Source organism: Leiobunum rupestre, chromosome 5 (genome assembly GCF_980474605.1).
Source record: "Leiobunum rupestre chromosome 5, qqLeiRupe1.1.hap1, whole genome shotgun sequence".
In the NCBI taxonomy this organism is placed as follows: Eukaryota; Metazoa; Arthropoda; class Arachnida; order Opiliones; family Sclerosomatidae; genus Leiobunum; species Leiobunum rupestre.
In genome coordinates, this window is record NC_143388.1 from 2,324,680 (window position 1) to 2,396,768 (window position 72,089).

The following is a 72,089-nucleotide window of genomic DNA, read 5'->3' on the forward strand; positions in this document are numbered from 1 at the left end:
TATTTGGCGTTAGTTTTAATTATCTACATATGAGGGCGTAGGCCTGACATTCCCCTTCTTTATAGTACGTTACAGTTTTTATCATAGCTCCTCGTGGCTACACAAACTTCGTAGGGAATCTGTTTGTATTAGTTTCAACGAAGATTTTGTAATTTTGTACACATCTCCAACAATCAGATCTAGAAGAATCAATGACTGGTCAGCTGATAGGAAACACCTAGCCGCTCGCTCCATGCACTCGTGGCAGATTTATAAATTGAGCTATTGGAGGTCCAAAAATTAGTAATTTGCCCATTTAAGTATTTTTCGAGTCTCATTAAATCAAAATTGCGTTTTTGGTCGTGAGTCTTTTAAACTACATTATTTCATTAAAATGGTTAGGATTTCTACGTCAAAAATAGATTTGTGTGTTTAGAGTTAAACACCAATAACATTCTTTAGACACACTTCGATTAACCATGATCGATAAGTGGCGCTCCAAACGAGGCCTACTGGAACTGAAAAAGACACTACCGGTAAAAGACACTTTTAATGAGTCCTCACAAGGTATATAAATATTATTGACGTCAAATCCGGTAAAAGACACTTTTAATGAGGCCTCATAAGGTATATAAATATTATGACGTCACATCCGCTAAAAGACACTTTCAATGAGTCCTCACAAGGTATATAAATATTATTGACGTCAGATCCGGTAAAAAACACTTTTGATGAGGCCTCATAAGGTATATAAATATTATTGATGTCACATCCGGCTATTGACTATTCTTTTGTATGTTAATTATTCTCCATAAGTTAATTCCATGTTAAAAAATATGCCTTTGCGAAAATACCGCATACATGTATTAAGTTAACCAAAGCATTATGTTCGCTAATAATGGGTCCTCACAAGGTTGGTTAATTTTGAGTACGCCACCTTTTAAAAAGTAACTTAATCTTTATGTTCGACCGTAATTTTAATTATGTTCGAGGCCCTCGTAAGGTACTGACAACGTCGTTTGACACACGATTAGAAAATCAAAGTTTAGGACCTCATATGTATAGTTCGTTCTAGACACTCGGAAGGTACTCACAACGTCGATTAAAGTCCAATATCACACACTATATGAAAATCAAAGATAAGGACCTCATATGTATAGCTCCGACCGTGTCCCCCCTCCATGAAACGAATGGTTGTAGGTACCATTTTATTATGTGTCCATCGCGTCACCCCCCTCCCCCCAAATAAGTCGGTTTTCTGTACACATGTAGCGCTAGATTCGCGCGCCAAAAAGTCATTTTGAATTCCATCATTTTACGAGCGACACTTTATCAGTTGCGTAACTACCACTGGGTTTGGCAGACACGTTTCTGTTAAGGGTAGTCAATATTGACTTTATCCTTAACATCTAACGTTATCTACCAAACCAATTTCATATGGGTTGTTTTGTTTTTTATATAACCTCTGTTTTTTTAAACCCGCATTTATTATGTATACATGTATAAAAAGCGGTTGGTTTTACTAAATCATTCATTCGTTTCCCGTTATTTGTATTTACTATGTAATTCATTAAAACATTTTATGCTTAATGAAAATTGTCGTAATAATTCTTATCGCTACGGTTTGGAAGCTGCAATTCTAAAACTCCTAAAGTTTCCCTGGGCCCCCCAAAATCTTAAGTGTTAGAAAGTAATTTCTTCTAAATATAAATACATAAAGACAATCGTCTTTTATTCGTATCTCATAACACGTAGCCTGTGATAAATAAGGGGAATATTTTGAACTGAAAAAATCTAAAGGTCTATCTCTAACTGAATTCGGTTGATGTAACAACGCGTAATGACACATGTGAGATACAATTAATACAAACTTTATTTACAAAAAGGGGAAAGTAAAATGTTACAAAAGCGGGTCTACAAATTAATATTCGCCGCGACTGGTTTTATTAACGTACAATAATACTAGTTGCAGTTTTCATTCCGAGTTCGAGGGAGAGAATTTTGGGCGCTTTTGGCCCGTTGCTGTTTTAGCGTGATTCTGCCTTTTTCCCTCCAATTTAACAAAAGCTAGCTCTTGAAAGATGCTTTACAAAAGGTGGGGCAATATTTCCAAGAAAAGCGAAGGGGAAAAAACCCAAGCGGGACTGAACGCTACTGAAGCTTACACTCCGGTTGGTAAAGGGGAAGGAGCGTCCGATCGTCACCGTCGGCTAAAGAATGTGCCCGCGAAAATCGGCGTTGGAAAATGCACGCTTGTAAATTACAAGGTGTCAGTGGCGTAGCTGAGAAATCAGAGGCACCCCCGCAAAAATCTCTTTGAGGCCCCCCTATTTAATATTTTTATGGTTAGCGCCCCCCCCCCCCCCCGCACCGCGGGCCCTGCGGACCATCAGCTACGCCACTGCAAGGTGTAGGTTTTTGTCGCAAACGTGTAAAGGGTGATATATGTATAGATTCACAAAAGGGGGGGGGTTGGTTTTGTTTTAACATAGCCCTACAGTTCATCATATGTTTATTTTCATCCACACAAGCACCACACATTTATTTTCTTCGTGTTTTCTGCTATTCTTGAAAGTGATTATTTATTTTTTAAATTCATGGAAATGCTCAGCTTAAAAATGTGCTGATTGAGGGCCCGTTTTTCAAGTTTAACCCCGGGCCCAAATTCTTATAGTTACGCCACTGCATTTTATACTTTTTTTCGTTCGACATTAACCCAAATTTAGGCGACCAATAAATGTTCTCGTATAAATATAATTTTTTTAAAAGAATTCCAGGTTTGAATGCCAGTGGCGTAGATTCAGATTTCGGGCCCGCCAGCAACTAGACTCCAATCTATGTAAACTATGAACATAAATTCAAATAATTGCCCTAGGCCCGTGGGCCCCCCGCATTGCGGGATCTGCTCCCCCGTAGCTACGCCACTTTTGAACGCTCTGATGGCGTGGCCACTTCAGCGGCACACTATCATAAACTTACATCTATTAACGTAATAACGTTCACGTTACTTATGGTATGTTACTTATGGTTAAATGAAGGTATTAAAATTTAAAAAAATGGTTATCAAATGTAAACAAAATTACAAATTGCACAAAATAAATTTTATATACTATCACTGTAAGTAGGGCCCTCAGTATTATCCCACCGCCAAATTAATTATTGATAGTCTGTCTCGGCAAGGACTGTATAAATCATTACATCCTAAGAACTAGCAGCTATTTGTTAGTTGAATCGAAACGCATTTAAATCATTATAATTTTTTGTTTATCGAGGTAATTGTGTTCCTATTTGAACACTAAACGTGCTTTGGCGCGTAAAAAGTTTCTCAACGGATTTCCGGTTTCGGATTCTCCAGTTTCATTAGCCGACATCGTTACTTAACAGTTATTATGTTACTTATGCCTCAACGCTAATTTACATAATCGGCTTTTTATATTGCTAAGTTATCATAAATAAAATTATGGTAGGCAAAAGTTCTATAATTATTGTTTGGTCATAAAACTATATTGGTAAGTCATAAAACTACTTTAATATTTTAAGCCTTTGCCCTTTTTACTGTGTCATATTTCTTTTTTGGCGGTGTCTATTCTCACGGCCCCCGTGGAAATAGCAAAATGACTATTCTCACGGGGGCGTGGAAATAGGCAACAGGGTATTCTCACGGGGGCGTAAAAATAGTCAACACCTTTCATCTTCTAACATCTTTACTCATATTCCATGCCATATAAGTAGCATGTATGGCTGACTTGAAATCAGCGTATGAAGTTGAACCTCCTAAGTATCCTATTACTCTTTCAAGTAAATAAGGATTCACCGAATTTACATATCCAAACGCACAAATTTTCAATATTTGATCAGAAGATTCTGAATGTTTCATTAGAATGAAACGTTGGATGTCAGTTGGCCATAAAGATCGAACTCCAACTAAATGTTCCATTTCAAATAAAGGATTTTTTCACAAAACCGGGGTAACACTATTACAGGCCATGATATATCCAAGGTGATATGAAACTGATAATAACCTTTAAAACCGAAAGTTTAATTTCAAACCACTAGCATTGAAACAACTAGAAGATAACTATTCTAATATCTAGATATAACATAGGAATATTGTTTAATAGAAACAAGTTGGCAAGCCAAAATATACCTCTCCTCGGAAGAATTGTCCCTAGTGGTATTAATTTCTCGAGATAACCCTTAAAGGTGTATCTCCGCAATTTAGAGTTATTTGTTAAAAAATGTTATCCCAGTTCTATCCCGCCCGGTATAAAATTTAATTATAATTAGAATAATTGCGACGAAACGACCAATTTTAATTTATTCAGAATATCATAAGTTAAGTAGTTACAACAGTGAGTTAGACGTACTATAACAATGCACAATTGAATTAAACCCTTTTTACAGTACAAGTTTGTCAGTTGAATATAATACAAAGCAAATTTTAATGAAAGAAATAGCTAAAGAGGGTATTACAACGACCGTTCGCTTTTTGGTTTATAATTTTAACGGAATCGGGCCGATTTTAATTAAACGATAGTTTATCGAAATTTTGTTAAAATAATATTCCCCAAGGCCGCGCGATAAATTTACGAGAATAATTTCCCGTCGCCGTTATATCGCAAATTTAGTTGTCTCGGGATTGCCAGAAATTTAATGTTGTGGGCGAGTGATTAGAAATAAAATGGCAACCAGAATTATGCAAAATTATAAATGTTTATTTTTATTCAGAACAGTCTATGGAACGTTCTAGATTTAACTTTCATCAATAACCCAACGTAATTGTGCAGAACTGGTACTCAAGTGTCCAAGACTAGATTTGTCTTAGTTCATCGTGATTGAAAAATAAACCAAAACACACTTACACTTACACTTAAGTAAATATCATAAATTATACTGAGTAATTTAAACTAAATTCAAAATACCTTACTATAAACTCTTGTCTTAATTAACAGCTGAGAGCTGTTCGCTACTAATATCTTCCAATCTACTTAATTGAATTAGCCTCACAGGTTGAGTTGATAATTTCAAGGGTATAATATTTTAGTAAATGGGGGGCTAACTTAATGGTCAGCCCCCCAGGTAACCTAAAGCGAAACAAACACGCGTTTCTATACGCACTCGGCTTGCACCACCTTGCACCGTCAAAATTAGAGCTTGCACCGCTTTCATTTAAAAATTATAATATTTTAGTAAATGGGGGGCTAACTTAATGGTCAGCCCCCCAGGTAACCTAAAACGAAAAAAAACACGCGTTTCTATACGCACTCGGCTTGCACCACCTTGCACCGTCAAAATTAGAGCTTGCACCGCTTTCATTTAAAAATTATAATATTTTAGTAAATGGGGGGGCTAACTTAATGGTCAGCCCCCCAGGTAACCTAAAACGAAAAAAACACGCGTTTCTATACGCACTCAGCTTGCACCACCTTGCACCGTCAAAATTAGAGCTTGCACCGCTTTCATTTAAAAATTATAATATTTTAGTAAATGGGGGGCTAACTTAATGGTCAGCCCCCCAGGTAACCTAAAACGAAACAAACACGCGTTTCTATACGCACTCGGCTTGCACCACCTTGCACCGTCAAAATTAGAGCTTGCACCACCCCAGATTTAACATACACTTCGGATTTCAGCTTTAAAAAATTAAACCCCTCTTGCACCACTAAAATTAGACCTTGCACCGTATAAGTTACATGGTTACACTTAAATAGAATATTCAGAGAAGATTATTTGCCCTGTACTCGATATGAAAATTTATCCCCCTATAATCAACGGTTGAGAAGTTATCGCGTTTACAAACTTTCTTCGAAACTAGGAAACACCTAAAATGCATCAAGCGATTATTAATAACGCAACTTCGACAGCGATCCAACAACAGTTAAAATATATTTAATTAAAGGCCGGTTTAAAAAAAACAAATTCCTAGGACAACTTGGCAAGTGGTTTTAAGAATATCCTTTTTTATACGCTAAAGCTTTTAAAAAGCTATTTGCGTTATAAATTAATTATAATAATTGTTACCACAATTTTAAACCAGCCTTTAATTAAATATATGTTGTTGGATCACTTTCGAAGTTGCGTTATTAATAATCGCTTGATGCATTTTAGTTGTTTCCTAGTTTCGACGAAAGTTTGTAAACGCGATAACCTCTCAACCGTTGATTGTAGGGGATAATTTTTCCACTTTCTAAATATGAACCGACCATTGTGAATTCAAAAACGCGCGAGTCAGCGCCGTAGAAACAATATTTAAAAAGTTGTCAAAAATGAGGTTTGACGGTTCCCGCCAAACTATTAATTTTTGGCGGATGAAGCCGATAAATAACGAAAGATATTGGAAAATAAATAATAGTTGCAATTGGTTTCATCGGTCTCTCTATTGCAGTTTTCTAGCAGAATTAAAAAGAGGGAAAAAATTTCACCTGTCGAAGACTTTTTAAACAGAGTGTACACTCGAACGAGATATCATTGTCTCTTCTAGCCTTAACCGTTGAAGAGTTATGCGCGACACGGCAGCATCGGCATCGGCGGCAACGGCTACACTGTACGTGAGACTGGATTGTGTGTAAAAACGAAAAAATAAACATTTAAGCCATATTTTTATTTTAACCGTGTATTTTCTTTTGCGGACCTCCTAACGAAATCGCTTCACCGACGTCAGACCTTTGATTTTTTTATAGCTATCCCCGGTTTCGGAAATTTGAACTTTAACACCACCCGACTCTAGGGTGAGAACCTTTTTGCTTTTATAGTCGCACAGAAGACTCGATAATATGCTGTACTTTTGTTAGTAGTGGTTTGACTGTCGAAATAGACAGATGTATGCTCCATTTTGCCATTAAACGTTTTGTATTTTATCGAATTTGAATCGAAGTTATTTTCCGACAGGGCTGCCAGTTGGGCGGTTTTCCAGCCCAATTGGGCTACTTTCGACCGTCATTCACGATAAATTTATCGTTGGGCTATTGGGCGATTTTTTGGGCTAGTCGATAGACTCCTCACTCTTCGGGATATAATTTATTTTTAGCAATTGATGGAACTTATTCTTCTTTATTATTTCTTTCTGAAAAACTATCGTCTGCAATTATGTTTTTACTCCTATTAGCTAGACGGCTCTCCATGGGGTCTATACATATAATACATTTTTTATAGTGGCATTTTTCTGTGCAGGTGCGTGTTTAGTTTTACCCTTAACTGCCTTCCTTATTGCTTATTTCTACATACAAAGACCCTAATATAGTTATATAGCCTAGGGTGCTGGTAAATAGGGGAGGGGATAAAGAAAGACCCGAATACGGTTTTAGATCATTTTCATATTTGCGATTGGAACTTAAGAGTCATCATCTCTTCGGTATTAGACTTACCTCGTTTTTATTTTTAGTTTAGGAATTGCATGGGATTAGACTTGTTAGAAAGCATTTTATACGTCGGGTTTGGATTATCAAGTGAAAAGGTTATTACAATGTTTAAAAATTAGCCAAACTTTCAAGAAAATAAATGATAATCATAAAATTTGTCATAGATCTAGAGTAAAATTAGTTTAAAAAATGCCAAGATAAAATTGAATTCCCTGATTTTTCCTCGATTTTTTATAAATTCTTAAAATTCCCTGACTTTTCTCTGATTTCTCTAACGTGTGGCAAACCTGAATAAACAAAACTCCCTAAAATAGTTACTTCGTAATTGCTCTCACTGTGGATGGAGAGTTACGTTTGGCCGACCACAAAATACACGTTACGCCGACTGTCCATTTGGCCGACTGCACATTTGTCCGACTGAGAAGTAGGACAAATGGACAGTGCATTAGACCGACTGCTCAATTTTCCGACTACTCATTTGGCCGACTGCTCATTTGGCATTTGGACGATACTAGGTGCGTTTGGCTAGGTACTGTGCTCTAGGTCGCGTTTTAGAAGGCCCAGATTGGTTATGAAGAACGGGGCTGGGGGGCGCCGGTCCGCCCCCCCCCCCAGCGCTCGAGCGAAGTGAGTGCGCGGCGCCGTCAGGCGCCAATACTTAGAATACATTGCTCGTTCTATAAGTCAACCTAACACTAAAGACATATATAATGACAGGCTAGAGTATAAGAGTCGTTGAAATGAGCAGTCGGCCAAACGAGCAGTCGGTCAAATGAGTAGTTGGTCAAATGGGCTGCTCATTTGGCCGACCAGAATTTCGGCTAAAAGAATAGTCGGCCAAATGAGTAGTCGGCCTAATGAGTAGTCGGCCATATGGTCTGCTCATTTGGCCGACCGAAAACTCAACCAAATGAGTTGTTGGCCATATGAGCATTCGGACATATGAGCAGTCGGCCAAATGAAAAGTCGGTCAAATGAGGAGTCGGCCAAATGTACCCCACCCACTGTGGAAACTTGCCAGGAAAGTTACTGTTGGCTGTCCGTCGCGCATTGGGGGAAAGGAAAAAGGGAGCTTCGGAAAGCGACTCTAGAGAAAATATTGCTGTCCGTCGGAAGCCAAAGGAGTTGGGGGAAAAGGGGAGCTTGCCCTTGGAATGACGTATGTGGCCGTGTCACGAGTTATATCATTAGATGGTATAATATTTGACCCGGGTTTAAATATTGCGCGCCTTTTAAAAATTAACAATAAGAGTGGATTATCTGCTAAAAAACAGAACTTGAAAGGCTTAAGATCCATTTCGGTATTACCACATAGGGCAAGTTTCAAAAAAGATAAGCATTAGCTGTATATTTTATCTTTACCAAATAAACAGTAATCTTTGGTAAACTAAATTATTTATCTCGCTTTTCTTTCTCTACTTGGGTATAATTAATCTAAGCCTAATTAACCACTGGATTTGTAGCTCGCTCCGCTCAAGTCTTTGTTGAAAATGAATGTTTTATAATATTTTCTATTAAATCTAAATACTCCTTAAATTTTAAACGAAAATTTTAAACTTTTGGCTTTTTCTTAAAATATTTACGTTTTTGGGCGGTAAATTGGGCTACTTCCCGAAATTATTTGGGCTGAATTTTGGGCTAGTTTGAAACTCGTTGTTTTATAGTTGGGCTAGAAATTGGGCGATTTTTTGAACAATTTGGGCGTCATACCAAAAATATTTTCTGGCAGCCCTGGAGTACAAGACTATGCTACCAGAAAATGTAATTTATAAGAGAAATGAACCAAATATCACATCACAACAATCCAGATCTTACTTAGTGTTCAAGAAAGGAAGCTGGACGCACGTCGTGTATCGCCATTTTATTAAAGAAACTAAATTGCCCTGTCTAATCGCCTTCAAACGAGCTAAGCTGAGCAGGTCAGACAAAGTATTTGCGAAAATATTTGGTCATTGTACCGTTTGCAAGGCAAAGCTGTATGGAAAAATTGTCAATGAACCAATAATTGACTTTGATGTAGAAGTAATATGCAAAATCGTGGGTAACTTTAACATTGAACACGACCCTACGAAGAAAAGGTTTGGCAAGGAAAGAGGCGATAGACGATATGGTTGGAAGGGGTGTAGCTCCGAGCGCTCTTCGTACAACTAAAGCTGATGCCATGATGGAATTTGGAGATAACGAACCCAGAGATCTTCCTTCGAGTAACGTACTTAGAGGAGCTAAACATGGTGCTTTAAAAAAGACGCGACTAAATCCAGATCCCGTCGTCGCATTGAACATTATGATGGATCATCGCCAGTTCAAAGGAATAATAAGGGAACTTGGTTTTAGACCGTTCAAAGTATTTTTTTGGTCTGCCGCTCAAATCCATGTTTACCAAAAGTACTGCTTAACTGCCAAATCGCAATTGGCAATAGATGCTACTGGTAGTGTAGTGAAGAAAATTCAGTGGCCTTCAGGGGAGAAAAGTGGTCATATTTTTTTGTATCAGGGACACGGGTACTGAAAAACAGTACCCAGTGGTACAAATGTTGTCAGAGTCGCATAATTCTGACGTTATAACCTATTGGTTAAATGTTTGGATTAGATCAGGAGGAGTTTCACCCAAGACCGTAGTTACAGATATGTCATTAGCGTTGTTATCGGCAGTCTGCCGAGCGTTTAGTGATACAACATCGCTGAATAGCTACTTAGCACGATGCTTCGATTTAGTAGTTTTACAGAAAAAGGACGTAAAATTACCAACATGTTTTGTGCGTTGTGACGTTGCGCACACAGTTAAATTGATTTCAGACTGGCCCAGTTTAAAGAAGAATATCAGAAGACCAAGACAATTTTATTTAAGGGCTATGGACCAAATTCTACAATGTTCTCAGTTGGACGACATGCGTAGTTTATTAAAAGCAGTTATAACTGTGGCTCTTTCTGAAACACAAGGAGTTAGCTGCGAAACCTCCGAAGCTACTAACTGCCAAGTTAGAAAGGACTGGTTAACGAAAAGATTGGCCACCGGTTTAATAGAAGATTCTGTCGAGAAGACGATATCGGAAAATCTGGACAATGAAACTGAAGACAGTTTAATTAATACCGAAGGACAGGACGGCTCCGGCGACGTTAATACGGATAGCTTTGAAAAGTGGGTTGGGGTCATCGTAGAAGAATGTCAAACAGAGCTGTCAAATAGCAATGAAGAAGGGAACATAAATAATCAACAATACGCACCGAAGTTAGTTACTGATCTGTGTCGTTTGTCACGATTAATTCCGCTATGGTCGGCTCTGATGACGCCACGTTTTGGCGAAAGAAATCTCGTCGCCAGTAGCTCGTCGGTTGAAGGTAGCTTCAAAGACGTAAAACACACAATTTTTCCGCATAAAAAACTACCATTAAGGATGGATGAGTTTGTGTCCCACTACATTCGCTCCATAGAAGGGACGATGAAGCTTGCTGCCGTTGCAAGCCGAATCTCCCCTAGCATTGAAGGTGAATTCTATTTGTATTGATACTTTGATGTTTTAGTAAAGTTATTTCATTCAAACAGAAATTGGCATTCCAATAATAGTAACAGCAGACGACTTAGGAATGTAAAAGGAAAATAGAGTCTGTCATTATTGTAGCTGCGATCTAGTAAGTAATTATTATTATTATTATTATTAACCTAGACGTGGGCAAAAAGGTAAACGCTCACCGCAGTTGCGTTCTCGCTCAAGAGCGAAAGTGGATGTATAAAAGAGCTGATTTTTTGCTCGCTCTGGCCGGTTTTGTCGCTCGCTTGAAAGTGCAGATTTCATTCTCATTGGAGTCTCACCACTCTTCGCGAGCTCGCTCTTTGAAAAGAGCGGCCATTCCCCTAGTGTTCCACAACAAAAACCATTTTAAAACGGAAGTGACAAGCTTTAACCACCGACATTGGCGTATGGGCGATGCAAAAGTAATTTTTTTGGCACAAAACCGCGTTAAAAATATTAAGCGTTTGTTTTGTAATGAATTTTTAAATTGTTAGTTGGTTCAGTTCTGAGCGACTTAAGAGCCCCCTTGGATTTTACGACGAACATTTACTGAATCCTTCGTTAATATGGTGATGCGGGTGCGCGCGCTGTTTCAAATCAGGGTTAGCAGCGACCACGTAGTATTAAATAATTTAATTTAGTTTTCGCGTCCTCCATCGAGTGTCTCTGCCAAGAGGCCAGTGAGGTGTTACAAAATGGCGGTGACTTAACAGCGATTCAGTTTATCACCGAAATAACTATTTTGTAACGTTTATTTGATTTATAAATAAATGTAAGTGTTCTTAATATACATTTTGCCTTTTTCCAACTTTTAAAACGCCAATAAACGATATTCGGGAAAGCTTGGCGCTTCCCTTTTAAGGAGGCCCATAATTTTACAACTTGGAAAGTCGTAACCCACCTACCACGAAAAATTCAAATGGAGTCGAGTATTCGATCAAGGAATAAAATTGTTTCATCGGCCAAAAAAATTACCAAAAACTAGTACCCACACAACCCTATTGCAAACGACGGCCTATAAAGAAATAAATCATTAATGTTTAAATATCTAGTATACTAGTGAATTATATTTCTAATATCTGATTTTTACTTTAAGAACGAAGATGATGAAACAGGTGAGGAACCGGCGTGTAAAACATGCGCGTACGTCCGAAATGATATATTAGGCAAAGGAAAAGACAAAGGTACATTTTAATTAACTGAAAATTGAACCTGCAATTATAGTTATACTTTGGTTTAGAAAGTCCATTGAAGTCACCCGAAATGCCACAATTAGACATAAAGGTACGTGAAGTGTCCTATTACTAACAATTGTTAGTGAGGTTTGGGGATGGTTCAAACTTTGGCCCTACCTCCCTTCTATTAATTAATTAGCGGTTTTATTTATTACACATTTATTGATATTTTACCAGGTTTAAAGGAAGTTATCTGCGTTTCTTGCGCGAGAGAAACATCTGGTGCCCACAAATGTGTTATATGCAAGGTAAAATTCAAATCTTCCAGACAGAGTTCAGACTTCCTGAAAAGTTTACGTTTGCGTCGGTCGCATCCAGATAAGGCTTTTAAAAGGGTTGGCAACCGCGTTGACAGGCTAGGTCCGTATCCCGGGGAGACGACATTTGCTTACAAAAATTACGAGCGAGTCGGGTCTAAAAATCACACTTTTCAACACGAGTCTCTTCCCCGATTTGTTGTAAGAGGGGAAAACACTCGTACCGGTTTTGAAAATTAATTTTGTAATTTTTGTAAACAAATGCCGTATCCGCCGGGATACGGATTTAGCCTGTCAACGCGGTTGCCAGCCACTTTAAGTAAGGAAAGTTTTGGCCATAAAGTTTTTTGAATATCAAATAATCAAACTTTAATCGACACTCCTGAATATTTAACGTTTCCCTTGTTATGTCTAAACAGTGGCCCGACGTGAACGTAAAATTCCAATTGTCTGAAACTAAAAAACAAGTCAATAGAAATTGCTGGCAAATTATTTTCTTCGGACAGATTAATTTATCTTAAAGCAACACGCAACTCTATTGTAGCTCGATTTTCGTATGATAGATGTCGCTACATTTAAAATATTTTGATAAAATGGGTACGTGACGATGTAAAGATCGCTTTGAACAATACTAAAAACCGACATACTTTATTCGTTCTTTATACAGGGTCTTTTTTTTTGCTCGGAAAAGTGTTTTTTTTCAAAAACTATTTATAGTACCGATTTCAAATTTGGAAGGTCAATTCTCTATACCGGGGGACATCAGTTTGAGAAATTTGAGCGTTTTCGGTAATGTTTTTCACCAATTTTGAAAAATTATTTTTCGACCACTAGGTGCGAGATAAAAAATTTATATTATAAAGTTGTAGGCCGTCATCGAAAACCCTTAAAAATTGTTCACTCGACGAAAAACAACTTATTTATCAGTGAAAATTCGAGCTTGAAAAATTTACAAGTTGGTGAAGCCAAATTACGATTGTTTGAAACGATAATTGAAACCGAATTACCTAATCCAGTTGAAACTTTGGTTAAAAAAAGACCGGATTTAAAAAACACGAGGCTATAGGTCAATCCTAAACATGCATTGGGTATTTAAAGGAAAACTTTGGGAGATTATTATCAGTGTTTGATAATATTTCGAACAATGCCTCGTTATTCAGTAGCTGAGCGTACCGAGATAGTTGCCATTTACTATGGAGAAGCAGCGCAAAACCTTAGAAGAGTGACTGAAATCTTCGCAGAAAGACATCCAAATGGAGCACCATCTGTAAATACAGTAAGACGAGCAATTCACGATTTCAATCAATTTGGTAACTTGCAACCTAGGTTTCGCGGATTGGGTCAACCGGATTTAGACTTCGAGAACAATGTACTCGCGTACTTTGTGGCATATCCTCGTCACAGTTGCGCTAACGCCGCTGCTGATTTGGGTTGTTCTGCAAATCATGTGTGGAAAATTCTTCGTAAGAATCGCTATCACCCATACAGAGCTACGCTCCACCAAGGACTAATTGACGGAGACCATCAAAGACGTTATGAATTTAGCAACTGGTTACTAAATGCTGTCCAAGAAGATAGACAATTTTTGCGCCATGTTTTGTTCTCCGACGAAGCGTCATTTTCTAGAGATGGGCCCTTTTATCATCAAAACAGCCATCTTTGGTCTGACATCAACCCACATTGGGGTTTTGAATATCATCACCAGGTTCAATTTGAACGGGTCAATGTTTGGGTTGGACTTGTTGGAAACCGTTTGATTGGTCCCTTTTTCCTGCCGACGAACCTCAACGGCCAAAGGTATTTACATTTTCTACAGAACGAACTGAGTGACGCAATCGACGACCTTCCATTGGCTGAAAGACGTCAGTTGTGGTTTCAGCAAGATGGCGCCCCTCCGCATTTTCCCCGGCAAGTAACTGAGCACCTCAACAACGAGTTTCCTGAAAGGTGGATAGGGAGAAATGGTCCAGTGCATTGGCCAGCAAGGTCACCTGACCTAACACCGCTGGATTATTTTCTCTGGGGATTCGTTAAAGCAAAGGTATACGCCACGCCCATTGAAACTAGGGAGGAACTCATTAGACGAATAATCAGTGCTTGCCGAGACGTCACACCAGAAATGGTAGAGAAAGCGTTTGAGAACTTAATTGTCCGCGCACAAACCTGTGTTGCAGCCAATGGTGATATTATTGAAAATGTTTTGTAAAAATTTATGTGAATAAAATATCTGCATTTAAAAACCAAACGTGTACATTTTTTCAAGTGTGAAAACTCTACAACGTTTGTATTAGACTTGTTCCCTTTTCAATTATCGTTTCAAACAATCGTAATTTGGCTTCACCAACTTGTAAATTTTTCAAGCTCGAATTTTCACTGATAAATAAGTTGTTTTTCGTCGAGTGAACAATTTTTAAGGGTTTTCGATGACGGCCTACAACTTTATAATATAAATTTTTTATCTCGCACCTAGTGGTCGAAAAATAATTTTTCAAAATTGGTGAAAAACATTACCGAAAACGCTCAAATTTCTCAAACTGATGTCCCCCGGTATAGAGAATTGACCTTCCAAATTTGAAATCGGTACTATAAATAGTTTTTGAAAAAAAAAACACTTTTCCGAGCAAAAAAAAAGACCCTGTATAGTCTGGTTTGGCCCGCGTGTTGCTATTAATTTTTTCCCCTTATATAAGTTATATATTTATGATCGTGAGAGTTACGTGAGATTCTCTTGTCTACGCTGATAATTTGTATCGTTTTAAGGATTATTTTTATTTCGAAAGCTAGTATGTACTAGCTAGTGAAACTAGGCCTTTATTGACTCGAGGGAAGTGTAGAGCCACAATTTCCTCCTCTGATCTTGTCTATCTTTTTATTAAACACTGCTATTTTGATTTCCCTAAAGCTTTATGTCCACGCCATTGCCGAATGTTCATTCCCGGCTGGAGAGGAAGAAGGCTACGGGAAAGGTCGTTTCTGCTTCAAGTGCAGTAATAGTGCAGATAATGAAAAGCGGCTAACGCAAGAAATGACCGCTAAGAAAAATTGGAAGGGGTTTGGCGAGGAACCTTTGAAGAAAAGGAGACGCGGATCATATTTAAACCCATTAAGTGAAATGCGAACCGCCAACTATTCATCCCAAAAGAAAATTATGCCGATAGGTTTATTAAAAAAAGCCAATCGCGCAGACCTGCGCCCAACAAAAATTAAAGGAGATAGCTGTAGTTTTTCGAATAGTTGCGCCTTCGACTCAATAATTCATTTATTAGCAACATCGATTTGCGATAGCGAGGAAATGAAAAACAAATTACATATTCTTAAAGAAATTCCCTTGTTTGATTTGGCAAATTCACTAGGCAGCGAAGGCATAAAGGCAACAACATACCAAAAACGAGGACTTATTTTGTCACAGGTGACAGATTTTACAATATTACCAAACAAATTGAATTTCTTCAATTGCAACGAATCGGTTCCTGTGTTGCTAAGGAAACTTTTCCGCGACTATCGTCTGTACACCTATCATAATGTTTGCAGTAACGCTGTTTGCCGAGCACAAAAAATTGAAGAATATCGCGGTATTTTATCCATTGAATGCCCACCACAAAATATTTCACTTCTACAAAATCTTGTGAGTAGCCACATCGATGGCCATCAGATTGAATGCTTTAAATGTGGACGAGAAAGAAATATAACAACGAGCAATATTCAATTTTACACATTTGTCGAATTGACTAACTTAGACGAAAGACTTGTTTATGAAGGCGTGTACAATGTGAAGTTGAACGACATTCCCACGAAATTGAAAATCAAAGACTATGAAATGAAGCTTCGAGGAGTAATGGGTTACAGAGGAGCAAAAATTACCATCACAATGGCGCAAATGGGGCATTACATTTCGTACGCCTGTCGGGAAGACGGATTAAGAGGAAAGTGGAAAATATAACGATTTAGCAAAGCAGAGAGAGGATTGTGCAAATAGCGAAAGGGTCTGCGTGCACGCACTTTACTATTCAATTTAGACTAGTTTTCCTTAAATTTAAAGTTTTTTTCCTAAAGTATTATTTTAATGTTAAATTTTAAAACAAAATACCTTTTCGGTTGTCTTTTAAATATAAGATATATCTACATTTCTAAAAAATAATTTCTATTACATTTTAATAAAGTTATGAACACAAAAAATGACACTTTTCTTTCATAAATGTTAAGATCATATTTTAAGATCGGGGGTTGACCTTTAAATTAACCCCCGATTTATTAAAATATTATAATTTTTAAATGAAAGCGGTGCAAACTTTAATTTTGACGGTGCAAGGTGGTGCAAGCCGAGTGCGTATAGAAACGCGTGTTTGTTTCGTTTTTGGTTACCTGGGGGGCTGACCATTAAGTTAGCCCCCCATTCACTAAAATATTATAATTTTTAAAAGAAAGCGGTGCAAGCTCTAATTTTGACGGTGCAAGGTGGTGCAAGCCGTGTGCGTATAGAAACGCGTGTTTGTTTCGTTTTTGGTTACCTGGGGGGCTGACCATTAATTTAGCCCCCCATTTACTAAAATATTATAATTTTTAAATGAAAGCGGTGCAAGCTCTAATTTTGACGGTGCAAGGTGGTGCAAGCCGAGTGCGTATAGAAACGCCTGTTTGTTTCGTTTTTGGTTACCTGGGGGGCTGACCATTAACTTAGCCCCCCAGTTTGTTTCCCTTGTAACTCCGTAACTATAACGGTGCAAGGTCCAATTTTGGTGGTGCAACATGGTGCAAGAGGGGTGCAATTTATTAAAGCTGAAATTCGAAGTGTATGCTTAATCTGGGGGGCTGGTCATTAAGTTGGCCCCCCATTTAGTTTTACCAGTACCGTCCGGCTCGTAGTGGTGCAAGCTTGAGTTTTTGTGGTGCAAAGTGAGTGCAATTCGTTTATAAGTAATAATTAAAAATTCTCGTTACTGGGGGGGTCAAGTTAATGGACCCGAGGGCAAAGTCTTGATTCTGGGTTCGAGGGTGATGCGTTATAGAGCGAGTGAAAGGGATGTAAAGCGATGACCGTCCAAACCAAGAAAACCGTCAAATTTTTAATTTAGCGAAGTTTTCTAGCGTGTTTATATGAACTAGTTGGCAAGCCAAAATATACCTCTCCTCGGAAGCATTGTCCCTAGTGGTATTAATTTCTCGAGATGACACTCTAAGTTAAATCTCCCCAATTCAGAGTTATTTACTAATAACGTAATCCCGGTTCAATCCCGCCCGGTATAAAATTTTAATTTGAATTAAAATAATTGAAACGAAACAACCGAGATTAATTTGTTCAAAATATTATAAATTAAGTAGTTACAACAGTGAGTTAGACGAACTAGAACAACGCACAATTGAATTTAACCCTATTTACAGAATAATTTTATCAGTTAAATGTAATACGAAGCAAACTTTAATAAAAGAAATATCTACAGAGGGTATTTGTATTTTTATCGCTTACGATATAACAACACAGAAAACCTTCTTTAAACCACTTCACACGAAAAAATGAGAATTAAAGCCAACAATACCGCCCAAAAGCTCAACACAATCAAAATTAAAATACAACTAGCGGTATTAATTTCTCGAGATGACCCTCAAAGTTATATCTCCCCAATTCAGAGTTATTTACTAATAACGTAATCCCGGTTCAATCCCGCCCGGTATAAAATTTTAATTTGAATTAAAATAATTGAGACGAAACAACCGAGATTAATTTATTCAGAATATTATAAATTAAGTAGTTACAACAGTGAGTTAGACGTACTAAAACAATGCACAATTGACTTTAACCCTATTTACGGTACAAGTTTAGCAGTTAAATATAATACGAAGCCAATTTTAATGAAAGAAATATCTACAGAGGGTATTTGTATTTTTGTCGCTTACGAAATACTTGCCGCATAGTTAACGCTCATTTAATTTCAACGTTCGCCCGATCAAGATACCATAGATATCTGGTAGTGGACGACTCGTAGACTGTCGGAACCATCCTGTTGACGTTGTGACACATACCGCATGAAAAAGACCAAAACCGTCCAATTTCCAATATCATATAATGACTCGCACACCCAGGATATCAATGACTGCATTAGGAATCGTAGATATCCAAATATCCACACCACCAAAAAACTTATTAACAAGAAGCGAAAAACTTACCACTCACAAAGCACAGAAAGCCACTTGACTAAACGTATATCAATAAATGACCGTAGAGGGAATAGTTAGGGTTCTTTATAAATAAACACAAACGAACCCAATTGATGAACTGCATTAAACATCTTAATCAGCCGAGAAAACGTTTAAAATAAATTACGACCGAGTTGAAAACCAGACCAACTTGATATGTTGTTAATAAATGAATTATTAAGCTTGAAAACCAATACGCTAAACCTAATAGATAAGAATATACGACTGAAAAAACTAAATAAATTACAAAAAACTAACGGGTTCTACCCTTTATCTTATCTGCTGACTGCGCTAAAACAAGATTTGACCATTAAATTTTTTGAAAATGCGACGTATACACTTTGAAGGTTCCGTCAAAAATTATCCTTTCCCAAACGTAAAGGTTCTCAAAACATTAATACACAAAAAATAAGTAAAAAGGTTCCTCCAAAAAATGAACCATTTTGCGGAAGAAGTAAATAATTTTAAAAGAATAAAAGATAAAACAAATATACAACCGCAAAAATAAAACGTCAAATAATAGAAGAAAAAAATCTTTAACTCCATTCATTAAAAAAACCCTAAACAAAAGTACCAAATTGAAATAAAGCAACTTATTATATTAAACAAGATTAAGTCTTTATAATTGTTTCGTAAAAAAACCACAATAGGCCTTCACAATTTCATTCGTAAAAAAATTCAAGACTTTGTTAACTATTATGCTTACAATGAGTGGTTGCAGTATAGCTTGAAGTTATCGTTGGTTCTGTGGTAGAGCGCTCGACTGCCTAACTGAACGGCCCGGGTTCGAAACCTGGGTGACGCATTTGTTTTTAATCAAATGAGAAATCGCTAAATTAGAATTTCTTCGATGCAATAATTTAAATCTTCCACGAAATCTTGCTCTATTTCAATTAAACCAAAATTTCATACTCTATTAAATACGCTTTCGATAAAGCTGAAGGTCTAATTTTCAATGAAACGTAATAAGTGTCGGTGGTTTAGCGAGGTTGGGCGTTTGTAGAGTTTTCTGTTCCTGTTGTTTCCCGACCGCGTTCAACCTGGCTGGGATAATTTTTTTCCCCGCGGGTAGACGTTTTTTCGTCAGTCGGGCCTATTGATGTTTATTTGTCTCTTATTTTGCGTTTGTTCCTTCGCCCCCCCCTCGAAATTCTCATCAAACCTTTTCCGACTCGTTTATCATTTTATGTTAGACCGTTTTAATATTTTATAAAATCGCTAGAGGTGTGCAAATACCACTTTTTGGGGATCGAATTGAATGTCAAATATTTTTTTCCGAGGTCAGTCAAATACCAAATCAAATATTTCAAACGTCAGATAATTTTGTCGAATATTTTTAGGTCAAAAATCCAAGCTAGTTAACTAATCAAATACCAAATAGTATTTCGAATATCAAATAATTCGTCGTATTTGGTTTGCATATTTGTAAAAAAAAATAAAAAAGTTAATGAAATCACAGGACGTTTTACTAGCAAATAGCAAAATACTAAACCAAAATTATAATTTTTATTTTATTTATTAAATGCTCAGTAGCGTAACTATATTGAGGACCAGGGTGGAATTTAATAAAGGTGCCTCATCCAAAAAATTTTAAACCTAAAATCCGAGGGCTGAGTATTCTCAGTGTACAAGTAGAGCTTCGTCTGTACTAAATTGATTACGTATACTAGGTGTACTAAAGTGATTATGTAACTGATCCCAATTTTATTCGTTTCCCTCCAATTGACGTATTATACTACGTAATCCAATGTATTTAGTTTTATCCACACAGGTAGATATAAAATATGTATATATCGTTACTTCAATTGGTGAGAAACGAGAAATTACAAGGTTGTTGACGCCCCCGAATTTGTAGAATTACGTTACTTTTATTTAGTGAAATTTACACAGTAGATTTATTATCGTTCATAGATTAACGGGTCTTTAACTTGAGGGGCCCCAGGAAAAAGTATCCGCCTAGCCCCGTGGAAGCAACGCTACTGAAAATTCTTGACTTTACCATTCAAATAAGTTCAAAATGTTAAACAAAATGCACTTTTTTAATCACAAAGTTGCTTTAACCTTTCGCCCAGTTTGGTTTTAGTTTTACTTTGTTATTCTAGACAATTCGAAAACAAAAAACCCGTCAATAATCTAACAAATTATAGGTGCTAAAATAAATAGCTGCTGCCTTTCGCCAAGAAGGGTTAATACACAGACTATGGACTTGCAAGGTACTCTTTATACAGGGTGTCTCAATTTGCTCGATCAGGTCATTTTTCTCAAAATGTATTTATGCTAGGGTTCTGAAATTGTCAGGGTTTATTTGTTAGGTGTGGAAGGCTTTTGTTACTAAATTTCAGAAAAATCGAACGATTTTTTGCCGTTTTGGAAAATTTATTTTTTCATCGGTAGGTGTCACGCAAAATGTTTCAATAGAAAAGTTGTAGGGCATAGTCGAAAGTGTAAAAATAATTTTAGTTCGGTTGAAAAAGACCTATTTTTCACTGAGTTTGGAGGTCGGGGGAAAAACAAGTTGTACTAGCAGGCAATAGCCTTTAACGAATTGTAGGTAACAATATTACTTTATATAATTTGGTAAAGATCTTCCGCAGAGTTATATGACATAGCTTTAACTATTTAGCAGAGTTATTTACCAAAATATGATATTTTTATACGAGGTATTACGTTACATAAAATCATCATATTTGTAATCATAATTATCTGTGTACACACGGGGAGGGTTCTTAAATTTTAATTCGTGATATTATCTGTTGAGTCTCTTTAACCGATGCTCCGATAGAAGCCCAACTGTGTAGTTTCCCTTAAGGATATATACGAATCAAATTTGATTACAAATTGTATCAAAAATTGGGCAGATAAAAAACTAATTTTCTTGGTTTTATATACTTAAATAAGTATGATTAATGTGGAAAAGCCCGTTTTGTTATAGTTTACACTCGAGGGCTTAGGTTTTATATTTTTACTTTGCAAATAATAATTATATAGGATTGCATATTCTTACTCATGCATTTTAATATATACTTTTTGTAAAACACTTTATTTACTTAAGTATTTATACATGGCAGTTTTCTTGGCATCGTAAAAAGACTTATTCTACGGTAGAAATAACCTTTATTTAGTACCAGAAGTAACTGAACCAAAACTTTAAAAGGTATTTTATTTAAATATTAAACATTCGATATACACGTCACCACCTACTAATGTCTAGATAACGATAGTGGAGCTATGAACTTCGGTTAATTTATTTTTGTTACTGCTAATATTAGAGGCTAGATGGCTCTTGTATGTATAAGCTTCTAATTTAAATTAGATACACGGGATAATTTTAATATTAGGTGGGTTGGCGAAGTGGTTAGCACTTTCGCCTGGTTTAAGGGGTTTTCCCTTGAGTTCTTCGATTTCCACTTTCCATAAACATTTGTAGAGGTTAACGGTAATAGTTAGTGTAGGGAGCTGTTGGCTCGCGTGGCATGAAGTACTTAAACGTTGCTAGATGACTTGGGCCTAAAGTGGTGCCTTGGGTATTAGCCTTTCTGATTATTATTAATACTTATTTACATGTTCATTATGTAAGTTGGCTTAGAAATGTTTCATAAAAAATTAAAAAAAATTTTTAATTTAAAGAATTTATTTATTTTTTAATTATTTTTTAAAAGAAAGTAACGTGTCTTCTTCGGCTTCATCAATTGTTATCTGTTGCCATGTGGCCCTCCTTTCCGCAATTGCGGCACATCCATCTCTGAAGCACCAACCGCCTTCCCGTATGCAGAACATTCACCCGGAGTCGCCGAATAACGTCTGCTGCCAGTTGAATGTCCGGCTCCCCCAGGATCGATTCCCTCACTTGGACATTTGTCGTCCACTCTTAAACTTACTATGGAATTAAAAAATATATATTACTCGTAGTGGCTTTCCTAAACGTAAGTCACTGATTTACGCTTACGTGTCAGGTCCGCGTGCCCAATCAATCCGGCATCCCCCTGCGGTCTCCTCCTTTCCATGCAGGCGATGTTGAGACTGCGCCAAGAGTTTCAAGAAATTGTCGGCTCTTCTTGGTTTGATAGCGCAACATCAATTCCATTGACCACCACGTTGATCCTACATATTAAAATCAGTTATCACGTCTACCTCATTATTTACTTTTTAACTATGATAGATTACCCAATATAACTCTACACAATAAATCTTTTTCCTGCGGCCATTTTTACACCTCATGAGAGCTACCATCTTTTATGGATTTTCACTGCCAAGTTTTTTGTCCATATTTTTGTGATTGGCCTTGGAAGTGAAAAAACTAAGTGATAAAATTGCGAGCGAGGTAATTTTAGGGAAAATATTTCGTTGGTGTCTAAGGTCTGGGACCGACACCACCTTGTGAATCTTCATTTTCTTCAAAAACAAAAAAAGGGAAAATATTTCAATCCGTAACCGTTCACGCTTGCTTTTTTTTTACGATAATCAAGTTAAGTAAACTGTTTAGTTTATATATTTAAATTTCTAATGAGGAAATTACCGTTTATTACTACAAATTGTAAAGTTCAATAAAAATAATAATCAACTGAATGAGAGTTTTGGTAAGTATATAAAGTAACTCAACTTAAATCTTTCCAAGGCTTAATATATGCTGTATCTTTTTAAGGTACATCATGACTGGTTCAAATTGTATTGTTAGGGACTGCAAAAATAGCCATAGGTTACTTTCAGATTGGAAAAATCTAGTCTGTGAAATTCATAATGTATAGAGTAGTGTCAGTCGTCTGCTTATGAAAAATGCAAAGACACTACAAGTATACTTGAGGACCGACAAGTATTAACGTATATAGTCTTTGCAATTTTTTCTTTAAAGACTGGCGAGTGTCGGCCATTTTGAGCGCAGTTTTCATAATGCAATGGTTTGTTTTAATCTTATAATTTTATTTTAACTAAGAAATGGAAAAGTCAGAATATTTTAATGGATTGGATTTTCACGTTAAAAGTAGATATTTAGAGAAAATCGCGTTCATTAATGACACCGACCCGTATTATATTAAAAATAAAGACTATAAAATTGTTAAGCCTGGTCCGCATGATACATTAAAGTTTTTACCTACTGTTACTTATGCTGATATTTATTGGTATCTGGTGGATGGAATATCACCATACACTCAAGAGAAATTAAAAAACTACAAAAGTTTAACTGGCTACAATCAGTTTGTTAGTGGCTTTGTAAGAGAGGTGTTGGTTAAATCGTTTAATAACTACGTTTTAGTGAAAGCAACTGTAAGTATTTTTAATTGGTAGTTCATTTCCAAAAGAATTCCTTATTTAATGAAGTTCTTTATTAAGTTATGCACTCACAGAGGTTGAATGAACCTCCACTGAAACCGTGGATCATTGTACTAAAGGATATATCATCCGTTATATGTGCTCATTGCAATTGCATGGTTGGTTTGGATGAGTCATGTTCCCATATTGCGGCGCTCTTATTTTACATTGATTATTCAGTAAGGTTTAGCGAGAAAACAACTGTTACTGGAGATAAAGCTTATTGGGTTGTCCCTGTTATGCGAGATATTTGCTTTGTTCCAATTGCCGAAATGAATCTAAATTCTGCTGCAGCGAGAAAAAAAACCTTGAAAAAAAATTAATTCTTGAAGAGCATGAAATTGTGTTGAGTTCATCCAAAAAAAATCCTGTATTTTGGTTCAAAAACCAGTTCCTCTGATAACTGGAATTGAACATAAAAGGCTTGCAGAAAAATTATTTCATTACTGTGGAAAAGGATCCTATTTCAGTATTGATAGGAACTATCAGGCTAATTTCATACCAAAATGTATTAACCCAGCATATCCTATATTATTAACGGAGTTGTTTGATGAAAAAACCAAGGGATTAACCTTAGATGAGCTCTTAAAAGAGTGCGAAACTATCGAAATTGACTTTACTGTAGAGCAAGCCCGGAGTGTTGAATTAGGAAGTTAATTACAAAACAAATGTAAAATGTGGAACCATTTTCGAGCTGTTAGAATTACTGCCTCCAATTTTCACAGAGCCTGTCACAGCAATCCAGAGAAACCGTCGGCATCTTTAATCTCAGTAATTTGCTACCCTAACTCTCACAAGTTTGAAAGTGTTGCTACCAATTGGGGTATCTCAAATGACGAAACAATGCGGAAGGAATACATCAAACAGATGAAAGAAAGTTAACTTTAAATGTGAAATATCAGGACTCTGTCTAAATCCACGATTTCCTCATCTAGGAGCGTCACCCGATGGTTTGAATAGCTGCGATTGCTGCGGCAATGGTATTTTGGAAGGAAAATGCCCTTATACTTTAAAGGACCAATCGTACAAAAAAGGATTGATGAACCCAAATTTCTGTTTAACTGAGAACTTGGAACCGAAAAAAAAAACACCCGTATTATTCCCAAGTACAAGCTCAATTGTTTATATAAGAGAGCCTCTATTCAGATTTCTGCGTATGGACTAACGCAGATTTCTATGTCATTAGAGTGTACCCTGATAGGATTTTTTGGGAAACAGAATGCCAAAAGAGCCATTTTGCCTCAGTTAGTTGAAAAATTTTTCACCAATGATCCGTCTCTTAAAGAAAACCAGCCAAAAAGAAAAAGAGGAAAAAAAAACAAGTGGTACCACAAGAAATTCACAAGCTTGATAATGCCAAAATATCCTTGCCTTCAACGTCTAAAGAGCTCGGAAATTTATCTCCTGTTATAGCTCTCCGCCCTGTACCTGAAGATATTTTATCACCAAGCAAAATATTTAATAATAAAAAAAGAAAAAAAGCAAATAGTGAAATCTACACCTACAAATTACTAAGAGAAGGTTAATATAACCCAAGATGAGAAAGTTAAAAAACAAGCTGAGGAGGAAAATGGTCAGAAGACAGATGTTGAAAACGAGGAGACTAGGTGTTATTGCAAAAAAGGAGAATCAGGAGAAATGATTTATTGTGAATCCGGAAGCTGTTTAATAAAATGGTTTCATGTTAAGTGCCTAAAGTTGAAAAAATTCCGAAAGGAAAATGGGTTTGTCCAGATTGCATCAACAAGATTAAAACTAAAAAAGACTTAAACTAGATTAATTTTAAATAGTAATTCGTTAAAACTTGTATAAAATGAATTCAAATTTTTCCTTTTAAAATAATTTTTAACTTAGTGATAAAATAGTTAACATTGTGATAAACTAGTCAAGCTATAAACATTAAAGACTAGTCAAGTTAAACTAGAGAAACTAATAAAAATACAACGATATTTTATACTAATTCCAGTTAGAGTTACATGGTTTTGGCTTTCAGGCAACTTAGTGATGTGGTACAGTTACTATATGCTTGTTAGTCGTTACATTTGCATATATATATATTTAAAACTTGTTCACAATATTTACATGATAGTGTGACCGGTTTCGTTGGTCTTAGCCCTTCATCGTCTCCAATGTAAATATTGTAAACAAGTTTTAAATATATATGCAATGTAACTACGTTTTTACTCTTCATAAAACATAGTAAACGTATTATGAAAATAAATATGAACAAAAAGTTATTCTGCATAAATTTTAATTACACTTCAATTATGCTATTATATTATTCAATAGAAAACACTGATGGTGTCAAATTAGTTAGTACACAACAAACTCTTGCAATTTTATCGATTGTGGCTACTGTTTCATCTGGGGCTTTCTTTAAAAGTTCCAACTGGAATTTTAGTATGTAGTATTCTATACTTTTGTCGAAGCTGACCTATGACTCGCTCAACGTGTATTCTCACGTTAGCTAATTTGCGGGTTGCTTCTACATCATAAGTGAAGTTTCATTAGCGTTAAAATTAGTTGCTGAAATGCGCTTAGTTTGGAATTTTGAAATAAATAAGGTTGTATTTCCTCTAAAATGTCTTTCAGTAGTTCCAAACATTCCAGACCAATAAAAAACCGCACTTTTTCTTTGTCACAACCAAAGTAAGAGGGATGGAAATGTAATTTTTCTATTTCCTCCTTTTTCTGAATTATTTCAGAATGTAATTTGCATATTTCTTCCTCTTCATGGCTAATAACATTATTAAGGTCATTAATTTGAGAGCTCAAAGTTTGAATCATATCAGCACATTCTCTTAATTTAATTTATAAATCTTCAGCTTCAAATTTGGGGCAAACTCGCAATATAGTTTGTGAATGTGCATTACATACTTGTGGTTCAGTTTGTACGCAAAAATCTATTCCAGTAGTTTCAGTTTGTCCAGAAAAATCAGTTACACTATGATCAGTTTTCCCACCAAAATCTACACTACTAAAATCAGTTTGTCCCGAGAAATCGATACCAATTATTTTGGTTGTGACAGGACATCGAACCACATCTCCAGCTTCAACGTTATCAGCAGTTTTTGTGGTAGGATTAGATTCATTTGGCATACTAATTTCTGACCTCGAGACATTATCTTCAAGCAATGAGTTGGCTTCAGAAATGATAGACAGATTACCAATAACATCACTACTGTTACTTTTACCAATAGACGATACATCTTGAAAATTACCATGATATTGTAAATGATTTTCAGATGGCGTTGATGTCATTATATTATCTGAAGAGTAATTAAGTTTTCGCCTTTTCATTCTCCTATTGTATCTTCCCACATTACCCGGAGTATGTGAAGTAGATACATCAGACGAACTACTAGTATCGTTGAATGAGGGCAACCATTCTGGATTTGTTTTGTCATAAAGCTTGGAAGGTACACCTACGAAAGCATCTTTAATTTAATATGATGAAATATTATAAAACAAAATAAAACAAAAATTATTACCTGAGTAAAAGTGCCTAGAGCAAACTCTTAACTTGCCTTCTGACTCCTCTACATCTCTAGCTTAATGATCCATTGGTTGCGCCTATAAGCAGATAGCTCTTCGGTTTTAGGCCCTTGGTTATGTATTATAGCAGGAATACAAAAAAAATCTAATATCGCGCGAGTCATTGAGCGAATTATTTTTAGTTTTTTCGCCTAAACAGTTTTTTACGCAACAACATCTATGTTTTCGAACCATTTTTAAGAAAATCTGCGCCTAATATGCGGACTGCCTCTTGAAAAATAGAGTCATAGATGGCGATACTATCGCTTCCTACCCCCTCCCTATTACGTCAGATGATCATGTTTCAATCAAGACATGTTATATTACTCTATTGAAGAAAGAATGCTTTTGTAAAACACCCTTCGCATTGTATTATTTACCAAAAAATGACATTGCCAAAGTTTAAAATAGTAGGACAAACTGTAATTCTGAAAATAATTCTAAATTGAAATGCACTATTAAAAAAACATGATCTAATTCGGTTAAAGGAATTTGCTTTCTAGCATATTTTTCTTCATAAATTTCTGTCTCTTCAGTCACCTCATTTTGTTTTTCCTAATTTTAAAATATTTTAATACTATGCTAATTTTTTTTCATATTATATAACTTACATTTTCAATTTCATAATTTGCAAGCTCTATACACATATCTGTATCTTCTAATGCACCAGCTGTGTATTGTACTTGATCAGTTTCAATATCCATAAATTCGATCTGTTGTTGGTTTTCTTTTTAAGTCTGAATTGCTTGCCTATGTTTTTCGCAACCAAGGAAAGAGGTAGATTGTTCATTTAAGTCAATGTGACTGTAGGTTTTCTAAAATTATTTGTTAAATTATTTTTTTTTTTATTTAGTCAATTTGTTAAATACAATTCCTCTTTTTATGTGTTGCTCTGGTAAAAACAAAGTTGGAACCGCGGTTGTATATAGTAATCTTAATTTAACGATAATCCGATTCCAAAAAATGGTCACCACAAATCACGTCATTTGGATCAGGAGTCCAGTTAGAATTACCGATAGCTTCAAGCCATTCTTTTAACAAATCCGACCGATTAATAGGAAATCTTCAAAACAGAACATTTAATAACAGAAACATCTATGATCTTATCAATTTTTCAGCTTCTTACTTATGCCAAGAAACCTTTTTTATTTTCCCAGTATTTACAAAACTTTTGACAGAACATTTTCTACCCATTGCAAAAGTTATTTTACTTTTAAGGTCTACCAAATTTTAAAAGTTTACATATCTTAGAACTATCAAAACAAGTACTGCGTTCAAAATTTCCGCCAAGATCAATAAAGCAGACGACAGTTATCTTTCCTACGGCTAAGAACAGATGGCGCTAACACGATTCGATAGAGTTGAAACTTAAGCCTAATTCTCATACTCAAATAAAACGTGTCCCGCGAATCCCAGATTTGTTTGGATCTCTATTTATTCTACCTCATTGCTTATTTCTATGTAGTTGTCCATGTTGAGAGCTTGGATTTAGTTGGGGATCTCATACAAAATATTGTTTTTTTTTTGGTTTTCAAAATTCACAAGCGGGTGTCGGCCCCAGGCCTTAGACACCAACCATACAACATAAATTATTTCAAATGTACCTCGTGTTAACGGATGGACGAACGAAAATTTCAAAGGGATATTATATCGTGGAACGACATTATGGTCGATAAGTTAGCAGGGCTACCAGGTTTAAAACAAAATGGCGTAAAAAAACCAGATTAGGCCTTCATAAATTCATTAATAAAAAAGACTTTATTACCTATTATGCTTACGATGCGTGTCTCAATTTAGGTGAACCTTAGCAGCTATCGGTGGTTCTGTGGTAGAGCGCGCGACTGCCAAGCCGAATGGCCTGGGTTCGAAACCTGGGTTCGAAACCTGGGTTCGAAACCTGAGTGGCGCATTTGTTTTTAATCAATAGAGAAACGCTAAATTAGAATTTCTACGATGCAATAATTTCAATTCTATTTCAATTAAACCAAAATTTCGTACTCTATTAAATACGCTTCCGATAAAGCTGAAGGTCTAATTTTCAATAAAGCGTAACAAGTGTCGATGGTTCTGTGGTAGAACCTCCGCCTGTCAAGCAGGAGGTCCAGGGTTCAAATCCCGCCCGATGCGATGGCAAATTGGTACTAAAACGAATACCGTGTACAATTGGTGGAAACCGTGCCATTGGACGTTGAGAGGTAGCATTACACTCAGAAATCGGTCCGTCCCAAAGACATTAAGAAGAAGTTGGAGAGAAAACGCCCATACAAACACAACAGACTTAACATGCACAACCATCAGAACACAAACACAATACACTCAACACTCACTACCTACGCATAAACTTTACAAAAACGTAATACACCAAACCATCACGACGGTGAGCGAAAAAACACCATCCAAACCAAACCGCAAATGCTTCCGTTAACGCTTACCGTCACACGGTGGTTTTGCCAACCCTTCGAGAAACTGCGAACGCACAGATCTTTGTCCCCTCGGAGTGGTAAAAACCAAGTGCTTCTACAATTAATACTTTGCCGCTATCTTTTGTATATGTTTTTACCTCTCCGAGGGGACAAAGTCCCCTAGGAGGGGTTATACAACGACCGTGTCTGTCTGTGGGTCTGTGGGTGGGTCTGTGGGTTCGTCTGTGGGTGGGTCTGTGTGTGGGTCTGTGTGTGGGTCTGTGGGTGGGTGTGTCTGTCTGTCAGGACTGCGAACGCGTTCGCATTTTCGGTGCAAAGTGTAATCACTGCGTACGCAGTTTCTCAAAGGGTTGGCAAAACCACCGTGCGACGGTGAGCGTTAACGGATGCATTTGCGGTTTGGTTTGGATGGTGTTTTTTTGCTCACCGTCGTGACGGTTTGGTGTATTACGTTTTTGTAATGTTTATGCGTAGGTTGTGAGTGTTGAATTTGTTGTGTTTGTGTTCTGATGGATGTGCATGTTGAGTCTGTTGTGTTTATATGGGCGTTTTCTCTCCAACTTCTTCTTAATGACTTTGGGACGGACCGAGTGCTGAGTGTAATACTACCTCTCAACGTTCAATAGCAGGGTTTCCACCAGTTGTACACGGTATTCGTCTTAGTATCAATTTGCGATCGCATCGGGCGGGATTTGAACCCGAGACCTCCTGATTGACAGGCGGACGTTCTACCACAGAACCACCGACACTTGTTACGCCTTATTGAAAATTAGACCTTCAGCTTTATCGGAAGCGTATTTAATAGAGTACGAAATTTTGGTTTAATTGAAATAGAATTGAAATTGAAATTATTGCATCGAAGAAATTCTAATTTAGCGATTTCTCATTTGATTAAAAACAAATGCGTCACCCAGGTTTCGAACCCGGGCCGTTCAGTTAGGCAGTCGAGCGCTCTACCACAGAACCAACGATAACTTCAAGCTACACTGCAAATAAGACACTCATTGTAAGCATTATAGTTAACAAAGTCCTGAAATGTTTTACGAATGAAATTGTGAAGGCCTAATGTGGTTTTTTTACGAAAAAATTATAAAGACTTAATCTTGTTTAATATAATAAGTTGCTTTATTTCAATTTGGTACTTTTGTTTAGTGTTTTTTTAATGAATGGAGTTTAAGATTGTTTCTTCTATTATTTGACGTTTTATTTTTGCGGTTGTATATTTGTTTTATCTTTTATTCTTTTAAAATTATTTACTTCTTCCGCAAAATGGTTCATTTTTTGGAGGAACCTTTTTACTTATTTTTTGTGTATTAATGTTTTGAGAACCTTTACGTTTGGGGAAGGATAATTTTTGACGGAACCTTCAAAGTGTATACGTCGCATTTTCAAAAAATTTAATGGTCAAATCTTGTTTTAGCGCAGTCAGCAGATAAGATAAAGGGTAGAACCCGTTAGTTTTTTGTAATTTATTTAGTTTTTTTCAGTCGTATATTCTTATCTATTAGGTTTAGCGTATTGGTTTTCAAGCTTAATAATTCATTTATTAACAACATATCGAGTTGGTCTGGTTTTCAACTCGGTCGTAATTTATTTTAAACGTTTTCTCGGCTGATTAAGATGTTTAATGCAGTTCATCAATTGGGTTCGTTTGTGTTTATTTATAAAGAACCCTAACTATTCCCTCTACGGTCATTTATTGATATACGTTTAGTCAAGTGGCTTTCTGTGCTTTGTGAATGGTAAGTTTTTCGCTTCTTGTTAATAAGTTTTTTGTTGGTGTGGATATTTGGATATCTACGATTCCTAATGCAGTCATTGATATCCTGGGTGTGCGAGTCATTATATGATATGGGAAATTGGACGGTTTTGGTCTTTTTCATGCGGTATGTGTCACAACGTCAACAGGTTCCGACAGTCTACGAGTCGTCCACTACCAGATATCTACGGTATCTTGATCGGGCGATAGTTGAAATAAAATGAGCGTTAACTATGCGGCAAGTATTTCGTAAGCGACAAAAATACAAATACCCTCTGTAGATATTTCTTTCATTAAAATTGGCTTCGTATTATTTTTAACTGCTAAACTTGTACCGTAAATAGGGTTAAAGTCAATTGTGCATTGTTTTAGTACGTCTAACTCACTGTTGTAACTACTTAATTTATAATATTCTGAATAAATTAATCTCGGTTGTTTCGTCTCAATTATTTTAATTCAAATTAAAATTTTATACCGGGCGGGATTGAACCGGGATTACGTTATTAGTAAATAACTCTGAATTGGGGAGATATAACTTAGAGGGTCATCTCGAGAAATTATTACCACTAGGGACAATGCTTCCGAGGAGAGGTATATTTTGGCTTGCCAACTTGTTTATGAACAAAATGAAGTAAGATCTATTTATTCATATTCAAAAACACAATAAAGAAATATTAATTGGTTTTTGCCAATAGATATAGTTTATTTTTTGTAACGAATATAGCGTATTTAAACACATTTGGAGTTTTTATAGTAAAGTTAATAAATTTTACGGATTCATCTTGTAACCCCTTCGGCCCGTGTTATCTATTAGGTCAAGTCGCTACAAGTGTGCAAAATCGCGACCATGGCACAAGTTCTTGAATCAACGCATGTTCCGCGTATTCGTAGTGAGGTTTGGCAGCATTTTTCTGTAGCAATTGAAACGTCTGTTGGTATAGCGAAACGCGTTGCAAAATGCAAATATTGTTACAAGTGAGTGTTAAAGCGTTGTCTGTCTATGTTCGTATCTTGTTGTACGCTTCAATTTGGAATTAAATGTTCTGCGAAATGTGAAGTTGCAGTAAGAGCCGAAAGCAGGTATTGCAATGCTACGTTTGTATATTTAGTGTGTCCTATTCGGAAGGGAAAACTTCGAGTATACCGACCGGTAACTTAAAATATCATTTGGAGAAAAAACACCCTGATAAGGTAGATGAGTACCAAAGATCAACAGTACGTATAATATTCATTCAATGTATTTCTTTTATGTTTAAGAGCTTGTGTAACAAATACCTTAAACGAAAATTATTTTTATATGCAGATGTTTAAATAACTTTAACTTTTTAATAATGGTTCTTAATTTTGTTACAAACGTAGGTATATTCCTCGGCAATAGAAAATGCCAAAAGCAAACTCATACGATGGGTTGTTTAAAAAGACATACCATTTGAAGAAGTAGAAGCCTCAAGTTTCAGAGAGTTCGTAAACGCGATTGATCCTAAGAATTCTGTGGTGTCTAAAAGCGTTATGGTATGCGCCAAAACCGTCAAAAGTTACGCTGATGAGCTTCCAAAAATTAAGACAATTTGTGAGGTAATTACTTTAAATTCAGTTAGAGGCGAGTGCTAATATAAAAAGTTTATTTAACTATTTAGTAACGAAAAATATTAGCCCCTTTATTAGCTTTTGGTGGCATTGATTCTGGGAATTTCTGGTTTCTCCTAGGTGTGCGCGCTGGTCGCGTAGGCTTGGAGGAAATGAGGGAATTCCCCGAATCAATGTCAATTGTGCGTCCCGCGAGGGTTAGGACCCCCTGGCCAGAGTCCTTCCCTAGAGTTTTCGCTTTTAGGGAATTCTCGCTTCTCTTTTCGGGGATTAGTGGGTTATTCCGTCCAGTATCGTTGGAAATATTTTACAATATCTGAAACCAAAAACGAGGGTTGCCAAACCTGTTGATGTATTGTAAGTAGAATAGTACTTGATAAAAATATCGTCTACGTGCGCGAATCGTACAGCGGAAATTACTGGAGTGGGTGATATCGAAAAAACCCCTTTGTGAATTCAGTGACGGGTGCTGACCGAAATGATCGAGAGAGAAGGGGAGAAGTTCCTGGTCAGAGCTAAAGTTCGTAAACATCTCTCTCTAAGGAGATAGTTCAATTATGATTTAAAAACGTGTAAAAAACGAAACTAAAGAAGTTATAACACGCGTTTGCGGAAAAAGTTTGTGTCCACGTTAGACTCCGAATAACAGGATGTTGGCGTCGATGGGACTTGTAACTCCAGCGTAACCGTACCGTCCGTGCCGGGTCAACGTGGGATGAATGTGACTAACGTTACACGTCATCGTCTTGGACCGTCGTGCCGTTGCTGTCGCACATACGTATTTTAATATCATTAACTATGCCCTAGGGCGGATTCTATTTTAAAATCAAACTGGCCTAAGTGCCCAGAATCAGTAAAATTACTGAACCATGTTTGAGCTACAATAAACCGAAAGGTTATTAGTACTTGGTGTTTAAATTTTCAAATCATTGATTTCCGGCCGTACTTCGCGGTTTTTAAATTTTGTTGTTGAATTGCTAATAACTTTGTGGAATTGATCCCGTTTCTTTTTAATTAAGTGTGAACACTAAGAAATAATTCCCCCCTTGTGTTCATAATTTTTATGTTAAAATTAAATGTGTTTTTCTTTGGCAACCCTCTAAATATTGGTTTCCTTTTTATTATCCTGTAATCAAAAATACCCCTAGACAATTTTAATTAGCCGCTAACCCAGAAAGTTAAGCGAGTGTTCCCGGGCCAACTATTTTCAAATGTGGAGGTTAATATTAAATCCTATGCTTATTGAGTCTACGGACTCTGTTATACAGACCATCCCTATTGGGCTTAAAACCCTCTTTTACAGACCCACATTTCATATTTTCAAGTTCCACTTATTTTAACCTTACTTATAAGCTTTTTCCCTCTACAATTTTTTGTCGAAGGCCATTGATGGACAAGTGGCATTTACAATGGACCTTTGGACATCGTCGAACCGCAAGCCTTTTATTGGAGTTACTGCCCACTGGATAGAAAAAGATTGGGTTGTAAAATCGATAATGCTTGGCTTTATACATTTTCCTGGAAGGCATACTGGGAAACACATATGCGATGTGTCCCTGGACCTTATCAAAAAGAGAAATTTAAATAAGGCAAATTATAATATCAGTTCAGCTAGCCGTGTGGTCGAGTTGGGTCGTTCCGGTTTAACACGACCCGACACTGACAGTGACAGCAAGCCTAATTTCACATACTAATCTTTGACAATTCTTGAAAAATCGTAATTTTAGGTTTTCGCCATTACTATGGATTATGCGTCCAACAATGACACTTTTTTCCAGTGAACTTGTGCAACAAACCGCCCTTCTTGGATACCGCTACACTAAACAACATCGAATCCGCTGCTTTGCACATGTAATTAACTTGTCCGTGAAAGTAATCCTAGACACGGTAAATTCAAATCCAAAACACCAAAATGAAAACGAGTATGGAATCGATGAAGTTGAGCTTATTCCTTCATTAGATGAATTTCCTATAGGGAAAGCAGTAGCTAAGGTAAAGGGTTTCAATGCATGGTTTCGTGTCGGCTTAAGGCTAGTTTTCACTAAGGCAAAACTGACGTGACGGCGGGCGTTAACTTTTGAAATCCTCCTTCAAAGGTCTAAAGCTGGTTTCACAATTGACCAAAAATTTGCAGCCTAAAGTTCGACGATATTTCGAATGGAAAACAATTTTCCGCTCGGCATCTTTAGTCGTCATTCTGTCGTATTTTCTGTCGAGTGTGAAACCAACTTTATACAATGTGAACTTAGTGAAAAACAGCCTTAGTAAAAGATTGCCGACGACGGTGATCCTGGTTCGGTTTCCGACGACGGTGATCCTTTATCGGTTTCCGACGACGGTGATCCCGGTTCGATTTCCGACGACGGTGATCCCGGTTCGGTTTCCGACGACGGTGATCCTGGTTCGTTTTCCGATGACGGTGATCCCGGTTCGTTTTCCGACGACGGTGATCCCGGTTCGTTTTCCGACGACGGTGATCCCGGTTCGTTTTCCGACGACGGTGATCCCGGTTCGGTTTCCGACGACGGTGATCCCGGTTCGGTTTCCGACGACGGTGATCCCGGTTCGTTTTCCGACGACGGTGATCCCGGTTCGGTTTCCGACGACGGTGATCCCGGTTCGGTTTCCGACGACGGTGATCCCGGTTCGTTTTCCGACGACGGTGATCCCGGTTCGTTTTCCGACGACGGTGATCCCGGTTCGTTTTCCGACGACGGTGATCCCGGTTCGTTTTCCGACGACGGTGATCCCGGTTCGTTTTCCGACGACGGTGATCCCGGTTCGATTTCCGACGACGGTGATCCCGGTTCGGTTTCCGACGACGGTGATCCCGGTTCGTTTTCCGATGACGGTGATCCCGGTTCGTTTTCCGACGACGGTGATCCCGGTTCGTTTTCCGACGACGGTGATCCCGGTTCGTTTTCCGACGACGGTGATCCCGGTTCGTTTTCCGACGACGGTGATCCCGGTTCGATTTCCGACGACGGTGATCCCGGTTCGGTTTCCGACGACGGTGATCCCGGTTCGGTTTCCGACGACGGTGATCCCGGTTCGGTTTCCGACGACGGTGATCCCGGTTCGGTTTCCGACGACGGTGATCCCGGTTCGTTTTCCGATGACGGTGATCCCGGTTCGTTTTCCGACGACGGTGATCCCGGTTCGTTTTCCGACGACGGTGATCCCGGTTCGTTTTCCGACGACGGTGATCCCGGTTCGTTTTCCGACGACGGTGATCCTGGTTCGGTTTCCGACGACGGTGATCGTGGTTCATGCATGTCGGTAATTTCGCGCTAGGTAATATTGTATTTACTCAGTCAACTTAGGATATTATGGGTTTTGTACTAAAATCTATTTGTAAATGTAATCTACCCCGCGGTCTTTTCAGATAAGAGCTGCCATTGTCCAAATTCGTGTTTCACTTTTGAAGGAGGAGAAACTTCAACAGTTAAACAAATCCTTTGAAATAGACGACCTGTCACTTATTTTAGATGGCGTCAATCGCTGGAATTCCACCTACGAAATGCTTAAAAGAGGACTGGCATTGAAAGCGGTAATTTTATTCCATTGTAGTACCATTTCTACCGTACATAATTCTCCTTTTGATTTTCCAAATCCAGTCGCTTCAATCGCTCATGAACAGCGAAAAAGATTTGCACAAATATATTTTGTCAGATTTAGAGTGGGAACTAATTAAAGAATTTGTACACGTATTGAAGGCAAGTTAATGCATTTTGCATATTTTAGTTCAAACGTCAAAAGATTATATACTGATAGCTCTACTCCGTATAAAAGGATTTCGAATCGGCGACACGGCGGGTGTCAGTCTCCAAATACTCAACAATTTCTATTGTTATGCCCGCGTATCATTGGTTACAGGACAAGCTAAAGACTGTCATAGACAGAACAGAAGGCCCTCTCAAGGAAGCTTGTTGCCTTGCGAGACACAAATTGGAAGAATATGCGGAAAATTCAAACGTTGAAGCTCAGTGGATCGCCATAGGTAATACCAAATGTAACATAATAAAAGGAAGTATGACATTGCTTAGAGTTTTAATGCGAATAGTCGAAATATTTCTCAGACACTGACATTCTTGTCCAGCTACGGCTTGTTGGATTTGCAGCGTAACTAATTAGATATTATCCTCCTTGCTTTAGGTGTTCACGTAGTTTACTAAGCCTAAATCTGTCTGAATTCGTGAAATTTATTTCGTTGCGAATCTTTATAAGAAACGGACATCCAGTTGTGAACAGAAATCTCGCTATTTTTAGGGGGCTCTGTGCTGAACTAAAGCATCATTGTGAAATAATTTTGAAAATCAGGTCGCGATAATGGCTTATTATTGGCATACTTATTTTTGTTACGTTACTTATGTTAATACTACTCGTAATTTGATTGTACAGCCCTTCTAAGCGTGATGTATTTAATATACTCTCTTAATAAGCCTTTTACTACACTGTGCGAAACCAAAAATTGGATTGTTATTGCCGGTATCAGAAGTTAATTAAACGAAGTGATCCTATAGATTCAAATATGGAAGAAGCGGACGTTAAATATACAATTTTGAACTTTCAGTGTTCTTTCTCTCGGCAAACGTTTATACGGTGCCCCGCACCAGTCGCTTGAGAGAGATTCGCAGTCAGGACGGGTACTTATTCACAGCTGTTGTGGCTTTTGTCATGCCACTCTCCCCTAGCGCCTAGGGATGATTTTTGGATATGACAATTGGGGGAAAGGACCCCTAAAATGGGTTCGGATAATAATATTGTTGGTAATTTCAGTTGTGGATCCCACTCTAAAATTAGATTTCTTCAAAGAGAACTAAGACAAAAGTACCGTAAAGAACATCAAATGCGCAGTAATAAACACATACAACAGATTTTACGACTCCAAGAATAAGCAACTCGATTATCCAATTTATTCTTCTGGTAGCTGCAGTGTTGAACTTTCAAATGAGATGCGTAAGATATTCCCTAAGCTGGCCCGAAAATGTTCAAATGGATCAGAACTCCTTCTATATTTAAAGAACGAGCTTGCGCCACCGAATACAGACATTCTTCAATGGTGGAAGGTAATTAAAAATCTTAGTTTGTTCTACTCGGCGTTGTAGTGTAGTAATTGGTAGCACGAGACTAAAATGGTTCCTTTGTAAATGAAAGTAGATAAAATGTATTGGTTTAATGTTTATCTTTATTCTTAGATAAATGAGCATAAGTTTTCAAATGTTGCCAAAATGGCGAGGGATTATTTATCCATCCAAGGTTCTTCCGTACCATCAGAAAGGTGCAAATTTGGTGTCGCCAAAGCGTGGCTCAATGAAACCGGACACCATTTCAGCGGTCATGAGCCTGAAATCGTGGTGGGCCTCGGACTAATTTATTTTACAATAGGATAAAAAAACCTAGCTTATCTCGATTTATTTGTAAAGAATGTTGAAATAACCCTTTATTTTATTTCTTGACATTTCATATCTTTTCTATAAATGGTTGAAATAAATTAAAATAAATTCTGGTCATCGATAAACGTTTAGACATGGTTCTTTTTTCCGTTCTCCATAATAAATACTGGTAGTGATAAAACACAACGGATTGTGTATGAACATGGATATTGATGAATAAAACCGCTCTGTGGATTAGCCTAAAAACATTATAAAGCCGTAGATATGCTCACCGTTAAAATTGTTTGTAAATAATCTTAATCAGATGTAACGCGTACCTTTTTTATCAGTTTAGTTTCCCATAACGAATAATATTTGTTTATCTACAACTAAAAAGCCGTTATTTTTAAACAATTTATAAAAATTCATATGTATAAATTAAGTTAATGTATAATAAAGTCCGACCCCTAAGAAGGACACATACGCGTAGAGATCGGAGTTTGAATAAGAAATTATCCAATTATTTATTTTTATTCATAACCGCAAATTATCCAAAAAATATACGAAAAAACCGATTATTTTTGCACGTCCGTTGTTTATTCGTATAAAATTTTCATAAAAACTGTTAACCAAACTTTTTATGGTTAATCGAAATTTTGGCGGTTTATTTATTCGTTCCGCCGACCTTACTCATTGTCCAACCGAAAACTATGTCACGTGGTGATTGTAGGGGCAATTTAAACTTTTAGTCAAATATAAATGTAAATATAATTATCTGCTATTTCTTCCAACAAAATAAGCAGAAAATTTGCTGTATGATCTATGAGCCATAAACATATTTACCGTCGGGCCATTTTATATCCGTCCCTGAAATAAGTTGCAGTATCAAAGCGGGGAACAGTGAGTTTTAAGTGCAGCGTCAAAGCGTTTAGAATAAAGTAAGAAAAGAACGGTTTACCGTACCAACCAAAGACTATGTAAGCTATCGCTACATTGCCATCTATCTTCTCTTTGGAGAACAAAAAAAGGGTGGTTAAAATATTGAATTTGAATTAAGGGTTGGAAACTGATATTTTTATACATTTTTTATATGCCTAAAAATTATATTATTATATTATTAAGTGATACTAAGTCATTGTTACATATGATTATTAATTAAAAAATATAAAAATTATAGATATCTGCTATTTTTTATTTTCAACTATAAGCTATAATTTGAGAACATAATTGCAATACACAATTTCTCCAAATAGTCATAGTTCCATATAATAATTAACTTACGAAATAAAAAATTGTATAAATATAATAGATAATATATGCAATGTCTCAGTTGATACGAATGTAACCAATTTTCATAACCAGTTTAATATTAATAAGTTTAATCATTTTAGTCTCCTACTTCTCAGCAACATCTACAGTTTTTATGTCCCTGTTCCACCGATAATTTTAAACCAGTTTCCATGAATATGTATTTGTATTCCTCGTCTGTGAAAAAAAATTTCCGTACTGAGAAGACAGAAATTTTTAAAAATTGATCTTACCAGAATAAGGTTTTTCACTTAAAATGTTTTTACCTGTCCGAGGGTACTATTTAACCTCTTAGGGGTTATACCGTGTCTGTGTGTATGTCCTGCGAACGCGTTCGCAATTTTGGTGCAAAGCGTAATCACTGCGTACGCTGTTTCTTTGAATTTGTTGATTTTAAATTGTGGCAAAACTGCGTTAACGGATTATATTTGCGTTTGTGGTTTTTGGGTGTTTTGTTCGTCAACGGTCACTGCCGCGACGGTTGTGCATTAGTAGTCGTTTTCGAGATGTTGCGATTGTAATGTAGATGTATATTGTGCATTTGTGACGTGTTGTGGTTTTGTGATGTTAGTGTTCCGTTTGCGTTCTACTTTCCAACGTCTATACATTGACTTTTCGAACGGACCGATTGCTGAGGGTTACGATAAACGTCTCAACGTCCATAAGGTGGGGCGTCCACCAAATGTTCACGGTATACGTCCTATTATCAAATTGCGATCGCATCGGACGGGTTTTGAACCCGGACCCTCCTGCATGGCAGGTGAGTGCTCTACCAAAGAGCCACCGATGCATGTTTATAACCGCTGTTTTTAGAAAACAGCCTTGACAAAAGTCCTTTCCGCTGTTATAAAGTTATTAACGTCAATTAGTCCGATAAAGTTTTATTACCTCTCCGAGGTACTATGTAACCCAGGAGGGGTTATACAATCACCGTATCTGTCTGTCTCTGTGTGTGTCTGTCCTGCGAACGCGTTCGCATTTTCGGAGCAAAGCGTAACCATTGCGTATAAATTATGTTAATCTTATATTTAATTAAATATTTATAAATTATATTAATTTTATATTTAATTAAATATTTATAAATTATATTAATTTTATATTTAATTAAATATTTTAGTACTTTAATGTAAAATTTGATCGTGATCAGGTATTGAACTCGGGTCGCATTGTTACAATGCGGATAGTTCACCGCCGAGCCATTGACTTCCTTAGGGAAAATATAAAAGTAAAGGAATCATTATGATAAGGCGGGTTTTTTTACTAAACGGATGAATACAATATCTGTATATATTTTTTATTCAACTTTGTTTTTTAATTTTTGTGAACTTGTTAAAATCTAAATATTTGACGTATGAAAATTTAAAGGTGAAATCTTGTCTTAGCGCAGTCAGCATATAAAATGGTTAAAGGGTAGAACCCGTTAGTCTTATGTAATTTATTTCGTTTTTACAGTCTTTTTTATCTATTGCGTGTGTGTTTAGCGTATTAGTTTTCAAGGGTAATAGTTCATTTATGAAGAAAATATCGAGTTGTTTACATAGTGGTCTGGGTTTTTAATTGGGTCGTCATTACTTCGTATTTTATTTTAAACGTTTTCTCGACTGATTAAGATGTTTAATGAAGTTCATCAATTTGGTTCGTTTGTTTTATTCCGTCTACGGTCATTTATTGATATACGAACTGTCAATGGGCTTTCTGTGCTTTGTGAATGGTAATTTATTCGCTTCTTGTTAATTCATTTTTTATTGGTGTTGATATTTGGATATCTACGATTAATAATGCAGTCATTTATTTCCTGGGTGTGCGAGTCATTATATGATATTGGAAATTGGACGGTATTGGTCGTTTTCATGCGGCATGTGTCACAACGTCAACAGGAAGTCTACGAGTCGTCCACTACCAGATGTCGAATATAGCTATTCTACGGTATCTTTATCAAGGGCGAGTGTTGAAATAAAATGGGCGTTAAAGATGCGGCAAGTATGTCGTAAGCGAGAAAAATACAAATACCCTCTGTAGATATTTCTTTCATTAAAATTTGCTTCGTATTATATTTAAATGATAAACTTGTTCTGTAAATAGGGTTAAATTCAATTGTGCATTGTTTTAGTACGTCTTACTCGCTGTTGTAACTACTTAATTTATATTATTCTGGATAAATTAAACTCGGTGGTTTCGTCTCAATTATTTTAATTAAAATTAAAACTTTATACCGGATGGGATTGAACCGGGATTAAGTTTTTAGTAAATAACTCTGAATTGCGGAGATATCTTCAAGGGTCATCTCGAGAAATTAATACCACTAGGGACAATTCTTCCGAGGAGAGGTATATTTTGGCTTGCCAACTTGTTTCCATTTTTGGTTGACTGAATTTTTTGAATTCTATCTGAAACGTTTAGGACTGTATGCAAAATTGTCAATATTTTATCAGAAACAAAATATCAAAATATTCTTTACTGTCTCTATCATCTATCGTAGTGGGTAGAATATTTATTTTGCTGCTAAAAATTAAGATTGCCAGATAAACAATTAGCTTAGCATCCAAGATGGGTAATCTTTAACAATTTTTTATCAGATCTTTTGTTTTGTTTTTTCTTTTTTGTCGCTCTTCTGCAAGATCGCAATTGATGAATATAACTGCAAAAAATCCTCATTTTTAAGTATACACAAATTATTTTGTGTTTGAACCCACGGCACATATTATCAGCCTCAACATCTTTGGTTTCTTTTATCATTTTAGATAAAATTTTGGCTTTGTGGATTTTCCCATTAAACACCTTTTAAAAAACTTTTTCGATTTGTAACATAAACGCTGTTACAACATCAGATGGAGAAATTAATCCCCCAAAATCTCCCTTCTTATAGTTATAGGCTTTTAAATGTGTGAATATCTGATTTTGGTTCACCAGGTACTCAGATTCGGTAAAAAATCGACAAATAGTTTAACACTGTCACATTCATGGGAATATCTAAATTTTCTTACTACACTTCCCGTCGATTGTGTTCAGAAACGCCTCGGCAACTGCGTGAACATCAATTTCTTTAACTTTGATTATTTGAGTCATTTTTTTTCAGGTTGTTCACACTCTTCATCTGTAGAATTAATGCTTTTCACTTTTTTCAAGGACTTCAAGCTAATTAGCTTGTCCATATTCGACAACCTTCTACCTTTTTTGGAACGCTTGCTATTTAAAAGTTGAGATCCAAAAACAGTTTCTGCTCTTCTGTTGGGAATTCCTTTGCGGCTGAAGATAAACTTGCAATTTTATCACCCGAGGTTTTTGGAAGTTTGGATTTCAAATGTATAATCCTCTTTCGACTTCGGCTGAGTAATGTAGATTTAACCCGAAGTTTCGTTTTTAATTTTTTTAATTTTTCGTGGAGTATCTTCTGGTTTTTTATTTGACCTTCTAATACTGCTTAAAACTGGTGTGCCAATTTTGTCTGAAATAAAGTTTTATTAATTTATAATATTTAAAAATTCTTATAAATTCCATAATGATAATAGTATATAATATATAAACTTAAAAATGAAAAATATACCCTTGCAGGTAAAATATAGTTTTCACAATTTTCTTATAAATCTGATTTAAGGCTATGAGATATTTCACTCAACACTGCAAATGATATTATCTCATAAGATATATATTGCATACTTGTGATAATACCTACCAGTAGAATTTAAATTTGTGGATGATAACTTAAAATTATTTTCCAGTAAATTACCATTGACTTGACTAATATTATCTTAAAATTAAATTATACTATCAAATTGAAAATTTCCTAATAACGACGAATACTTTGAATTAGTTTCAGGTAAATAATCTAATAATAATAATAATAAAGGGTAGCACTTTCACCTCGCAGCAAGAGGAGTCTGGTTCGATATCCGCTAGTGGCCCCAGTTGAAAAATCCACTTATTTTTTAATAAAATATGAACAAATTTGCTTAAATATAAAGACAATACTAGTATCATAGTTTGCACTCCCAGTAACATTGAATAAAATGAAACTAGAATTTTCAATTCGAGATAAAGTTTTACAAATTTTTCTAATGGGAATTCTTGGTCTTCTTAAAACTAGATAAAAATTCAATTAGTGCTATGCCTATAATCAATTTATATCAATAGAACTTATAGTACAGTTTTCATCGTTTTGTTCCATATTATTACGGTTCGATTTTTTTTTTAATAATATCCAATTATATCCATAATTGGAGGTGGACGAAACTCCATTTCATCAAGTTTTATCCAAAAATTGTAATCCTAACATAAACAAATTTAATTTATTTACATATTTATGATGAAATAATTTTTACAGTTTTTAATTGTTTATGAAAGGATAAAAACGTCGTTAGATTTGCATATTTAATAAAAACAATGATGATATTTACAATGAGTCCGAATAGTTTCGTTCTGCTTAGCAAAACATCTTCAGCAATATGTTTTGCTAATTAAAGGTGTAGTGAGTTCGAAGTGTCTCCCAGTGTCAGGGTGGGAAGTGTGCCGCCAGAGGGCGGTAAACGAGGCCAATGATCATTAAACACAGTACGAAACGTGTTAAGTTTAATAACAATCCTACAAGCTTATTTGTTGAACATTAAAAAATGAATTAAATAGCATAATGATGTCACGTTTTCAAAAAATTAAAGTAAACAATATCTAAACGTACACAATGTTGGCGAAAGAGCTAGGCAGTTCTCAATATTCCAAATAGGTGAAAGTTCACTTTCCAATTTTGTTTATAAATAATATTTCCGCTTTTTTACGTTTAAAGGTATTATAATATCTTTACTACTATTGTTATAAACAAAAAGGCGTAAAATACCCCCCAAAACCATTCGGTTAAATATGGCAAGGTCCTTTAAACAAAAACGTCACGTCCTATACAGGGTGTCCACTAAAAAATTAAACAGGGTGAATATCTCAAAATCTGTTTTAGGTACGATTTTGAAATTTTCAAGTCGTATACAAGATGTAGGGGGAAACCTACTAGGAAAATTTCAATGACCTTGAATTATGTCTTCAAGGTCATCCAAAAACTAACCCGAGAACCGTAAGTGCTACAAAGTTGGTTCCAATTAGAAAAGTTTTCCACGTGACTTTCTAAGTACCAGTAACTTTGACCTGATCGGATTTGACCAATAGGAAACCGAGAAATGCTAGATGAAAAACAAGAAGTTCGTTAAGTTGATAACGTGTCGAAAGCGAGGTTCGGGAGCTGATAACTCTAAAGATACTCGTGTAAGAGTACTGAAATTTGCTACACATCCTCATCAGGATTGAGGGTCTTCAGTTTAATGACCTTGAATCATGTCTTCAAGGTTATCCAAAAACTAACGCGAGAAAAGTAAGTGTTAGAAAGTTGGTTTCAATTAGAAAAGTGTTCCACGTCACATTGTAAGGTGTGAAAATATTATCTAGCGATCCATTTGGTTAAGAAACTAGGTTTCAATAGGAAATTTGCCAATCACCACTTTCTCGTCAAAGAAGTTTTGAACCATGTCTTCAAAGACATTCAAAAATGACCTTGAGAAATAACTTGAAACTGAATCAGCTTAAACCACGTCTTCAAGGTCATCCAATTTTACAATATTGAAAAACTCAAACCATAATGAGTTTGTCTAGCACATTTCGATGTAACACGAATTGGTTTCGAGTTATTGGTGTTTTCTTTCAATTTTCATTTTAACGACCTTTGTGATTTTGAAACACAGTTCCTCGACTTCCTATTGGTCAAATTCGACCGAATCAATGCTAATTAGACCTACAATGTGACGTGGAACACCTTTCTAAATGGAACCAACTTTCTAACACTTACAGTTCTCGCGTTAGTTTTTGGATGACCTCGAAGACATGGTTCAAGGTCATTTAAATTTTTAAACTAAAGACCCTCAATCTTGATGCGGATGTGTAGAAAATGTCAGTACTCTAACACAAGTATCTTTAAAGTTATTAGCTCCCGAACCTCGCTTTCGGCACGTTATCAACTTAACGACCTTCTTGTTTTTCATCTAGCATTTCTCGGCTTCCTATTGGTCAAATGCGATCAGGTCAAACCAAATTGTACTTAAAAGGTCACGTGGAACACTTTTCTAATTGGAACCAACTTTCTAACACTTACGGTTCTCGAGTTAGTTTTTGGATGACCTTGAAGGCATGGTTCAAGGTCATCGACATTTTTGCATTAGATTTCCCCCTACATCTTGTATACGGCTTGAAAATTTCAAAATCGTACCTAAAACAGATTTTGAGATATTCGCCCTGGTTCATTTTTTAGTGGACACTCTGTATTACTCTAGGCCATAAAAGTAGTGAAATCAAATAACGCTAGAACGTATTTTCGGCTCGATGGCCGAGACAAGTTTTTTTAGCTTAGCTGTAACGATTGTAATAATATCAAATAAGTTAAATAATTTACCAAGTTAATTAAAGAAAAAGGTCAATATAAGATAAAAACGTTTTCTTAAGAATCTATAAAGAGTGAACAAATCATAAAATTTACAACGTAGCGGACGAAAGGCATGAATAAATATCAAGAATAAGTTCCTTAAAACGATGTAGATGGCAGCATTACCTAATCACGGGACCATTTCAACCTCCCGACTTTAAAGTTTTCTTTCGTTCTCGAAAAGCGTGGCCCGGCTTGTTTATTTTATTTATAGGGGCATATATTGTTTAGAACGAAATATATTATCTACTCTGTTTAGATTTACTCTTTTACCTTAAAAGCGTAGTACACGAGTTTAAATAATCAGAGTCAACATAACTTGCCAGTGAAATAAACCTTGGCACGTGTTAAATTCTTGTATCGCTCAAAGTACCACCTTGGCCAATAGAGTCAAAATAAAAACACTCGATAAAATTACTGAAACTGTCCGTACTAGTGGTACCCGAACATTTCTGTACCATATCGATAGGTGGCGGTGCGACTATTGAAACTGGCAAATTACTGAAAGCAGACAAGTTGTTGACTGCAGTGACGTAATTACTGCAGTCAACAACTTGTCTGCTTTATTTAATTGTAGTTTTAAGGTAAAAGATTAAATTTAAACAAAGTAGATAATATATTTCGATATAAACAATATATTTGATACAATGCGATTCTAATATTAGCCATTCTCTTTGAAATGTTTTATGGTTGTTCAAAGGATTTTAACTCAGTAAATCACTTAGGACGCGCAAGGTCTAGCATATTATTTCAGAGCACATCACTTGTCGATGAATAAGTCCAGTTTATGACGTTTATGGGAATATAATTACATATCTTGCCCGTTATTTGATTTCACGACTTTTATGGCCTAGAGTAATATACAGTAGGACGTTACGTTTTTGTTTAAAGGACCTTGCCATTTTTAACCGAATGGTTTTTGGGTGGATATTACTTAACAAAAGAAAAGTGAAAAAAATTAAGGTACGTGACAAACATGTGGCTTCTACAAAGCCGTTTTCGGCGGTCTGACCAGCATGACTAATTGTTTTTCTGATCAGTACAGTCCACGACTACTTGGTGGCGCTGATTCTGGAAAAATATCCGATCAACTAACACTCCATAGAACAGGCCAGTCTATGTAAGAATTTATATCCTCTTTGATACCAACGGTACCATTTTATAGTACTCGTGAACCCCCTCTACCCTCTCTTTTGAAAATTTCCCGTGTATAACCAATACAAGTTGGCAGGCCAAAATATACCTCTATTCGGAAGAATTGTCCCTAATGATATTAATTTCTCGAGATGACCCTTAAAAATAGATCTCCGCAATTCAGAGTTATTTACTAAAACCGTAATCCCGGTTCTATCCCGCCCGATATAAAATTTTAATTATTATTAAAATAATTGAGACGAAACAACCGATTATAATTTATTCAGAATATTATAAATTAAGTAGTTACAACAGTACGTTAGACGTACTAAAACAATGCACAATTGAATTTAACCCTATTTACCGTACAAGTTTATCAGTTGAATATAATACGAAGCAAATTTTAATGAAATAAATATCTACAGAGGGTATTTGTATTTTATTTCACTACTCGCCCTTGATGAAGATACCGTAGAATAGTTATATTCGACATCTGGTTAGTGGACGACTCGTAGACTTCCAGTTGACGTTTGACACATACCGCATGAAAAAGACCAATTTCCAATATCATATAATGACTCGCACACGCAGGAAATCAATGACTGCATTAGGAATCGTAGATATCCAATTATCCACACCAAATGTATTAACAAGAAGCAAAAACCTTACCATCAACAAAGCACATAGCGCCACTTGACAAAACGACAGCTCGTATATCAATAAACGTTAAATAAACGCCTTTGCATTATTACAACTATGTTTAAGACGATAAGAAAACCCGTAAATAAATAAATAACTTAAATAGTCGATCACCCACAGGTTCTACCGTTTAATCCTCTTATCACTGCTGACTGCGATAAAACAAGACCTGACCTTTAAAATTTCATACGTAAAAATGGTAGACTTTAAAAACCATTAATATACTCTTCCGCTAAGAGTGATATTCCTACGCGAGCTGTGCGCTAGTAAAATGGCGCCAATTCTCTATGCATCTAAAATGTATCAGGTTGCGGCTTAAAGAGTTTCAAGCTAATGGCCAAGTTATAAAACAATGTGATGCTAAATACATTTATAACAAAGCTTTCACAAAGTTAGCCTTGTCTCAACGTCACATACATTCAAAATACGCAGAAGTAACGTTATACTACACCCAATGCAATATCAAACATTAAAGTAACAGAAACAAAAACAAAATAAACATCTACGTAAGGTGTTTATAATCTTCCCACCCAAACAAATATTACATTTATTTTTATCCCGGTTTTACTGGTATTTAAACTTTAGAAATGTAGACGTCAATAGCTCATCGGTAAAACGTCCGCGTCATAGGAATGTACCCCGGGTTCGATTCCTGACGACGATTATATTTAACTACAAATTGATAAATTTCCACATTTGACAATTTTATACATATCAAAAAAAATTAAATGGTACAGGAAAAATTGACGTTAATAACTTTTAAACTGCGTAAAACCCTTTCGACAAAGCTGTTTTAGAAAAACACCGTAGCTTAACAAGCGTCGGTGGCTCAGTGGTTAGAGTAAATCTCTTGCACGCAGCAGACCCGGGTTCGATTGCCGGCCGGCGCCAATAAATCGCAAATCGATACTAAGACGAGTACCGTGGACAATTGGTGGAAACCCTGCCATTGGACGTTGAGAGGTTGCCATAGCACTCAGTACTCGGTCCGTCCCAAAAGTAAAAGTGAAAACGCCCGGACAAACACAACACAACAGACTCAACACTCACAACCGTCTTAATACAAACACAACCGACGCAACACCCACAACCGTCAACCACAGTCTCAACACCCACAACCGTCTACCACAAACTCAACACCCACAACCGTCTACCACAAACTCAACACCCACAACCGTCTACCACAAACGAAATATCCAATCAAACTGAGTTAGTACTGTCGCGACGGTAAACGTTAACGAAAAAACCCCTTCCAAACCAAACCCAACCGCAAATTAATCCGTTAACGCTCACCGTCACACGGTGGTTTTGCCAACCCTTCGACAGTCCTAGCTGCAAACGCAGAGATTTCGAGAAACTGCGTACGCAATGATTAAGCTTTGCACGGAAAATGCGAACGCGTTCGCAGGACAGACAGACACACAAACACGCTGATTGTATAACCCTCCCTTGGGACTTTAATAGGTAATAATGCAGAGACTTCGTACCAATTGTAAGAAATTTCATGACCTTTGTTCAGTGGCCCCCTTCAATCACACCCTTTCGCGAGTCGGGGGGGGGGGGGGAGAGTATTTCTGGCGCCAATTTCCGCTGTCTCCGTGTGAAAGGAGACCAACATCCTGAGCATAGATAGAAATAGAATTTTTTTTAAGAAACGTCTTGGGGAAATTCCATGACGTAGAAGGGATGATTGACTCATCTCCGTCTAGCTGTGTCAAGCTAATACGGCACTATAAAATTCTGCGCTTACGCGTTTGAATTGTGAAAAATAGAGAGCCTAATTCCGCACTTAAGCTTTGAACTCAAAAAGGGATAACTATATTGTACGTTACGTTGTAGGCGTTCTCCCTTCACGTTTTCATTTGTGCGGGCTCAATGTCTCTATTATTGAAGTGTTCTGATCGTGACGCCACGCGGGCGGCTGATGAGAACGCTGTACCCTTTTCCACGGGAGGGTCAGGGGAGAAAGAAAGGATTATCACACACTATTTTAGCGAGAATGTCCAAAGGTTTTTAAAGTATTTCGCCATTATCCTCACTCCTCGGTAATGGTAAAGGTGACAGCCAGTCCTACAGAAAAAGGTGCAAAGACATTCTCGAGGGTTGACTTCCACGATAAAAATGTAGTGCGTTTGCTCGTTGGTTTTCAATTTTGTGAAATATAGGGCGTGTAGCGCGCCGTAAATTTGGAAACCATCATACAAGAATTTGTGTTGTTTAATAATATCACATATATTACCATCACAAGAATAAAATCTCCCCCTAGCGAAGCGCTATCAATGTCCACGTGTGCAAGCGGACGAAAAACGATGACGAAGCCCGTAATGCCTGTCTTGTGAATAGCTCTCAGTAAAACTTTTGCATGTGAAGAATAGGAATTGTCACACTTATGTAAATATATTATACACTTATGATATTGCTTTTTTCAAACATCTTAAAGGGAGTATCATTTTTCATTTTTACGGTGGATCAACGAATTTGACATTTCTCCCACCATGTTTAAGAGAAGCTACGAGTGATTTATGGTCGATTTTTTTCAACACAATGGGAATTTCAAATAAAAGAGAAAATTTATAATTATGTTTGTCTCACTATAGTCGTCCATTCCGTCTGCCTAATAATCCCTCGGCTCAATTTTTTAAGCCGCGTATTTCCCAAAAATTTAATTTTTTCGCGAAAGGATATTATAAATTTAATAAATCGCGTGAAATTGATAGCCATAGAGATCAATATTGCTAGACGTCAACTGAAAGGACATACGCCTTTGGATATTTAGAGATCTATGTTATATATATTAAATGAATAAAAAGTAAAAAAATTAATATGTTGCCTCTTACGTCACTGTTTCTTAATTTTCCAAGTCTTAGAGCGCGCCCTACAGTTGCCAGAAGGTTATAGCTTTTTCTAGCACGCGGGCAAATCACTCGTGCGAAGAATATACTTAAAAAGCCATGTTTTGTGACGTAAGAGCAACATATTCTATTTTTTTTAATTTTTATTCCTTTTATTTTACAGAAACAACTATTAACCACATAGATTTTACCATTTTATTTGCGCGTGCCCATATATTCCCTCAAAGCAATAATATTATAAATAATCTACTTATGTTACTAAGAACGAACGAGTCTAACTTATCTCTTGAACGGAAACCCCGCATTTTCCCAATTGTATAGCGCCATCTATAACCGGTCGTAAGAAAGAGTTCTCTTGTCTTCCGAAAAATGTGTGTAACTATTAGGGATGCAACGTTTCCACTTTTTTGGACTATCTCGGTTCCGGGTCCGGTTCCAGTTCTTAAATTTTCGCTTTATCGGTTCCGGTTACGGTTACGGTTCTTCAATTTTTACTTTATCGGTTCCGGTTATCAAAATTTAGAACCGATCGGTTCCGGTTCCTAAATGGTTCTTATACGGTTCCAGTGTGTTTAGTAATAATTAAATAAAGTTTAATACATAAGCAATTCAAATGCAATTAAGATAAATTATATCCACCACATTTATTTATTTAGAATATAAAATTTGTTTCTGGTAAATTATTTTAAAAATAATAGCTTTTTACAGTGGCGTAGCTAAGGGTTCGGGGCCCTCCCGCGAAACTGTTTTTGGGGCCCCTTATAATCATTAAGGTTTTTCTAGGAGGGGGGAGGTCTATATTTATTTTCTTCCCTACACATTTAACATTAAAATTTTAAAATGTATTATTATTATTATTATTTTTGTTGTAGATTACTGCAATAAATAAATAAAATAATAATAATAAATTTTAAAATTTTATGTGAAGGTAAGAAAAGAAGTGTAAATTATTTAATATGGATACCTTTGTGGGCAAAATTATATCAAAGATTTTGTGTTAAAAATTGGAGGAGCAGTGGACTGTGATTTGAAAGGCTGAATGACGTCATTCAGTTGTTTATTGGCTTATTTTTAATACTATTTCAATGAATTTGACATATTAGTCAACAATAAAAATAATATATGTCCATTTAGGGCTGCAGCTATAACGAGCTCTAAACGGTTTTTTCAGTTCGAAGAACTGTTTTTATTATAATATATGCCCATTTATGAGCAGTGTTGGGCACCGCTCATCTCATTGTGAGCGGTTTTGTTATTATGAGCGAAAATGAGCGGTAAGATATCTCTTTAAAAGAGCGCAAAACAAAAATGAGAGGAGTGAAAATTTTACCGCTCGAAAAAGAGCGGAAAAATAAGAGCGAAAATTTTACCGCTCAAAATAGAGCGGAAAAATAAGAGCGAAAATTTTACCGCTCAAAAAAGAGCGCAAAAATAAGAGCGAAACTTTTACCGCTCAAAAAAGAGCGGAAAAATTAGAGCGAAAATTTTACCCCTCATAAAAAGAGCGGAAAGAGAGGAGCGCCGATTTTACTGCTCAAAAAAGAGCGGAAAAAGAAGAGCGAAAATTTTGCGGCTCAAAATAAGAGCGGAAAGAGAGGAGCGAAATATTTTCCGCTTAAACTTCTCTCTTCTGGGTGTCCGATTTCAAAATAATTAGCAATGGCGACGAGGGTTTTCAATACGTGAAACTAGTACACGACAATCGCTATACAGTGGCGTAACTAAACTTACGGTCGCCCGGGGCGGAAGACAAAACCTTAGCCCCTCTCATACAATTAATATTAATTAATTAATAATAATTTGAATGACTTCAAGTATTAATTAATTAATTGACGAATTAATTCAATATTATGGCAAATGAACTACAAATATTATTTGCGTTGGTAATAAACATTGAAATTAAACTTAAGACTTTACTGAAAGTCTGAAATACAAGGAATATAAATGTCGTGATAATCTGCGACCGACCATTCAAAACGCGCCCTCCGCTCTTATCAGTTTGCACCTGGGGCCCCTTTCGCCCTCCTGGTAGATACGCTACTGCCCCTACATACCTAGGGATTGTGTGTAGGAAGTAGATGAAGATGTAGTTAAAGCTTCATAAGTTAATTGTACGCTAGAAAAGAGCGCAATTATTATCAAAAAGAGCGAAGAGAGAAGCGAAAATTTTACCTCTCAAAAAGAGCGAAGAGAGGAGCGAAAATTTTACCTCTCAAAAAGAGCGAAGAGAGAAGCGAAAATTTTACCTCTCAAAAAGAGCGAAGAGAGGAGCGAAAATTTTACCGCTCAAAAAAGAGCTGAAAGAGAGGAGCGAAAATTTTACTGCTCAAAAAACAGCGAAAAGAGAGGAGCGAAAATTTTACCCCTCAAAAAAAGAGCGGAAAGAGATTAGCGAAAATTTTACCGCTCAAAAAAGAGCGAAAAGAGAGGAGCGAAAATTTTACCTCTCAAAAAGAGCGAAGAGAGAAGCGAAAATTTTACCTCTCAAAAAGAGCGAAGAGAGAAGCGAAAATTTTACCTCTCAAAAAGAGCGAAGAGAGGAGCGAAAATTTTACCTCTCAAAAAGAGCGAAGAGAGAAGCGAAAATTTTACCTCTCAAAAAGAGCGAAGAGAGGAACGAAAATTTTACCGCTCAAAAAGAGCGAAGAGAGAAGCGAAAATTTTACCGCTCAAAAAGAGCGAAGAGATTAGCGAAAATTTTACCTCTCAAAAAGAGCGAAGAGAGAAGCGAAAATTTTACCGCTCAAAAAGAGCGAAGAGAGAAGCGAAAATTTTACCGCTCAAAAAGAGCGAAGAGATTAGCGAAAATTTTACCTCTCAAAAAGAGCGAAGAGAGAAGCGAAAATTTTACCGCTCAAAAAGAGCGAAGAGAGAAGCGAAAATTTTACCTCTCAAAAAGAGCGAAGAGAGAAGCGAAAATTTTACCTCTCAAAAAGAGCGAAGAGAGGAGCGAAAATTTTACCGCTCAAAAAGAGCGAAGAGAGAAGCGAAAATTTTACCGCTCAAAAAGAGCGAAGAGATTAGCGAAAATTTTACCTCTCAAAAAGAGCGAAGAGAGAAGCGAAAATTTTACCGCTCAAAAAGAGCGAAGAGAGAAGCGAAAATTTTACCTCTCAAAAAGAGCGAAGAGAGAAGCGAAAATTTTACCTCTCAAAAAGAGCGAAGAGAGAAGCGAAAATTTTACCGCTCAAAAAGAGCGAAGAGAGAAGCGAAAATTTTACCTCTCAAAAAGAGCGAAGAGAGAAGCGAAAATTTTACCTCTCAAAAAGAGCGAAGAGAGGAGCGAAAATTTTACCGCTCAAAAAGAGCGAAGAGAGAAGCGAAAATTTTACCTCTCAAAAAGAGAGGAGAGAAGCGAAAATTTTACCTCTCAAAAAGAGCGAAGAGAGAAGCGAAAATTTTACCGCTCAAAAAGAGCGAAGAGATTAGCGAAAAATTTACCTCTCAAAAAGAGCGAAGAGAGGAGCGAAAATTTTACCTCTCAAAAAGAGCGAAGAGAGAAGCGAAAATTTTACCTCTCAAAAAGAGCGAAGAGAGGAGCGAAAATTTTACCTCTCAAAAAGAGCGAAGAGAGAAGCGAAAATTTTACCTCTCAAAAAGAGCGAAGAGAGAAGCGAAAATTTTACCTCTCAAAAAGAGCGAAGAGAGAAGCGAAAATTTTACCTCTCAAAAAGAGCGAAGAGAGGAGCGAAAATTTTACCTCTCAAAAAGAGCGAAGAGAGAAGCGAAAATTTTACCTCTCAAAAAGAGCGAAGAGAGAAGCGAAAATTTTGACTCTCAAAAAGAGCGAAGAGAGAAGCGAAAATTTTACCTCTCAAAAAGAGCGAAGAGAGAAGCGAAAATTTTACCTCTCAAAAAGAGCGAAGAGAGGAGCGAAAATTTTACCTCTCAAAAAGAGCGAAGAGAGAAGCGAAAATTTTACCTCTCAAAAAGAGCGAAGAGAGAAGCGAAAATTTTACCTCTCAAAAAGAGCGAAGAGAGAAGCGAAAATTTTACCTCTCAAAAAGAGCGAAGAGAGGAGCGAAAATTTTACCGCTCAAAAAGAGCGAAGAGAGAAGCGAAAATTTTACCTCTCAAAAAGAGCGAAGAGAGGAGCGAAAATTTTACCTCTCAAAAAGAGCGAAGAGAGAAGCGAAAATTTTACCTCTCAAAAAGAGCGAAGAGAGAAGCGAAAATTTTACCTCTCAAAAAGAGCGAAGAGAGAAGCGAAAATTTTACCTCTCAAAAAGAGCGAAGAGAGAAGCGAAAATTTTACCTCTCAAAAAGAGCGAAGAGAGAAGCGAAAATTTTACCGCTCAAAAAGAGCGAAGAGAGAAGCGAAAATTTTACCTCTCAAAAAGAGCGAAGAGAGAAGCGAAAATTTTACCTCTCAAAAAGAGCGAAGAGAGGAGCGAAAATTTTACCGCTCAAAAAGAGCGAAGAGAGAAGCGAAAATTTTACCGCTCAAAAAGAGCGAAGAGAGAAGCGAAAATTTTACCTCTCAAAAAGAGCGGAGAGAAGCGAAAATTTTACCTCTCAAAAAGAGCGAAGAGAGAAGCGAAAATTTTACCGCTCAAAAAGAGCGAAGAGATTAGCGAAAATTTTACCTCTCAAAAAGAGCGAAGAGAGGAGCGAAAATTTTACCTCTCAAAAAGAGCGAAGAGAGAAGCGAAAATTTTACCTCTCAAAAAGAGCGAAGAGAGGAGCGAAAATTTTACCTCTCAAAAAGAGCGAAGAGAGAAGCGAAAATTTTACCTCTCAAAAAGAGCGAAGAGAGAAGCGAAAATTTTACCTCTCAAAAAGAGCGAAGAGAGAAGCGAAAATTTTACCTCTCAAAAAGAGCGAAGAGAGGAGCGAAAATTTTACCTCTCAAAAAGAGCGAAGAGAGAAGCGAAAATTTTACCTCTCAAAAAGAGCGAAGAGAGAAGCGAAAATTTTACCTCTCAAAAAGAGCGAAGAGAGAAGCGAAAATTTTACCTCTCAAAAAGAGCGAAGAGAGAAGCGAAAATTTTACCTCTCAAAAAGAGCGAAGAGAGAAGCGAAAATTTTACCTCTCAAAAAGAGCGAAGAGAGAAGCGAAAATTTTACCTCTCAAAAAGAGCGAAGAGAGAAGCGAAAATTTTACCTCTCAAAAAGAGCGAAGAGAGAAGCGAAAATTTTACCTCTCAAAAAGAGCGAAGAGAGAAGCGAAAATTTTACCTCTCAAAAAGAGCGGAGAGAAGCGAAAATTTTACCTCTCAAAAAGAGCGAAGAGAGGAGCGAAAATTTTACCTCTCAAAAAGAGCGAAGAGAGAAGCGAAAATTTTACCTCTCAAAAAGAGCGAAGAGAGGAGCGAAAATTTTACCGCTCAAAAAGAGCGAAGAGAGAAGCGAAAATTTTACCTCTCAAAAAGAGCGAAGAGAGGAGCGAAAATTTTACCTCTCAAAAAGAGAGAAGAGAGAAGCGAAAATTTTACCGCTCAAAAAGAGCGAAGAGAGAAGCGAAAATTTTACCTCTCAAAAAGAGCGAAGAGAGGAGCGAAAATTTTACCTCTCAAAAAGAGCGAAGAGAGAAGCGAAAATTTTACCTCTCAAAAAGAGCGAAGAGAGAAGCGAAAATTTTACCTCTCAAAAAGAGCGAAGAGAGAAGCGAAAATTTTACCTCTCAAAAAGAGCGGAGAGAAGCGAAAATTTTACCTCTCAAAAAGAGCGAAGAGAGGAGCGAAAATTTTACCTCTCAAAAAGAGCGAAGAGAGAAGCGAAAATTTTACCTCTCAAAAAGAGCGAAGAGAGGAGCGAAAATTTTACCGCTCAAAAAGAGCGAAGAGAGAAGCGAAAATTTTACCTCTCAAAAAGAGCGAAGAGAGGAGCGAAAATTTTACCTCTCAAAAAGAGAGAAGAGAGAAGCGAAAATTTTACCGCTCAAAAAGAGCGAAGAGAGAAGCGAAAATTTTACCTCTCAAAAAGAGCGAAGAGAGGAGCGAAAATTTTACCTCTCAAAAAGAGCGAAGAGAGGAGCGAAAATTTTACCTCTCAAAAAGAGCGAAGAGAGGAGCGAAAATTTTACCGCTCAAAAAGAGCGAAGAGAGAAGCGAAAATTTTACCTCTCAAAAAGAGCGAAGAGAGGAGCGAAAATTTTACCGCTCAAAAAGAGCGAAGAGAGAAGCGAAAATTTTACCTCTCAAAAAGAGCGAAGAGAGGAGCGAAAATTTTACCTCTCAAAAAGAGCGAAGAGAGGAGCGAAAATTTTACCTCTCAAAAAGAGCGAAGAGAGGAGCGAAAATTTTACCGCTCAAAAAGAGCGAAGAGAGAAGCGAAAATTTTACCTCTCAAAAAGAGCGAAGAGAGGAGCGAAAATTTTACCGCTCAAAAAGAGCGAAGAGAGAAGCGAAAATTTTACCTCTCAAAAAGAGCGAAGAGAGGAGCGAAAATTTTACCTCTCAAAAAGAGCGAAGAGAGAAGCGAAAATTTTACCGCTCAAAAAGAGCGAAGAGAGAAGCGAAAATTTTACCGCTCAAAAAGAGCGAAGAGAGAAGCGAAAATTTTACCTCTCAAAAAGAGCGAAGAGAGAAGCGAAAATTTTACCTCTCAAAAAGAGCGAAGAGAGAAGCGAAAATTTTACCGCTCAAAAAGAGCGAAGAGAGAAGCGAAAATTTTACCGCTCAAAAAGAGCGAAGAGAGAAGCGAAAATTTTACCTCTCAAAAAGAGCGAAGAGAGGAGCGAAAATTTTACCTCTCAAAAAGAGCGAAGAGAGAAGCGAAAATTTTACCTCTCAAAAAGAGCGAAGAGAGAAGCGAAAATTTTACCGCTCAAAAAGAGCGAAGAGAGAAGCGAAAATTTTACCTCTCAAAAAGAGCGAAGAGAGGAGCGAAAATTTTACCTCTCAAAAAGAGCGAAGAGAGAAGCGAAAATTTTACCTCTCAAAAAGAGCGAAGAGAGAAGCGAAAATTTTACCTCTCAAAAAGAGCGAAGAGAGAAGCGAAAATTTTACCTCTCAAAAAGAGCGAAGAGAGAAGCGAAAATTTTACCGCTCAAAAAGAGCGAAGAGAGAAGCGAAAATTTTACCTCTCAAAAAGAGCGAAGAGAGAAGCGAAAATTTTACCTCTCAAAAAGAGCGAAGAGAGGAGCGAAAATTTTACCGCTCAAAAAGAGCGAAGAGAGAAGCGAAAATTTTACCGCTCAAAAAGAGCGAAGAGAGAAGCGAAAATTTTACCGCTCAAAAAGAGCGAAGAGAGAAGCGAAAATTTTACCTCTCAAAAAGAGCGAAGAGAGGAGCGAAAATTTTACCTCTCAAAAAGAGCGAAGAGAGAAGCGAAAATTTTACCGCTCAAAAAGAGCGAAGAGAGAAGCGAAAATTTTACCGCTCAAAAAGAGCGAAGAGAGAAGCGAAAATTTTACCTCTCAAAAAGAGCGAAGAGAGAAGCGAAAATTTTACCTCTCAAAAAGAGCGAAGAGAGAAGCGAAAATTTTACCGCTCAAAAAGAGCGAAGAGAGAAGCGAAAATTTTACCGCTCAAAAAGAGCGAAGAGAGAAGCGAAAATTTTACCTCTCAAAAAGAGCGAAGAGAGGAGCGAAAATTTTACCTCTCAAAAAGAGCGAAGAGAGAAGCGAAAATTTTACCTCTCAAAAAGAGCGAAGAGAGAAGCGAAAATTTTACCTCTCAAAAAGAGCGAAGAGAGGAGCGAAAATTTTACCGCTCAAAAAGAGCGAAGAGAGAAGCGAAAATTTTACCGCTCAAAAAGAGCGAAGAGAGAAGCGAAAATTTTACCTCTCAAAAAGAGCGAAGAGAGGAGCGAAAATTTTACCGCTCAAAAAGAGCGAAGAGAGAAGCGAAAATTTTACCTCTCAAAAAGAGCGAAGAGAGGAGCGAAAATTTTACCTCTCAAAAAGAGCGAAGAGAGGAGCGAAAATTTTACCTCTCAAAAAGAGCGAAGAGAGAAGCGAAAATTTTACCTCTCAAAAAGAGCGAAGAGAGGAGCGAAAATTTTACCTCTCAAAAAGAGCGAAGAGAGAAGCGAAAATTTTACCTCTCAAAAAGAGCGAAGAGAGAAGCGAAAATTTTACCTCTCAAAAAGAGCGAAGAGAGAAGCGAAAATTTTACCTCTCAAAAAGAGCGAAGAGAGGAGCGAAAATTTTACCGCTCAAAAAGAGCGAAGAGAGAAGCGAAAATTTTACCTCTCAAAAAGAGCGAAGAGAGGAGCGAAAATTTTACCTCTCAAAAAGAGCGAAGAGAGAAGCGAAAATTTTACCTCTCAAAAAGAGCGAAGAAAGGAGCGAAAATTTTACCGCTCAAAAAAGAGCTGAAAGAGAGGAGCGAAAATTTTACTGCTCAAAAAACAGCGAAAAGAGAGGAGCGAAAATTTTACCCCTCAAAAAAAGAGCGGAAAGAGATTAGCGAAAATTTTACCGCTCAAAAAAGAGCGAAAAGAGAGGAGCGAAAATTTTACCGCTCAATAAGACGTGAGCGTGAGCGGCTCTTTGACGAAAAGTGTTGATTTATAAAATTGGGTTGAGTCACTCTTGAATTTTTTTTAAATAAGTGCTTCCTAGAATTAAAAATGAAATGTTTGTATCGATAAAAAGTTGTCGATAATTTCCAATATCGGGCTCGTCGTTTTGCCCTTTTAATCGTAGCTTTTCCTGGCATCACAGTTGCCTATTGCTAGTGATATTTCAAATCACTACTTTTGTTAATGCATTAATATTGAAAGTATAAAATATTACCTTTGACAGGAGTAGCGGCTCCCGCTCTCTTCGTAATTTTCGATGTTAACCATTCAGTAGATGGCGATCCCGTGCCCGAGGAGATGGAGAGAAAAGCGGCCTCTAGCCGCCTACCAAGCGGCTCCTGCTCTCTTCGTAATTTTCGATGTTTGAAATACTTAATTTGTGACGGTGTTAACTAAATAATTAGTTAAATTTGGATATCGAATCTAGTGCTCCGAAAGGCAAGGAATCCAAATCTGGTCTGAAAATTAAAATCGGGCGAGTGGTTGATTTTATAATAACGCGCTAAAATAACGGGTGACTTTAAAGTTTCAATTCGCGGATCCGTCCCGATCGTGTCCACGTTAAGTTGACGTGACGCGATTACACGCCGATTCCCCCGTTTCGGGCAGCGTTGAAAAGCATCCTATACAATACGGGACTTACGAGATTACCTCCCTTTTTCCCCGTGACGTCATAGTTTTTTTGGCGCCATTGCCACTTGGTACCTTAGCAGACGAATTTCGGTTTTTAATGAATTTCGCCCGTAGATAAATCTTCTAGCTCCATGTAATTTAGGATATTATTTTTTTGGTAATCGGTAATACTTGTCATTACAATGGAAAAAGGAGTCATAATTTGTGGTAAGTTAAATTATTTTCCTAACTTTATCAGTTGTTTTGTAATTTAAATGTTTCGGTAGACCTATACCAAGGCTTAGGAATTGTTTTTAATATACAAGAAATTTTGCACTACTCTACTTAGTTTTTACAATTATTCTCAATAATATTATTATAAAATAATTATTATTACTATTTCTAGGGGAATGGACTTTCCAAAATCCATCGTCTTTGCCAGTGGAAGAATGGTCAGACTGTACATTAAATTGGCCAACGAACTAACAAAATTAATTGAAAGCAATAAGTATGATGTAAAAAGACATGGAAATGGTGAATATATTTTGAACCCCATGGGTAAAACTTAACTCTAGCCATAAAAGCTAATTGTGATTTATTGGAGTCTACAAATATGAACACTAGTCATGAAAGATTGTGATTTATTGAAGTTTACAAATATGAACACTAGTCATAAGAGATTGTGATTTATTAAAATAATAAAGTTTACTAGAAATTTTGTTTTTTACTAATAGAGGGCTGTAGATTACATAAAATAGTAACAGTTTGCGCAGCTTTATCTACTTTTTTGTAGAAATCTAAGGGCAAAACTGACCGCAAAATATTAAAGGTTTTAAGTTTGCCAATGACTCGTTCCACTTCAATTCTTACAGTAGCAATTCTTCTCGTTCTAGTTACTTCTTCTTCTTCTTCTAAATGTTGTTTTTTGTGTGTAAATGCGGGGATATTTAACTTCACTTTAATGAAATCTAAGTCATCTGATATGGTAAAGCCACGGTCCGCCATTACCTACGGTATAGAAGAAAAATTAGCATTACCGGTTCACGGTTAAAAAAGAAAAACCATAATTACCTCATCACCTGGTCGAAGTAAGCTAAACAGTCCAGATTCTCTAGTAATAAAGTTGTCACTGGCACGACCTCCATAGCACCGGGACAAATGCATAATGAAGCCTGAAGGCGCGATGACAGTACTGAATTTAAGAGTATTATGACTCTTGTAATTACTGTATGTCAAAGCCCGTGCTCGCAGCTTTCTAGGCCTTTGCACAAACACTTCAGTACAGTCTATTATGCAAGTAGTTTTAGGGTAATTTACTTTAAATGCATCGGGTAAAGTACTTCTAATTGTATCCCTGGGTAGTCAGCATACTGTGTCTTGAAGATGTTCGTACATGACATTAAGCCAAAATGTAAAAATTCGTCCAGCTAGGGAACCTGAAATATGAAACCTTCTTCCCAAATCCTGAAACAGCAGGTTGAGCCTGAACTTCATTAAAACCAGGAGAATTTGGTCTGTAATTTTCATCGCACAGGGAGGTTTTAAGTTGAGATTTGTAAAAATGTTTACTATTAAAGTGAAATGTGTCAAATTTAACCCTGTAAAAAACTTGCAGTCTCTGCTAGTTAGACGATCTTCGTATTCATGCATGTCAAGCTGAGTACTTTGGTCATATTTAACAGTTTTCAATTTTTAAGTAGCCGTGATCTAACAAACAAGGATCTTCCCATTGAGTTCCAGCGGTTACTGTCTTGCCCTTTTTCTTACATTCACACACTGTTACTTTTTCTAAATTTGTAGGTATAGCTTCAGCTTTGCTTTTAGACAGGCTTCCCATATTGATAGCATCCGTTTGCGTACCAGGCTTCCTAATTTTTTCTAGAAAGCTTGTTTCAACGTCCATACTTGTGTCGAAACTACTCCCGAATCCACTACTTGCGTAAATGTTACTTTCTCCACCAGAAACTGTATCAATACTCAATTCAAAACTGCTATCATTTTTATCCTTATCAAGGCTGGTGTTGACATCGAGAAATGAAGTTTCCAAATGCACGTTACTCAAAACTGCTGGTTTCCTTTTTAAGATTCGCCTGCCAGGCGAAATCTTGGTGCCATGACCAATGTTTTGGCAAGGGTATGGATAGTTTGTGGAAGGGTGTCCTTAAATAAAATGTAGTGAGCAAATCTGGAATAGTTAAAAGTAGTTTAGCAATCTTTATAAATATTAGAAGTATTTAATCTGGAGTGCACGAACCCATTTAATTTTTTCTGCTTCTTCTCGAGGGAAAATATGTAAATTGTATGGCACAACACAAGCACAATCTTTTTTAGTTAAACTTAAGCCTTGGATGTCGCTATGAATATCGCATTTTGAGGCCTTCCAAGCCCTCAAATGTTTATCCGTACTTTTACAGTTAAGAACGGCACAATACCTGCCTGCATTATTATTCCTCATCCTAATTTACACCAACGATAACTTAACTAACTTTAATTGAATCCAAAATAGAGATGCTCAAAACAAAAGCAGAGTAGCAGACGAATGTTTTTAGTTTGTTTAGCCACTCATAGATACCGCCACCGTCGGTCGCAATGTACCAAGTCGCAATGGCAACGCCCATTGAAAATCCGTCGTAAGTCCCGTATTCAGCGGGTTTTTAACCGTTATTTCCAAGGCTGGTTCTGGTAGAATTTGGGAGACTGGAGTTCAGACTCCCAAGCTCGTTCAGAATCAAGATCTCGATGACTCATTGTAAAATAAAAAAAAAATGATTGTTACTATTGTCTAGAAACGAACTCACGTAAGCGCATTTAGCTATTTTATTTGTTCAGTAAAGTAGGGTAGAAATGAAATCTTCAGTTTGAAAATTACAGGGTTTGCGCCTTTTCAAAATGAGGCGGGTGTAGAAATGATGTACTTTCAAGATTTGGAAAGATAGTACCTTCCCTCCCGGTCCTCATTTCATTGAAGAAAATATAAAAGCGGAATTTCTATGATTCGAAGAGAATAACAAATTTTAGTTGAGTATATCGTTTGAAATGGATTCTACATTATTTCGTTGAATAAAAGTTCGTAAATGTAAAAGTTGCAATTTTAGATTTTCTAAACAAAAACTTCCCAGGTCAGCGATTAAAGTATGCGAACAAATTAGCCTTACCTTACAAACTTGAAATTTAAACTATTAACAGCAAAGATAATTTAGTTATGAATTTACCGCGTGTAACGAATAACGATCTGCTATAAATCACGTGTCTCAATTCTTTTCAAAATTCAGTAAAGTAGGACTCCCTACTCTATGTTACTTTCACCAACATGTAGGAGCAACAAACACAGCACCCCACACAAGGAGAACGCAAACCGTCAAAAGTCGTGGATTTTCTTGTGTACGTTTTTCATTGGCTAGACGCTTTAGCGCCTGCTGCCGTCGGAAGGGGAAAATTCGGAAATTGTCTCCCCCCCGCCTGTAAAACGTTCAGCGTAAAGGCTCGTGACGCTCGTCCAATGAAATTAGTACACAACCCTTCGTTAGCGTGTTTAAAGGCTAGCTGCGTTCTCCTTGTGTTTGTTGCTTCTAGCTTTCACTATGTACGTTGTTGGGATATTTATGCGACGGTTATTGCTGTTGTATTTATAAAGTTTGTGCTCGCCTGTTGCTAGTACCCGGCCTTTCGACATAGAAATCTAAATAAATATTTAAAGCAAGCAAAGCATTAACTTGAGCTGATAAGAGGAAAAACCACGCACGGCTGCACTGTACACAGCCCCATAGACAATTTCCCCCACCCATTGTGCGGTTTGTAGGGGTGTTATCTACGCCACTGGCTTTTCTGCCGTTTCTCCTTTAAGTTGGTTCCGAAGGGGGTCGTAAATTATACCTGCAACACACGCATGGCATCATGGCACACTAGTACCAGGAGCGGAGCTATTTCGAGCCATTGGATGACACAGCGTGTGTAAGCTGTGGAAAGACAAAGCTGGTTTTAAATTTTGAATGTGATGCAAGTTAACAGGGTACTGTTAACGTTAATTCTTTGAATAAAATAATTATCTTTTTCGAAAGAGGACCACTCTGGTGTTGCGCAAGATTCTTCTAGATCAAGTGCGTTGTTGAAAACCAGTGGTAAACCCTCTTTGCTTACTTGTCTTCCTCACCAAATTCAACACCACTTTTGTTGCCATCTAAAATAATTTTAATTTTCTCTTGAAAGTTCCATCTATTATTTGTTCTAATGGTAACTTTAATCACATATTAGACGGTAGTGATTATGCTATATTAAATATGGGAACATTCCTTATTAGTCACCTGGTATTGAGTCATTATTTGGATGAATTTGAATGTGGAAAATAAGTTTAGTAAGCTTGAATTTGGTGTATACCTAGTTATTAAAGAAATTTTGGGGTGTCACTTAACTAAACCTAATCTTTCCTGTAAAAAGTATTCCGAACCTTCCAGTTGATTATCAAATACTTAAGTATAATAATCTGTTCTTTGACCTAGACTGGTCCTTTACTACTCACATGCGATATATTGCCGTTTGCTCATGGACACACAGAAAATATATCGTATCAAAAGTATCGATGTGCATGGGATGCATTTTCAGATTTGATCGATATAGATTTCACCCCCGGATTTAAATGTGATTAATGTTTAGACCGCTAAATTTTATCCTTTGCGATGGCAAATCTGAGTGTTTTCAAAAAAAGATGTTGAGATCTGAAGAGTTAACATCCCCAAACCAAAAAGTGACAAAACCCCAAGAATAATAAGTTGTTTTTCCTTTCTCTAGAATAGAATATAGAAAAAATATCTATATGTATGCATTTATGTAAAGAGATAGATGTAGATCTATATATCTAATTTATTTTCAAGCCGACTTCCTGTATTTTATGAATTGTTTTCGATTGCGTGGTTTCTAAAATTTTATTTCGACTAATTTCCTATGTTTTTTGTTCGTACTTCGCTGGTTCCTTGAGTGTATATTTTAATAATTAAAAAGAGGTTCATCTACAAAAGGCACCAACATCATAATGAGCACTCGCCTCGCCGCAAGATCATGGCTTACATATAGTCTATAGCAAAATTAATTATATGTTTTTAACTCTTTTATTTTGATATCTGTTATGGTTACATAATCTATGTACATTTACGGTTTATTTCCCGTGCAGTGGTGACTGGTTCTTTCTGACTGACTTTTATGTAATTGCACTTTTTATAATTTAATACTAGGTTTACAGACTGATTTTTAATAAAATCCTCAACAACCTGAAAATTGCTGTGGAATTTTTCCTTATCTACTAACTCAAATAAAATTTCTCAAGAGGAATGCGCTAAAATTCAATCTAGCCTGAAAATCTTTGGAGAAGGGAAAAATTTGAAAGATTTGATTGTAGCAATTGTCAACCCTGATAATATTTGTGGTCCCCCCATTTACTCAAACCTGCTTCAAACTTTAATTTCACCAATTTGAACCTCAATTCCTTTTTTGCCCCATTAATTGAAATTCTAAACCAATCAATTTCAGGAGTACCTATTAAAAAATATAACCGCGATGTCCTATTTAATGTTAAATGTTTTCCGTTATTTAAAAAAAATCATTTATGTACCACGTGAAAATGTTCCCGAGAATATGAGTAGTTATATTGCAGTTAAAGGGGCTCCAAAGTTCGGTGGCAAAAAAAAAGAAAATTGAGCATGCTTTTCATTCCCCCAAACACCTCACTCGGCCTTGGCAGAGGCGGGCAGAGCCACCCTTAAATTTCGCACTTTACTGACTTTACACACATTTTGCCACCGAACTTTGGAGCCCCTTTAATAATAAAATTTTCCAGTGCCCCCTTTCAAAGTTCTAACCAAATGGTTCAGTTTTCGATGTGGTTCGAACCAGCTCGTGAATGTGAAGATCGTTTATCTTTTTTCGCATCGTTGCCCAAAGTTAGGGAACGAGGATATTATGAAGCTGATAAACACAGCATACGACCCGAAGTATGTGAAAAAACGTCCATAAACATCCAATGCTTTTTCAAGGTGTTTTCACGCTTTACTGTGGTCATGGTTAGTTAATTTATCTTTGTTTATTAAAATGATCAGGTAAGAAGAATGCATAAGCCTAAGGAAAGGTTAAGGCATTTATTAAGTGCTAGAAATTATTGGTGTAGTCATCAACTAGGCATTTCCCAAAGGTATCTCGCGCAAACCATCATGAATGCACATTTGTCCGGTGTGTATAATCTCGGTAACATGCGATGCAAAAAAATTAAGCACTCAGCGGTTTTTAAACAGAAAAGTCGTGTTATTGAAAATTGAAATGCTTCCAACTTTAAAAGTAAACCTGTGCAAACTAGTGATAAATTATTGATTCGGTACATAACATTGAAAATTGTTTTGATTCTGAGACCTAAACCTTTTTATGGTACTTATCAGTCTCAAACTAACCCGGTAACAGAATACATCTGGAATATAAAATTTAATTTTATGAAGATGGTCCATCTATCGTATTAAGATCTACCTTATTTCTTGCATAGACAATGCTGTTAACAAGGGGACTGTTGTGCTAGACCTTTACTTAGGTGGGCATTATCATAGTCTTAAAATATGACTTGTATAACATGCTAATTATTTTCAATCATTTCTTGGTGTTTGCTATGGATACCGAATAATGGCCTTAGCAGAATCGGTAGGTGTACCTTTTACATTATAATCATAATAATAATAATCAGCTAGGCTAATACCCAAGGCACCACCATAGGCCTAAGTCATCAAGCGACTTTTGAAGCCATTAATTCAGGTAGCCGGGTTACAATGCGTAAGAGGGTGGTGGCAAGGCCTGTATGCCACGCAACAGCTCCCTACACTTACTATTACCTTTAACCTCGACAAGGTTTTATGGAAGGGGAAACCGAAGAACTCGTGGGAAAACTCCTTAAACCAGTGGGGAGAGAACTTGCAAACTCAACGCCGAAGGAGTTGTTCCGAGTTTTCACCCAGTGCCACAAGCTGGGATCGAACCCTACTCCTCTTGCTGCGAGGCGAAAGTGCTAAATATAAACAACTAGATTTCAAAAAGGTACTTTAACTTAGCCCCATAGAAGTTTCCAATCTATAAAAGAAGTTGTTTTACCTATACCGTGGATGCTGTTTGACTATGGTAGTATTTTTGCAATTTTTTTTATTTAGCTTTAATGTGGTGGTGTATGACCATGCGTACTAGCTGCATGCGTTTTCTTTGTTATAAGTTAAACAAGAATAAATTAGTGTTAACGGAGAAAATTCAGGCTGTACCCTGGTCGCCCTGTTTCAAAACCACGCCTCGTAGCTTTTCATGTAGTGAAAAGGGGCAGAAAAAAGGGAAGACACAGTGCGCGCCTTGCAGTCAATGGTGTTCTCTCTCCGTGTAGGCGGATAATTTCCTCGTTGAATCATGGAAACAGACACTATTGTTATTCGTGCATTTTATCCGAGATAAATCATTCCTTCTTGGTTTAAGTATTCTAATAATACAAAGCCACACCAGTAGTATCTCTTTCCTTCTTGATCGGATCATTTTAGAATGAGCTAGTCGCGCTGTTGAGGGTGACCACTGCCCAAATAGTAAAATTGTACTAGTTAGAGTTTTGCCTTTTCGCCAGCAGGTATATGTCGGCAACTGTAATCATTTAAAATAAAATTCTTTTAATTCAGACTCTTAATAGAACAGTCATTATTGGTACTGCAGGGCCCAGTTTTAGGTGAGGCGAAGATAAGATTTGTTGCGAAATGTAAAATAAGTTAAACAAGGCTAGGAAGGGTAAAATTATGATAAGTTAAGATTGGTTCAAATAAGATTGTTATGGATTGGATTAGGTTAAGTGTTGTTCGAATAAGTTAGATTAGGAAGGAAAGGGTTTAATGAGATAAGGTTAGTTAGGTAAGGTGAGGTTAGATTGGGATAAAAGAGACTTACACTCTGATCGTTATAAATGAGCCAACAAAATGTTGTGAGTAGTATTAATCTACACGGAATCTAAAAGAACCCGTCGAGTGTATGAAATAAGACTATGAGAAAATAACATTAACAATTTTAATTTTAAAATTTAGTACAAAGCTAGTTTAAATTTTTATTTAAAATTTTTATCTTTTTTATCCTTAAAACGAATAACTAGGTCAATTTTAGTTCGTATACAATTTAATTTCGACTAAAATATTTTTTAATTAAGAATAAATGCAGAGTGCCACGAAATATCCTAGGGCACATATTTTTTAAATCGCGTTTCGCAGCGAAGACTGTGGAATTTCATTTTTATAATTTTTTTACGACATTTACATGTCCCTTCGTCACGAAGGAAAATATTTCGGCCATTTCCTTTTTTTCCCAATTTTTGTCTTCCGATATCGCTTTGCTTATTTTTTCCAGAGAAAAGACCGAAAGAGCGCTTTGCAGGGAATAGGCTCTTTGTTGCATAGTTACAGTATCATTTATCTTTTCGTTGAAATAGAAAGGTTCTTCATAGCTGCCCCACCCTTTTAGCAGAATCTGAAAAAAATTATTTCCATCGATATCCCTAGCACCAACGTCCGCACCGTGCGCGATCAGAAATCGAATGTTTTTAAGGTTAGGACACCATCTCGCCGCTTCGTGTAATGCCGTTCTATGATATTGATTACGAGCATTGACATTGGCACCTTTGTTTACTAGAATAGCGGCCGATTGAATATTATTCGTTTTTATGGCCAAATGTAATGGTGTGTCTCCGTTAATATCAGTTACTTTAATAGTTGCACCGTAATCTACAAGAATCGAAGTTACTTTCCCATCGTCATTAAAACATGAATGATATAAGGCAGTTTCTTCAAGGGTATTTTTAGCATGAATATTGGCTCGATATCGTAAAAGTGTCCGAACCATCTCGGGCGTTCCAAAATATGCCGCCAAGTGGAGGGCTGTGTTTCCTTCTTCATCAGTTGCTTCAATATCAACGCCAGCGGTCAGAAACCTTTCAACAATGTTGTTAATAGCTGGTGAATTTGTTTCATCAATAGTATCTTCCACCATGTAATAATTCAAAAAGGAAAGAAGTCTTGTAATGTTTTCAGGATTTTTAACTTTTACATCGAATTCATGGTCTAATAATAAATGTACCATATCAGTATTTTTATTCGCCTCATCCCAAGCGTATGAATCTGTTCTATCGCATTCGATAAGCAATAGATAATGGACCAGTTCCATTTTTTCCTTTCTAATCGCATATGACAGTGGCGTATCATTTTTGTAATTGTAGTTAATGTCTGCTCCCCTGTTTACAAGAATTTTTAAGAAATCGAGGTTGCCAGCTTCAATAGACGTAAAAATTGGAGGCGAAAAGTCCAACGAGGCGGGTCGGTTGACTGGGGCTCCTTTGTCTAAAAGTAATTTGAAAGCAATTTCTTGCTTATTTCTTATAACAATGTCTAAGGCTGAAACATTTAAATAATCATCGTTCAACATTTTATATTTATTGTTTAGCAGCCAAAATCTGGTTTCTTTGTTGCCAGCTTCTTTCCATAATATTTCCAAGCGTTCGACGTCTCCAGCGTTGGCAGCTTTTTCAAATTCTATTAACAAATTCCATTTCGCACGAAGCGAATCCGTAGACACTGACATATATGGAAATTCATACGTTAATTTCAACCATTCATCCACCCTATCAATATTTAAATCATCAAAGCGATAGGTCCAAAGTAATTGTGCAATAATAATTTGTTGAATGTTACTGGGACATCGCGAAAGAAAACCTAAAAGACTATTTACTATTGATGTTGAATTATTCATATCACTTCCATATGACTTAAGTGATATTTCTGAAACCAAAAAACAAAACTCGATAGGCATGTGACCGTCAACTATAAGGCAATTCAAAATAAAACGAAATGTTTCCAATCTTATTGGATCTACTTCACTTTTAAAAGTATTTAATGTTGAGAAAGGGGCGGGCCAACTTTTCAGAATTGAGCGTTGAATGAGACAAAACTGATCATTTTGAATTTTTCTAGTTATTAAGCCAGTCTCGAAAAAGGCCAAAAATCCTCTTGAGTCCGACAAATAAAATCCATTTTTTGAAAAAATAAGGTTCAAGAAAAAATATAGAACCTTCGAATAATCTTTATATTCAAGTCGCTCTAACCTTTGTAAAAAGAAATCTGCCATGGAAAACTCGGCGAAAGTTTGATGTGTAAATTCCGGATTATTACCAGTTTCTGTCATGATACCTACTCTCCCTACCTTTTTCAGCAAAACGTCTTTAAATTCTTTCTTAGGACGATGGAATTTAAGTATTTTAATAAGCTTTTCTTCAAATAAATCGTATATTAAATATTTTTCAAAATAATCACTATATTGAACTAACAGTCGAAAAGCAGATTCCCAGTGGTATTCTTCGACAAATTCTTTGGTGAATGAGTTATTTTCGGTGCCACTTGTACTCGTCGTGCTCTGATACTTGTCTTCTTCTTCTTGAAATTTTAAACTTGTAAATTGGCGATACAATTCGTATAAAGATAAGGTCTTCCATTCCTCCGGTGTATTTAATTTATGTTTGTGAATATCCGCCAGTAGACGACATTGAAGAGGAATTCCCGTAAATTTCCGTTCCTCATCACTAATTGAGGAACTAAATGTTTTAATTAAATTATTGGCCTTAGATTCTAAAAAAGGCTCATCGTCACACTTCGAATATTTAAGCCAATATTTAACGAAGAAACGTAGTATTACTTCTTCATTGAATGGAGGCATTTGATAGATGGTTTTCTTAAATGACTTTTCTAATTCTTCTGCAGAATGTGGCCTCGTTGTAACGATCAAATTTTCGACACGACAGCTAGTCAACCCCCATAACAATCCGTTGACAATGTCTTTATACTTTGGGCTGATTTCGTCGAATCCGTCAAATAGCAAGACAACGCCTCCACTTTTCTTCAAACAGAATTTTAACAAATTCTTCTCGAAATAATTTTCGCCATCTTTGGATCTGTATATTTCGGAGACGAAGAAATCGACAGCTTCCGCAGAATTATTAATTTTTTTCTTGAGATGCTTTTCGAAGATAGTGGCGTAGCTTCTCAAATTGACAAAGATGACCCAACGATTTGGAAAAATCCTTTTCATTTCTTTCCCTAACATTTTAAGTATTGTGGACTTTCCCGTTCCCGCTACATCAGAAACAATAATCATTTCACCTGCTTTCATCTCCGCAATAAGCTCTTCGAGACTCTTAACAGCGTTATCTTCAGATTGAATCTTCTGGAAAGTGCGCGGTATGAAGAAAGCTTTCGTTTCTTCCAAATCCGGAAGCATTTCTCCAATGTTAATGTCTTTATCTTGAATGAGTTTGTGAAGGACGTGCTCGTCCATGAGATGTTTAATATCGGCTACATTCCCTTTTCCCAGAAGACTGGCTAAGCTGGTTTTTTCCTGACTGTTTCCTTGTAGAACGATTAGTTTCTTTGACATCAATTGATTTTGTTTCGTGTCGCTCAGATCCGACCAAGAAATATCAGCTATTTGAAACGATAAATAAATTAATTAATAAATCTTTCTTACAATGACCCCCATAAATATTTACAGAGAACTAATAAAGGTAACTTTTTTTATATTTTTGTTGATGGTAAGATCATGTGTCTCGAATAATATTTTGCGGAAATTTAAATTACCTTAGAGTTTATTTGGGGGTTTAGCCCTCATTCCAAGAAATGAAAAAAAATCTACGATTCCATATTATATTTCTATGAGCTTTCTTACACCAGTAGCTCTTTACTTTGAAAAACGTAAGTCAACTCTAGTACTAGTCACTTTTACCTGGAACTACTACGAAAACCAGGGATTATCGGCTCTAAAGAAGTATTGTAGTTTCAAGTTGAGTATACTTTAAGCAATATTTTCAACATCCGCTTACAGGTTTCGAAATAAATGGCAAAATTGTTTTATCGTATAAGTTTAAATGTTTTGTTACCATGGTTTAAATACTAAAATAATCAAATTATTAAAACATGACTGATACTTTTATTAAAATCAGTTAAAATGTATTTACATGTATCAC

At 36.6% G+C, this 72,089-nt stretch overlaps 2 protein-coding genes across 2 annotated transcripts; both read left to right on the plus strand.

Moving 5' to 3' along the window:
• Window positions 1-23,465: 23,465 nt before the first annotated feature.
• LOC149943337 (uncharacterized) lies at window positions 23,466-24,163 on the plus strand. The gene is made up of 2 exons (XM_090175705.1): window positions 23,466-23,795; window positions 23,876-24,163. The coding sequence occupies exons 1-2, from the start codon at window positions 23,466-23,468 to the stop codon at window positions 24,161-24,163; spliced, it is 618 nt and encodes a 205-aa protein (XP_090031831.1).
• Window positions 24,164-34,904: 10,741 nt separating this feature from the next.
• On the plus strand, window positions 34,905-38,536 carry LOC149943338 (uncharacterized). Its single transcript, XM_090175706.1, has 6 exons — window positions 34,905-35,135; window positions 36,529-36,693; window positions 36,761-36,859; window positions 37,020-37,143; window positions 38,001-38,212; window positions 38,342-38,536. Exons 1-6 carry the CDS (start codon window positions 34,905-34,907, stop codon window positions 38,534-38,536), a joined length of 1,026 nt encoding a protein of 341 aa, XP_090031832.1.
• Window positions 38,537-72,089: the final 33,553 nt, after the last annotated feature.

What these genes read in the sequence shown, in the direction of transcription:
- LOC149943337 (XM_090175705.1), top strand. Translation starts at nt 23,466, where the DNA reads ATGGAAAAGTCAGAATATTTTAATGGATTGGATTTTCACGTTAAAAGT. An exon ending in ACGTTTTAGTGAAAGCAACT is followed by an intron (nt 23,796 to 23,875) that starts GTAAGTATTTTT and finishes ATGCACTCACAG; the next exon opens with AGGTTGAATGAACCTCCACT.
- LOC149943338 (XM_090175706.1), top strand. Translation starts at nt 34,905, where the DNA reads ATGACACTTTTTTCCAGTGAACTTGTGCAACAAACCGCCCTTCTTGGA. An exon ending in TAGGGAAAGCAGTAGCTAAG is followed by an intron (nt 35,136 to 36,528) that starts GTAAAGGGTTTC and finishes CGGTCTTTTCAG; the next exon opens with ATAAGAGCTGCCATTGTCCA. An exon ending in AGCTCAGTGGATCGCCATAG is followed by an intron (nt 37,144 to 38,000) that starts GTAATACCAAAT and finishes TCAAATGCGCAG; the next exon opens with TAATAAACACATACAACAGA.